At 40.1% G+C, this 72,089-nt stretch overlaps 2 protein-coding genes and 1 long non-coding RNA gene across 3 annotated transcripts in view; 1 reads left to right on the top strand and 2 right to left on the bottom strand.

Moving 5' to 3' along the window:
• Window positions 1-1,882: 1,882 nt before the first annotated feature.
• Window positions 1,883-11,922, bottom strand: LOC144527816 (LIM domain kinase 1-like). The gene is made up of 15 exons (XM_078266087.1): window positions 11,687-11,922; window positions 9,002-9,140; window positions 8,265-8,374; window positions 7,953-8,126; window positions 7,707-7,812; window positions 7,353-7,624; window positions 7,091-7,274; window positions 6,883-6,969; window positions 6,459-6,590; window positions 6,281-6,340; window positions 6,130-6,195; window positions 5,331-5,517; window positions 4,325-4,380; window positions 3,990-4,147; window positions 1,883-3,529 (listed from the first exon to the last, which is right to left on the bottom strand). Exons 1-15 carry the CDS (start codon window positions 11,728-11,730, stop codon window positions 2,929-2,931), a joined length of 2,376 nt encoding a protein of 791 aa, XP_078122213.1. The 5' UTR covers window positions 11,731-11,922; the 3' UTR covers window positions 1,883-2,928.
• Window positions 11,923-13,150: 1,228 nt separating this feature from the next.
• LOC144527904 (uncharacterized) lies at window positions 13,151-16,420 on the bottom strand. The gene is made up of 4 exons (XR_013502854.1): window positions 16,372-16,420; window positions 16,056-16,079; window positions 15,635-15,700; window positions 13,151-14,677 (listed from the first exon to the last, which is right to left on the bottom strand). It is a non-coding gene; the product is annotated as an uncharacterized LOC144527904 (long non-coding RNA).
• A 52,684-nt stretch (window positions 16,421-69,104) lies between these two features.
• mrps17 (mitochondrial ribosomal protein S17) overlaps window positions 69,105-72,089 on the top strand; it is a 3,115-nt gene continuing 130 nt past the window's right edge. Inside the window, exons 1-3 of the mRNA XM_078265615.1 lie at window positions 69,105-69,209; window positions 69,682-69,825; window positions 71,350-72,089. The exon at window positions 71,350-72,089 is cut by the window's right edge and continues 130 nt beyond it. Of these exons, the coding sequence (XP_078121741.1) occupies window positions 69,703-69,825; window positions 71,350-71,673 (447 nt within the window). The 5' untranslated portion in view covers window positions 69,105-69,209; window positions 69,682-69,702 and the 3' untranslated portion in view covers window positions 71,674-72,089. The remainder of the gene's footprint in view (window positions 69,210-69,681; window positions 69,826-71,349) is intronic.

The raw sequence follows: 72,089 nt of genomic DNA on the forward strand, positions 1-72,089 counted from the left end.
TGTACAAAAAATAAGTAGCTTTACTATACCCTCCTGCTATCAATAAACAAAACGTAAAACAAAATGCACAGACTTTAAACTAGTAGAACAGAACAGAACACTGAATGGTTTATAACAACATTTTCTCCCGTAGTTTATATCACCTTCATGTGCATGTCTATACTAACAGAGGTCTAACAGCATCCTCCTAAAGCAAATTAAAAGAATGTACTACAGGAATGGACTACTGTTTTTGTTTTGTGTTTTTACTTTTTTAGCATAACAGGACTACAACTGCATCTCGCAACCCTGTGTGTACCATGAAAATAATTAATCTTGAACCTTGAAAAAGGTGCCAAAAGCTCACCAAGAATACAAGAATACAAGTGCCATACACAAATATTCCTTCAAGAATATTCAAGAAATCGGTGATATCAACCTGGTTGTGTTTAAATGCGTGTGTTCAGAGTTAGACATACCTCTCTTACTGCTGCGGAACCTGACCGGAGACGACATGTGCTCCATAATGCACCGGCTCCTCAAACTGTCTGCAGTTCAGACGCAAAAAAGGCATAAACTACAATGTGATGATGAGGCATATAGTGTGTGTGTGTGTGTGTGTGTGTGTGTGTGTGTGTGTGTGTGTGTGTGTGTGTGTGTGCGCGCGCGAGACTGAGCCTTGCCGCTCTGACGTGGTTTTATGGGTTTTAAGTACGCTAAAGTAGGAGAGTATTGTTTTTAATTGTCTCGAGCGATTACATTGCAATGTTACTATTTGAATGGTAATACCTTTGTAAGTTTATTTGTGTAAATAAAGATACAAAAAAAAAAAAGCCCGGTAATATGACTTCAGTGCAGGACCATAACAACAGCAGGTACCACTATTATTATTAATAGTTTACGCTACTATTACTGCATTTTTCAAGATGAGCTTTTATGCTAACCGATTAAGTTAGTTTGTGCCTCTCATGTAGCGTTAACATTTGAAAAACCTAACCTTTGCGTGGCTTCTTGAAGTTTCGGACGGGGATAAGCACGGTAAATCTGCAAAGTGAAGATGAAAGTCAAACAATGAGCCTTTTTACAAAAAATACATAACGTTATATAATAATCCATTGTAACCGTTTAATCCACTTTTTAGCTTAACCAATTTCTCCACTGCCACTTGTGTGCTGACTATCAAACATAATTAACATTACACGGTAGCTCTTAGTAACACAGTGGACGGTTCAGATGTGGCTACAATGTATTTTTTTTTTTTTTTTAAATTCACGTGGAATGCACTATTGTTTGGTTTTTCTTGTGTAACATAATGAGACAACTGCATTTTGTTGTAGGCTACAACCTACAACAAAACAATTAGTGCCTAAGGGTCACCATGAATACAAGTGCCATACACAAATATAAATCCCTGCAAGAATATTGTTATTATATTACATTATTTATGATTTAACTAGTGGTTTAGTTAAGCTTAGTTTATTAGTATCCCCATTAGCTACAGCGGGCTGCAGCTATTCTTCATGGTTCCCTAGCGGTATACAGCTGTAAACTAGCTTTACAGATCGGTGACAAATTAAAAGAAAAACCGACATGAATTAGTACATACATGAATTAGTATGCTGTCAGGCCACCATGAGCCGCCAAAAAAGCTTCAATGCTCCTTGCCAAATCTGTGGAACTCTGGTGGGATGAACACCATTCCTCCACAGGATATTCCCTCATTTATGTATTTAACCTTTATTTAATCAGGCATCTCATTGAGATCAAGGTCTCTTTGCAAGAGACAGCAGATAGAAAGGAAAACAAACATAGCTAAACATAACAAGAGGACATATAGCATCAGACACAATCATAAACTCACGAAACCATTTAGTGAGCCCTGGTGCACGGAAGCATCTACATATATATTTCTCCATTCTTTTATTCAGGTTTTTCTTTAATTTGTCCCATGTCTGTATTTGAAATAATACCAAAAATAGTCACGACTTCAGGAATAACAAATTGCTTTATCATGTCCATGTTAAATTAAAAAAGAACTGCCTTAGAAAAGGACTGATTTAATAATCAGAAGTGTTATTTTATCAAGGTGATTTGATGCTAAATAGTGATTTAGTCACATTCATTTATATTTCCCTTTATTAAGTTACAGTTGCACTTCTATATGTTCACAGCTCAGTATGTTAGATGTGGTCTGAAACATTTCAACAGAAAATACACAAGGCATTGTGATAAATAATTGACCCATGAAGTGTAGCTTAAAGTATAAAGTGCCACATGTTTCACAGCTTATGGACAAAGTTGACACTGGAGCCCAACCAAAAACTATTGGCCGGCAAAGTTTTGCTTACCACAAATATACTAATGTCACCATTCAATAGATGTTGACTGATGAGTAAAGTGAAATTGTAACACAGAAATACCAAACATATGTTTAAGAAACAATGTCGCAATTACCTAGTCTGTCCACCAGAGTGCACTGACAATCTGTGGAATTTAAGGAATCCTTATCAAAATGATTGTTTCTGTTATCTGCTTATTTTAATAAATAAATACCAGCCAATATAGCCTTTATATAGACTGCTATTGGATTAATATTGGACTCTAAAATGTCAATATGGGTATCAACTAAATCCAGTATTGGCTGGGCTCTTGTCGAAACCACATAAATACTGGTTCAGAGTACAATATAACGCAAATGTAATTTGCTAGGCAGTTGTCATCAAGTAACATACACGTCTTTACTGCTTTTCATGTAACATATCCTATATTAATTTCATTTCTATGCCTCTGCAGCAGGTTCTTCATGCATTAGTCCTCCACATACAGCTATATGATTCTTTCTCTTTTTTCCCAGTTGTTTTAAAAACACACAAAGGTCTTTTTAAAGTGTTTTATCCTTTGAAACTGTGCTTTGTAGATGTACTCTGTCTTGGCCATCAGATGAAGCAGTCAGAGAAAACAGCTGTCCTCTGTAGATATGTCCCACAGCGCTCTGCATGTCGTTCTGGGCCTGTTAGAAGGGCCTAGCAGTGAGTCGTTGAACTGGAGCGGTTGTGAGGGCTCGTCCTGGGCTTTTGGTTGTCCTGAGAGGTTATTGCGTTCATAGGTTTCAGACCCATTCTCGGCTGAGTCTGTGCTCGTAGACCTGCAAAACGTCTGGCTCTTGTCTTGTGAGTGATCATTACATTCTCTGCTTGAACAGGAATGGCCATGCTCAGTCCTGTCATGTGTGTGTTGCTCTCTGTCCGAATGGCTGTCAGGTGTGCTATACTGGTTTTGGCACTGAGTGAGGTCATTAGGCTTTATGTAGTTATTTGCATTTTCCAAATGTTGCTTGGGGTCGGGGCTCTGTCTTTGTGGCTGTGATGAATTGTGGGTTTGTTGATTGTGAAAATCAAGGGTCTCATCCTGGTTGTGAGAGTGGTTTTGGTGGTTGTGATTCTGCCAGAAGGCTCTGCGGAGCTGCTCTAACTCTGAGAGCAGAGGCAGACTGATGTCCAGGTGCATCAGCAGGTTCTCTAGCCACTCCCCCAACTTTAAAAAGGAAGGACTGAAAGACAAATAGTTGTGGTGATGAGAGGTTGGAGGACCTTACATGCTCTACTGCAGTAGTGCCTTGATTACATTTAATAGGCTATTCTGCACTGTATTAGTTTAGTTTGTTTGTGTTATGCATTGCTAATAGAATACAATGTTTTTATACTGTATGTTGGCTCATATCAGTGGCTCATATGTTGTTTAGCAATTTCCTTTACAACATTATAGTACCAAAGCACTATCCCTCTAATGAAGTGCCTATTAGTTAAAGTTTAAGTAGCAGTGACACTAGTGGCGGCCTATGGTTGTTCTGTTGACTGGAACAGAACTAAAATGTAATGAATGAATGATTAAATTGTGTTTCAAAACTAAATTTTAAACAGAGGTACTTGGCTCGATTTTTTAACATCTAGCTCATACTTTGCTTTATAGGAAATTAGGTCTGCAGTTGTGTTAGATTTGTGCAGTCATACCGTTTATCAGCGTCCGTTTCACAGCAGAGGACACCCAGCGGCAAGAAGGCCGAAGGGCACTGTGGAGGGTGGTACTGCTGCAGGAAACCGGCTACATTTAGCCCAAAGTCATTCGACCGGGGAAGGTAGTCAGGGTCAGCATTCACTCTACCTATTATCTTAAGAGAGACAAAGATAGATAGATACATATTTTAAAATTGATAAAATGTTTGATTAATAAAAAAAAGATAATGGATGGATAATAGAGGTTTGTTTCTTTGACATTTACACAACATTTTAACACAGGATCCGACCACTTCATATTTTTAGGAATATTTCTGCCCAGAAGTTCTTACCTCACATATCATGATACCAAAGGAAAATATGTCCACCCGTTCATCATAGCTTTTCCCTACAAGGTGCAGAGGAAAGATTGGAAAATGTGAGCCACATCTTTACTGTCTCATACTGACCCATGATTAGGGCTGGGCAATATATTGATATTAAATCGATATTGTGATATGAGACTAGATATCGTCTTAGATTTTGGATATCGTAATATCCTGATATGACATAAGTGTTGTCTTTTACTGGTTTTAAAGGCTGCATTACAGTAGAGTGATGTACTTTTCTGAACTTACCAGACTGTTCTAGCTGTTCTTTTATTTGCCTTTTCCCCACTTAGACATTATGTCTACAATACTGGTGATTATTTATCTAAAATCTCAGTGTGAAGATATTTTGTTAAAGCACCAATTGTCAACCCTAGAATATCGCCGCAATATCGATATCGAGGTATTTGGTCAAGAATATTGTGATATCTGATTTTCTCCATATCGCCCAGCCATACCCATGATGGAGATGTAGAGATCCTGTGTTCAGTGTATTCATATTAGACCTGGTATTATTACCTTGGAGTAATAGCAGGTCTCCCACACAGTTTCCCCATTTTTTGCATATTTTAGCTGAATGCATTTATGGTGTCAAGAGCCAAGTTGAGGTTAGTCAATACTGTTTAGACACCTCACGTAGAGTATTCATATCCGTGTCACCAGCATAGTTGAGAAAAGCAGTGTCAGCAAACTGTCATTCAACATTTGTTGTGCGAATGCAAGTATTAATCCAATATGAATCTTCACACTTCTGCTGTGAGGTCTCACATGACTCCCAAAGTCCTTTACTCATAATCATAAATATTGTGCCAATTGTCAGTTGTATATCTATTTATCTACACTACAGACCTCAGTTATGGGCTCATAGAGATAAACACTCTGTCAAATTGGGTTTAGGTGCCTTGGGGGTCTTTGATTCAGAGATTGGCAATCCCCTTCTATAACTGAACCTGGAACCTTCTGCACTCACCGTGGATCATTTCAGGAGCCATCCAGTAGGGGTTTCCTACCACGGTGTAGCGCTTCCTCCGGTCAGGCCTGCGGAGCTCTGGCAGTGTCCCCTTTGCAGGCCTTTCCAGAGAGGATGTTCTGCTCTGATGTCTGTCCTCCGTCACCAGCCTGGCTAGTCCAAAATCTGCCACCACCACAGACTGGTTCTAAACAAGGAGAGAGAGAGAGAGAGAGAGAGAGAGAGAGAGAGAGAGAGAGAGAGAGAGAGAGAGAGAGAGAGAGAGAGAGAGAGAGAGAGAGAGAGATGTTAAGAATGTTTATATTGGTTATGTTGGTCTGTTTTTGTTTAAAAGAGTAGCAGAAGTGTGTAGCATTTGTGTTTCTCAAATACAGATCACATTTCCCATAAACCTTAGTTGTTCTACTAGCATCTTTGGCAGCCTTCAAATCAATCATGTATGTAAGAAGGAAACGTTAACATTAAGTTAAAACTATACAGTTAGAAGAGATGTTTTTTAGTTTTATAATTTAAAAACACTGAAATAAAGAGGCTGGCTATAGCTGGAAGATCGTCTTGTTTATGAAGACTTTTTTGAAGAGTTTTTTTTTTTTACATTTTATTACTTATTTACTTTGTTTCATATAGGTTTAATATTTAGAAAATAAACAACTACAAAAACTATGAATCAGTTTTTTTCAGGTTACATAATTGATTTATTGCAAGAACTACCTGTTTTGTACACTGGTCGTAGTTAAACAGATCAGATAAAGCTCAGATCTAAAGCTAACCCTAGTGTGTGATGGAACCACTTGTTTACCTCTCTGACCAGGCAGTTGTGTGAGTTTAGATCTCGGTGGATGACATTCATGGAGTGTAGATAGGCCTTAGAAGGAGATATTTAATATACATAAGGGAACGTTTGTACTAGATTATAGAATGATTTTGGATATTAACCTTGAAAGACTCACCATTCCAGCTGCAATGTCTTTGGCATAACTCACTCTTAATCTCCAGGGAAAGTCATTGTCCTACAACAACAACAACAACAACAACAACAACAACAACAACAACATTATGACCAACATAGTGTATCTGTGTACACTAACAGTCCTTAGAGATAAACAGAAGAAAACAAAATGAACTTACCATTTTTATGATGGTCTCTCGGAGAGTTCCTCCCTGGATGTATTCAGAGACAAAGTTTATTCGTTTGTCTTTATAAAACAGTCCAATGAACTTGAGGACATTGGGATGGTCCAGACAGCGCATCACCTTCACCTGTACAAATTGAAAAAAAAATGTGGTTAAACAATGTCATTATAGCAACATGAAATAAGCTCATAGGTATGATAGTGACCTCGAAACTATCTTGATGATGTAAAATGGGTTTAAAACTGTGCTAGGGAACTCTTCTTGTTAAACATTTCTTCACAACTAAAAACCTAAAGTGGACTTAGTGGAGAGCGGCCATCTTCCTTAACTTGTTAACTTGTTAGCCCTTTGGTAGTCACCTAAATAAAGTGACCACCAGCTGGGTTGGTAAATATGAGTGTGCTGTGTGAGAACTTACTTCCTTTAAGAAAGTCTTCTGTGTCTCTTCGTCAAAACGTATCAACTCTTTCATCACCATCACCTCCCCTGTCTCCTGATGCGTTACCTTGACAGCAAGAGGTTAAAAATCAATCTTACAAAGAACTGTCAACTAGGTGTTGTTTAAAATGTTTTGAAAAAGTCACCCATATAAGGGAAAAATGAATGGAAAAAAGTGACTGCGGTACCTTGACAGCCTGTCCATAGAAGCCCTTGCCAAGCACTTCTCCATGGATAAGGTCTGAAGGTCTGAAGATGCGATGGGTCCGAACTCCAGGGTCCACACGAAGAGACTCTGAGCGAACCATGTCTCTCCTTAAAAGCGACAGTGCTCCGGAGGACAGAGGACACTTGTCTATACTACAGCTGCGGCTGAGAAAGAAAAGAAAGACTCAAACAGAGAGAAAGAGGGGAGTAATAAATCAAAGTAAGCCGAGAGTCAGCACTTACAGGATTTGTCTGGATCGCATTCCCGTGATTCCTTGGTGCTGAGGTGGTGAGAGGCTCAACCTGATTGGTTCATCTGTGTCCTCCCCTGGACTTGGCTCTTCCTCCAGACTCGGGAGTTTGTGGGTTGAAGAAAGTTTGTTGAGGACACAAGGGTCAGGACAGCTGATGTCGTTCTGGGGATTGTTTGAGCGAAGGAGGTCATCAGGAGTCTGCGGGTTGTGTTCAATTGTCAGCTGCAATGGTCTGTTTGTGTCCTGGATCACAAAGTTTATCTAGGAAAGGAGATGGTGTTGACCCTGGGTGACATATTCATTTTTTGTCTTGCTTGTTATTAGTGGGCGGTATGAGGCCTACCTCTTCTGGGGAAATGTTGTGGACAGGGATACCGTTGACCTCCAGTACTCGGTCTCCAGTGTGGATAGAGGACAGCAGGTCAGGGCTGAGGGCAGCGGAGTCTAACCTGGAGGAGAAAGACAGTGAGTGAACGGGTGCAGGAAAGGTGGGTTAAGACTAAAAAAAATCAGCCGAGGTTGTTGGATCAGCTTTTGGGTTAAGTTGGCTCTAACTAAATTGCAAAATTCACATTAGATTTAGACTCACCTTGTCACGGTGACAAGTGGGCCTTTTTCTTGGCTGAAGTCAGTGGCTACAGTCAGGCCTCGTTGGCCACCTGCATGGGGAGGGAGAGACACCAGCGCCACCATGTGGGGACTCTTGGTGAGTGGATAATCTGACCTCACAGCTGATATTTCACCCTGACAGAAACAGTGGCCACTGTAAAATAGACAAATAAAAAGATAGAATAAAGATCACTAATCAAAATATCATAAAAAAAAACAGCTTACACATTTTTTAGCTTTCCACGTGCAGCAAATTAAGCTAAAAACTTTTTCCTTTCGGCTTCAAACTTACCAGTATAGTTTTGTGCGTTCGATTAGCGTGTAGGTGTCTCCATCTCCAATGAACATTTCACAGCTCATACAAGTGAAGCATTCAGGGTGGTACTTCTGCTCTCCAGCAACCTGTCAATACAGGGAGACAGTGTGCTAAAAAACAATATCAGGGCAAGGGGCTTTTTTACAAGATGTTTTTTTTTACTTTCTGTCCTGAGTTCTTTCTGTGCATTCCTGCATCAAGGCATTGTAGTGTCAGGATGTTGTCAAAGGATATCCTCTGGTTTGAGTGTAGAAGAGAAAAAGCATTTACTTTCATACCAGGAGGAAACTAAGAGACAGGAAGGCTTTGAATGTATGAATAGTTGGTGTAGCATGCTGAAATTCTGTATTTCTTGTTGCGATATTTGACACTGCAGAGATTATTGCCATACTTGTGTCTGTGAAACATACGTAACATACATATTTGATATTACACATTGATATACACAACAGAGACCATGATCCTAACAATAATAATATGACGTGTGTGTGGTGTGGTGTGTGTGTGTGTGTGTGTGTGTGTGTGTGTGTGTGTGTGTGTGTGTGACAAGGAACATTTGCTTCAAATGTTTACATTTTATCATTTTTTGATGATTGCTGGGGGTGACCTTACATATGTTTTATGTTGTTTTATGTCATTCTGTCGATTGTTTGGAGGATTTTAGGTAAAGTCAAGGTTATACAGATTCTTATTTTCAGGAATTATCATGTTACCATAATCAGTCCTGTTGCGATGGTCTCTTTGCAGCCGTGGCAGTGTTCTCCATAACGGGCCCAGTAGTGCTTCTTACAGTAGAGCTGTCCCTCTCTTTCATAGTACCAGTGAGACAGGATGCAGCCACATTCACAACACCTAGAGAAAAATGGGAATCAGGGAAAGAGAGAGAGAGAGAGAGTAGCATGGCAAAACAAAAGAAAATGGAGATTCAGAGATGTAAGACGATAGATACTTCAGAGGTGTGTTCCAGCAAAGTAACGTGAGCCTCATCTGTGATGGAACACATGAGACTTGCGAGGAAAGTCGACCAGGATCAGGTACAATACTTTCACTTCAGTCGGACCATAAGTTATCATCTTCAGTGTAGCTTCTTTTGTTTAACACGCAATGGTTTTCTATGTCACTGATACCCATCTCCTTTCCTCTTTTGACTTATTTTGACCCTGCTTGTGTTGAATGGCATTGTTATGATTGTATTAGTCACAAAGTTGAGGTTGAGACATCAAGCTGCTGATGTTTGTCCAGCACACGGAAGAAAATACAGTAATCTTCACTGCAGGTCAAGGATGTTGTTGAAATGGTGCATAGATGTTGAATTGCTGATGTCACCGTGACAGAGAGCACATTCAGCCAGATGCCAAACTAATATAGCTTCTTACAAAAGGGCTACTCATCTAGGGTCACTGGTTGGTCATGTGTTTCCCATTTAAAAATTGCAAAACAGAGCTACACAAAGTGAAAACATTTTAACAGTTTCGTTCTTTAAATGCAGTGCAGAATGTACTTTCAGTCCCTTAAAATTTGCAAACAGAAACTTTTCAGTAGCATCCTGGCTTAAACTGAATGACGAATAATACCTATGTACAACAAAAACCTGCTTCCTTATCTCTTTAACACTACAGCCAGAGTGGGAGGTGACTTCCTGGACAGAGTTTCCTCTCTCCCAAACTCAACTGTAAATGCCACGCTGTTCTTACTATGGAGAAAGAAAAGCTTGCCTTATTGAGAATAAAGTTGTGGGGAGTTTCCTTCAAAGTAAGAGATACTCAGTGACAGCATTTCACTGTGATCAATTATATTATTTTATTTTATTAAAAGCTTTTCTTAAATCTTGTTACACAACTTAAAGTGGCAATAAGCATGATCTTACTTCTACTACTGACTTTGGTAGTATCTAATCAGTAATTGCTGTGGTTTTGTATTGTGCTTGCCAGAGGCCACTTTAGTGTGACAACTACACCCAGTTGTTCTCTTTCCTCTCTTCATTCCAATGAAACCATTGTGGCTTTTGTTGGTAATGTAAAACACATTTTCCTGGTAGAACATGTAAATACTTTAATGAACCTGGAATAGGATCACTTTTTTAAATCTTGTTTGTTAATAGAGTGTGGCAGCATGGTCATCTATGATTATAACCTGATAGATACCATAGCTGTGATATTGAACTTAAGGTTCACTTTAGATCAAATTCATTAGTACTTGAGTAATACCAGTTACTCACAGGAGTATGTAGTCCTAACAGATACTATGTTGGCTGGGGATACAGTGCACTGGGAAGTACATTGGAAGGACCTGCTTCTTATTTATTTAGAGGAAATAATTAAGTAATAAAACCATCAGACAGCTGCAGGTTTAATTTTTGACCTTCTGTCTTTGTTATTGTGCTGCTGGCAACGGATGTGAAACCTCCGAGCATCACATCTGTGATTCCAGCTAAACATCTGGTTGTGAGAAAACTTAAACATTTATCCTATTTCCTACTGCAACCCACACATTTCTCTCCTTCTCCACCTGAAAGTATCTCCCTCATCTGGCTTGTGCTGCATCTTACTCTTATCTTTAGCCACTCATAAAATCTCCTCTCTATTCTAAGAGCTGTTCCCGTGTCACTAAAAGTGGACACACCAGGAGCACCTGGTGTACATAAAACAAACATATTATGATGTCAGGACAGGAGCGTAGGTCAAATCATGGCAGACGTGTATCTTGCTCGTGCCCAGGACAAGATGATCTCCAAAGCTGCTCCAGCAGATTATTTAAAGGTTAGAGGGCCCTTTCTCGACCCAGGGCCCGGGACAACTGACCCAGTGTTCCCCCCATGTTGACAGCAATATGATGACGTATTCTCCTGCCATGGTTTCCTTCCTGTTCTGTCTATGTTGCACTGCTGGATTTCCTTTAAAAAACAGTACTTCTTAAAAGAAAACATTTGTTTTTGTTCTAATTGTATTGAGTTTGGTGGTACAGGGATATTGTCTCAAATGTGTTATGTATGCAGTATGATGTATGCATCTTTTAATATAGACCTGAGGAAGAGTAGTTGTTGATGGGGTAGAACAAACAGATCCCCAAACGAACAAAAACAGTTTAGTTATGGATTTTACTGTAATCTGCTTGGATAACTGGCAAGGCAATAACTTTGCCTGTTATTGTTATGGTATTATAAACTACTCATACACATACTTATAGTTAATGTTAAGGTAGACAGAATATCAAAAGCACAGGTTACTCGTGTGTCTGTTTGTCACAGCAGAGTTGTGTTTGAGGAAGCATCGCAGAAGTTGACCTACAATTTGCTTAGATTCTCTTTCTCTCACTTTCCTTCACTCTTTCATAATCTTTCTCTTCTTTCTCCCCCTTGCACAATACACATTGTACAAATTAATGACAGCTGCTCTTACCGTCCTTTCATTCCTCTCCGAAACCTCTGGTCCCGTCGTGACATTCTGTCCTGTCAGTTCACCGATAGACAACTGTCACTCAGAAACAATCCACCCAGTTAAGAAAGGAGTGTTTTAGTTGCATCTGTTTATGAGTAGATCCTCCATGTATTCAGCTGTGACCGGCAGAAGGCGTTGTCTGTTTTTTTGTTTTTACTCTCTCTCTCTCGCTCTCTCTCTCTCTCTCGCTCTCTCTCTCGCTCTCTCTCTCTCTCTCTCTCTCTTCATGCACTCAGAGGCTTCCTTTGCATATGAGTTCCCTTTCTAATGTGCAGAGTAGCTGTGTGAGAAAAAACTCTTCCCTGCTGACACCAGCCAGTCTCCCTGGCTGCCGAGTTCTGCTCCACCGTTCCTCTCCTGTTACCTCCAGTATGTAGACCTCTGCAAGATACAGTTACGCTCCTCTGCAGAGTCCACAGAGTTTGGAGCTACATGGGTGTTTATATGAGTGAAGATAAGTGGGGTGTGAGAAGGTCAGTGAGTCTGGGTGTTTTAAAATGAGCTCTGTTCCCATCAGCGCAGCCATAATCTCATTATGAATGCTCCAATTACTGCACTGTCAGGATCCTACAGTAAAGCACTCTATTCATCACGCACAACAAACAAAGAGGAGGAATTCAGTTAAATTAGAGAAGTAGTAGATGAAAAAACATTGCAACTATTCAGTATAATGTTTATATACCCTCAGCTGAGTGCAGCTCTGCTGCTGTTTATTTGCTTCCAGTAGTACATTTTCTATAATTAGTCCAGCCACGTTTATATCTTGAGACTGCAATCCATACTATTGAAGTGCCATGTTCGCAGACACTCTTTTTCATTGAACAGGGCAGGTCTTTCAAACTTAAAAGACAGAAACAGGTGTGTGTGTGTGTGTGTGTGTGTGTGTGTGTGTGTGTGTGTGTGTGTGTGTGTGTGTGCAGAGGTGTGCATGTCGTCTTTGGTTTAGTCTCCATCCCTGGTTATTTTACACTCATTGCTCATAGGACTTATTAATCACTCATTGCTTGTACCTCTGCTGTAGACTACAGACTGTAATGCGTATAGTTGTAAACTTTACAGTGTAATAAGCTGTAATGTGTACTATGTACTGAGTCTCGATATGAGTCACCATGAAGACAACACTTGGCTGCTGCTCTAACTTTTATAGTCTGCCCAGGTCACAGTTTGTTGTTTCCCTTCTTCTCTTTTTAGCCTAACTTGTGGTTATTACACTACCACATTACATTAACATGTTAAAACCAACAACTGCCTCTGTGCAGCTTCCTTCTTTTACGTTGTTCCAAAAACCCTTCTGACTGTTTCACATTTTGTGCATGTGCAACATTGTCTAGTCTAGCTGCTTTAAAATAACAGCCTGAAACAACTGTCATTGGTAATTTCTTTATTTCAGAGAGCATTGTCTGAACGTGTACAAAAGTGCATCATTTTCTTCATAGGCCGCATAAAAAACGCAGATTAAAACATCACAGACTACATTGTGATTTAGCACAATGCAGAAAACAAAGCACTTATATAAACCATAGTAGGACACACGTTTAAAAACTGTGAAAATACTCACAAAATAACTCAAATATTTAATATTGAATTCGTAAAATGAGACTAAATAGATAAAGCACTCAGCTTGTTCCGCTTTTTGTCAGCATAATTTAAAAAGACTAGCAAACGTGAACAATTTCCCAACAGTGTTAAAAGAGGTACTCCAAAAAATAAAAACACAGTAATCAGTTCTCCTCAGATGCCATTTAAATGCATTATCACATATTCTCATCATATTACCTCACATTTAGTTTAATTGCTTACCTCAACAGCAAATGTAAAAGCCACATCTAAGCCACATGATAATATAACAAATTAATCCTTCTAATAATGAAAAAATATGCACGTTAACCAAAAGTTTACACTAATACCAATCAGTGTTCTGTGTGTATCTATAAAACGTTGCCTTTAATGTTGTGCATGGAGTGGAAGAATCTCACGAGTGTTAACAGCTGAGGACCTTCAGCCTCCACAGGTGTTGATACTGCTGAGGCCTGAGCACAGTTCAAATGAACACGGACTGCTTTTCAGGGATCAGATAATGACCAGTCAAAACACTACAAAAAAATTCACTTAGTCCCTTTTGTTCACAGTTCCCCCCAAAATAGCAGCCGTTTCTTTGTCTGTACAGATGTTTGCACTTTGATGTAAAAGCTAAAAACAGTGAATTAACACAAAGAAAACCAACACAATCCAGTCTAACTGGATACAAGTATGGCCTTGGCCTTGAATTGAGAGAAAAACACAACAACATTGTGTCAGCATGCAGACAGGTCTGAAGGAGCTGCCCTGAGGGTGTCCTTGGTATCAGTCTTCACCCAGAGGATTCATGGTGATACTTGCAAAGGAACACAAATGATGTTCAACAACAATAAACAAAAACTGTATTATAGTACAACTTGGCCTCAGAATTTCAGAAGACATCTTGATCTTTTATTTCAGTGGTTCTCAGCCTGGTAGTTGGGATCCTAAGAGAGTCACAATGTGATTCATAGGGGAAGAAATTGCTGTTAAAAGAAATGGATCCCCATACAGACTTGTGCTGTTTCTTGTGAAATTGTGAACATTTAACATTGTTTCAAAGTCAAATCGCTGAATTATCCAGAAAACAACACAAGGACAAATCTTACCACTCTGCACAGCAGCCTGCAACAGAGGCATCGCCTTGTTTTAAGGAATCACGACCCAAACATGCTGAGAACCAATGCTCTTTTTGAAAGAGAGCCTTGTATAAAATCTAGGATAATGAAAATTGTAACATGTGGAATGCGTTGAAGCTTTAGCTTCTATGGCAGGTGAGACATTTACAATCTGGGATCATGCAATAGCACCACTGTTGTGTTTATGAGGTCACTTCCTGTCTTTTGGTCTCTCACTTCCTCCTTCGGCCACAGTATTTACCCTGACAGCCAGTGCCTACGTAGCAGAACAGAGAAAATTATTCTTCACTTGGCATACAATATACATACTGTTTAGGTAAAAACGACACTGATTAACATGTAGTCACACTTCATACTAACAAGCATTACAGTCAGAAGTGCATCCCAGTGTCTCAGTTTTTCATTTACTATACAGCCACATAGTTCCTGTATGTGGGTGTTAACTATGTGGCAATTCTTAAACATGCCAAATTCTCAGAAAACCTGAACCAGATTTTTTTTTAAGAGAAAAGGGTGTGCATTCTACTAGACGCTGCTCCAAAAGGCTTTGTTTGTCAAAGTGTATAGGGATGATTACTGAAGTGCATTTCATTGTGATAAGTGTCAGAGGAAACAACGTATGAAATGTTTTCATCATGTAACATTTCTTTAAACAAGCTCAGTTACACTTAAAGTCTAAGAACTCAGGATGATGTGTCCTGGAATGAGTTTGAATGATAAGACATTTTTAGTTCACTCACAAAAATTCCAGTACAATGTTTTGTGTATCTGTATAGATCTAGTCTATATCGTTGATGTTCCACTTCCGGGATTACTCCGGTGCCGCAGGAAATTCCACCGGATGCATGTATTTTCCATTTTCTTCTGCCTTCTTTGTGTTGGAATTTTAAATTTGGTGGATTAATGAGGACTATTGTTGACTGCTCCTCAGATCTCTGCAGGGTACATTGAGACAGCTAGCTAGACTATATGTCCAATCTGAGTTTTCTCTCGCACTACTATTTTGCAGCAGCTCTGTGCGGAGTTTAGCGCCGCCCATGACAATTTGGATTGGTTTGAAGAAATACCATTAAACCAGAGCACGTTTTCCTCCCATTCCTGAATGCTGTGTGGAGTAGCCAGACCTTCCATCAGCGCGCTTTGGAGGAGGGTCTGGCATAGTGAGACTAGTATAGATCTAACTGTAAAACATTACAATGTATATGATTTTTACCTCTGTAGCCCCCAGCTCCCAGAAAGGCCTGCATGGCTGCATATTTGGCTGCCTTCTGTGCCTTGGCTAAAGGACATAAAAGTAAAGTTATTCTGCAGACATACACATGCTCTCTACAATTATACCTAGCACTACAGATTATATTATACTTAATATTTCAATATATTATTTTATTTTGTTAACAATAAAAGTACAAGACATCAGAAATGTAGATGTTTTCTCTCATTTGTGTTAAAAAAAAGCCTCCAAACTAACATCAAAAAGATACTTTATGAAACAAGGAAAGAATGTGTGATTGTCTTAATCTAGATCATTATGTGTCAGTGTGTATATCTATGTGTTAGTGCTGGACATATGTGTGTTAAGAGACTGACGCTAATTAGAGCATGCTTATCCCAGAGGATACAGTGAGTTTTCTTACATTTTTGCCCGGCCCCTGTGTATCCTAGAGAACAATAACAGGAAAGACAGAGTCATAATGAACAATTGATAATCTTTACAATGGTCTCATTTGTTATCTCAGCAATGACTTAAATGAAAATATGCCAAAACGAATGCTATGCAAGGCCAGACATTCTGGATAAAAGCATTTTCTGTTGTTACTTTGTTGTATGCATAAACAACTGTTTGTTTTGGTTATCTACAAGGTTTCACAATATTTACTGCTTATGGTTTTAAATCTTTACAAAGAATATGCTGAGAGTAAGTTTAAGTGTGACAAAGAGCTTCTGTCCTACCTGGATAGCTTCCACCAGCCACCCCACCATAGCCAGGGCCAACACCCCCTGCTGGAACAGTGGACACATTACAGTCTGCATCACTTACACAATGCACTTCTCTGGATAGACTTGTCTCCCAGAGGCAGGCAAGGTATTCACTGTGGTTTCATTGAATGCATTTGTTTTCAAATCTCAAAATGTAAAAATGCAAATGTTCATAATCTTATATTATTTTTCTGTGTTGTATCAGAGCTTCACTTAAAACCAACCTGGTATGCCGCCTGCACCTCCTCCTACTCCCTGACCTGTTCCTGCAGGACCCCAGGCCCCTCCTGTTCCTCCTGCTGCACTACCTGGAAAGGAAAGTGAGTAGAGAGAAAGCTTTACTAGTTTAGTTTTTTGTTTGACAGACTTGTATCACACTTTGAAACCTTTTACAAAGACAACACCAGGCACATTAGAGAAGAGTATGAAGTTGTGCTTGTACAGTTTGTGCTTTGCCACACCTAAAGGTACTCATTTTTTACTCACTATTTTCCATTATAAACAAGAAACTTACCTAAGCTTCCAATAATACCTCCTGTTCCTGCACCAGGAAGTCCTCCTACTCCACCACCTGATGAACACGGGTGGGGTTGAAGTAAATTAGATAGACTATACATGAATGGCAGATAACATAATGGATATGTATCAGAGTAAAGTATTGAATTAGCTCAGAGTGAATAGGAAAACAAAGCAACAGATAAATTAACATGAAACAAACATCAGTTTTATCATGCGGATAAGACTTACATTTGAAGATACATTTGTTCATACAATATAATATGGAAATGTCATAATTGTTTTATTTCGTTGTTCAGTATGGTAAATATTAGGGCTTGGACAATATGCTTTTGTCCCATATCCCGTATAAACAGAAAATATTTAGGTGAATCATTGGTAAAATCAATTTTAAAAATCGTCAAAAATAAAATCATGATGCATATGATTTTCGATTCCCCCCCCAACCCCTAATATTCTGTGACAATAAGAACATGCATCAGTAATTATCAGAACTTTTAATGAAATATTTATTTGCATGAATTGAGAATTTTACCTGGTCCATAGCCAGTTCCACCCAACGACGAGCCGTAACCCGATTTAGGAGGCTTCCTATTCCCAAGTGCTTGGCCACCAGGTCCATATCCACCCACACCACCAGGTCTAAACCCCCCTGGTCCAGTTCCTGCACCTCCTGGGCCAAAGCCGCCAGTTCCAGCACCTCCTGGGCCAAAGCCAGCAGTTCCAGCACCTCCTGGGCCAAAGCCGCCAGTTCCAGCACCTCCTGGGCCAAAGCCGCTAGTTCCAGCACCTCCTGGGCCAAAGCCAGCAGTTCCAGCACCTCCTGGGCCAAAGCCGCCAGTTCCAGCACCTCCTGGACCAAAGCCAGCAGTTCCAGCACCTCCTGGGCCAAAGCCAGCAGTTCCAGCACCTCCTGGGCCAAAGCCGCCAGGCCCAGCTCCAACTCCAACTCCACCAGGACCAGCTCTTGTACCTCCACCTAATCGTCCTGCTGGGACACATTAAACACATTAGCACAACTATATATGTATAAAAATATATTTAGCATCCCCAATCCTAACCTGAACCTCACCTGATCCATCCCCAGCTCCTCCATAACCTGAAAAAAAGGATTATAATGGTCAAATTTATGAAACAATAACAAATAGGTGTCTCCATCATTACTGCACCTGCCTTATAGTTTAACTTGATCATTACTTACCAGATTTAGCTGGTTTTCTTTTTCCTAATCTTTGGCCCCCTGGTCCGAAGCCACCCGTTCCTGTTCCAGCACCTCCTGGGCCAAAGCCAGCAGGTCCAGCACCTCCTGGGCCAAAGCCGCCAGTTCCAGCACCTCCTGGGCCAAAGCCGCCAGTTCCAGCACCTCCTGGGCCAAAGCCAGCAGTTCCAGCACCTCCTGGGCCAAAGCCGCCAGTTCCAGCACCTCCTGGACCAAAGCCAGCAGTTCCAGCACCTCCTGGTCCGAAGCCACCCGTTCCTGTTCCAGCACCACCTGGTCCGAAGCCACCCGTTCCTGTTCCAGCACCACCTGGTCCGAAGCCACCCGTTCCTGTTCCAGCACCACCTGGTCCGAAACCACCCGTTCCTGTTCCAGCACCACCTGGTCCGAAGCCACCCGTTCCTGTGCCAGCACCACCTGGTCCGAAGCCACCCGTTCCTGTTCCAGCACCACCTGGTCCGAAGCCACCCGTTCCTGTTCCAGCACCACCTGGTCCGAAACCACCCGTTCCTGTTGAGATTATTGCGATACGATATTATATAAATTCTTTCACAAAGTCTGCCACGATACAATTTCAGCCTGCAACCGATAAGAGACGATACATAAGCCCATTTAACACAATCAGTTACATTTATATATATTTACAAAAAAACAACTAAAATATGATTGGTCAATTTCATTACTGAGCTCTTGCAGACATTTAAATGAAAAACAAACTACTCTTTTTTTATAAATAATCCTAAATATAAAGTGGGAATTTCAAAATAAAGGCGCATCCTAAAGATGACGATATGTATCGATATTTTTACCTTGTATCGATAATATTGTATTGTTGAGGATTTAATCCAAATATCGATCCAGATTGATGTATTGTTAAACCCCTATTATTTGTACATTTTAAAAGGTGTTAAAGTGTTAGAATAAAGGCGTTTCTCACCTTGCCCATAGCCTGCTCCACCCAGTGAGGATGATCCATAGCCTGTCAGAAGGAGTTAACAGCCTGAATCCATCTTAAAACATAATACGTTATTAAATGTTGTTAGTGTTATAATACATGGTAATTATACCTGACTTGGGTGGCTTTCTTGTCCCCAGCCTTTGACCTCCAGCAGTATAAACACCAGGAGTAACCCCTGCTCCACCAGGTCCATGGCTGCCTGGTCCTGTGCCAACACCACCTGGTCCAGTGCTGGGCCCATATCCACCTGGTCCAGTGCCACCAGGTCCGTAACCACCAGCCCCATAACCTCCCAGTCCTGCACCATAACCTCCTGGACCAGTACCATAGCCACCAGGACCAGCTCCATAACTGCCAGGCCCAACTCCACCCCAGCCTCCTGCTCCAAGTGCCCCATATACTGATAGAAAGGTAAAAACATAAAATGTATCATTAAGCTTCTTTCATTGATCAAGTCCTTTTATAAAGAGAGGAGAAAACAGTTTATAAAACCTTTGCCGGATTTTCCTGCTCCCTGTCCTACTCCAGCTCCAGTCGGGTGACGTATGCCTGAGAGAGATAAAAAGAGATATTTCAGACTTTATTTCAGGTATGTTTCAGTCATTTGCTGTAAATCAGATGGTAAGGATAGTGTTAGTTAGCATACCTCCACCTGGTAAAACTCCAGCACCACCAGCACCGTAGCCTACAGTATGATGGATAATGTATAAACATAATTGTAATATAGGCATTTAGGTTTGGGATGAATTATATCCATGACATTTCAGAGAAGAAAACATGGTAGCGGCTCACTTTTTCCAGGTTTAAGGACTCCTGTTCCTACTCCACCAGGCCCACCAGTCCCAGGTACCAAGCCTGCTCCTCCAGGACCTCCTCCAACTCCTCCTGGACCTCCTCCTGCCACCCCACCAACTCCACCAGGTCCACCACTTACACCTCCTGCTACAGTCCCATCAGGTCCGTATTCTACATTTAAAAAATAAACAAATTTAATAGATTTTTTCTTCAGCATGAATATTTAGTTTTAGTTGTCACTGTCTAGCCAGTCCTAGTGGCTAGATTGGAAGTTTGATACACAGTGGTAGATTTTGGATGGCATTAGATGTAATACAGTCATAATGGAGTGTACAATTAGATGGCAAAAATGGCACCTTTGGGTGGTTTTGGTGTTCCTCCAACTCCACCAGCTGCACCTCCTGGTCTAACTCCAGTTCCAGTAGCAGGACTGTCTCCTCTCCCCTCTCCTGTTACGCCACCTGAAACTCCTCCTGCTGCTCCTGCACTGGTAGAACTCCCTCCTACTCCTCCACCTGTGCCTCCTGTAACCCCTCTCTCTCCATCAGGACCTCCCTCTCCATCTCCTTCACCTGGCGTGTCACCTCTGGGGACACCTGCAGACAGAGCACAGAAGGACACCGTACCTGTATTTCAGCATATAATTACAACTGAAACCAAGAACAAAGTCAGTAACCTCAGCCACATCTTAACCACCATTACAGAGAAGAAGCCTGGCAAGTATTCTTTATTCTTTATTTTGATCCCACGAAGTCCACACAAAAACAATAACAGGCCTGGTGAATATATAATAGATTTTGATAGGTGGCTGTTTGGCTTATGATTACCCCTTGTTGAAGGTCAAAAAAGTAGTTGCTTTGTCTTGTACCTTTGGTAAAAGGCTGTTTGGTAATAAGATAAGTAAGTTATACTGAAACTGTTGTTTTTATTTACCTGGGGGTCTGAGAGGTTTTGCTCCAGGCAGTGTCCCTATTGAGATATCACCACCAGAACCTGCAAAATTATACAGGGAAATTCAAGAAACTTCAGAGAATATATTCCTTGATTTCAGCTACAAGATCTCTGCCGACAAGATGTAGAAACGAAAGAAGCAATTAAAAATCTCAGAAGCACAAGCAGGAGTTGGAAGGCGTGAACTCTGCACTTTATGTCTTGTGGGAAATCTCACCTCCAGAAGGAAGTCCTGTACCTCCTGAATTTTAGAAAGAGAGAAAAACAAGAGAGATACCAGAGTGACAATCTCTAAGTCATTGAACACTACAGGAAGTGCAGGCATCACTAACATCATCATATAGAAGTATGTGAGCCACACAGGCTTGAAAACAATATGTAGACCTGTAGTTAACCAAACAGTTAATGGAGGTTTACGTACCACTTGGTTGTACAGTCCTGCCCCCAACTGTAATGACAGAAATATAGATTATCTTGGGCACCTATTAATCAGAAACATTTTTGCAATACATTCTCAAAGGTAAATGTTAGTAGCCAGCTTCAGCCATTAGCTAGCGTCAGTCTGCCATGCAGTATTCTGTGGTGCCAGTTTTGTGATAGGAAGTACGAGAAAAACACTCACTCTCGGGTACAGGTAAACCAGTGATAGCTGTGAAAGCATTCAAGTGGAGACATATTGTGATCTGCTTCAAAATCAAAAGCATTTGTGATAGCGTGATATGCCACTGATATTAGGCAGATTTTATGTTTACATTACGATGATGCTATTTCAAAATCCAGAGTCCTTTACTGTATAATAAGCTCCATTAACCTCTCACAAGTAACATCTCAGTGTTCGGTATACTTTATGCCAACTTACCAGGGGCGGCTCCTGTGGGACCTGTAGGATATGAAAACAAAATGTTCAGTCGTGTTAATTTGTAATATAAATAAACAAGTACATATGTTGGTCCTTTGTATATGTTACATGCAGTATTGGGCCAATTAGTGTGGATGTTATAGCCTTTCAATTTTAACTTGTAAATATACAGAACATTTAATGTTTTTAAGAACACTAAATATGTTTGTCCCTTCAAGTTTGAGCAAAATTGCCACAGTGGTGTCTGAGTTAAAACTTTAAAGGGTCTGTGATCATACAGTGCAAATACTTTGTAATATTAGTACAAATATGTTTATGGGACCCCTTTTAAGTTTTCTAATATTTAAATTATATGTACCCTTGTTATAAATGTAAAACAGTTTCAATGTATAAAAGTATCTAGCAATGATCCAAAATGCACAATCTGTGTAGGCAAAGTTTTTTAAAATTTTTAAATATTCCTGGATCCTGGGAGAAAAAGTGTTTTCTTCTACATGTACACCTCAAAGTTAAGGAGTTACTGTATGAGTGAAAACTTAAAGCGCTTTATAAATGGCCACATGATGGCACTGTCCACGACAAAATCTAAGCAATAGTGTTCCTTTGGTTACCACTGGATTTAATTGAAATCCACATCATGGTTTTTGGGATGTCCGGCTGACTAACAGATGCACTCTGACAGAAATGGATGCAGAACTTGCAATGCTTGCAGACAGACATGCAGAAGCAATGAAATAAACACTGACCTGGAACGTCTGTCCCATTGAGTCCTGTTTTATAAAAATGATTAAAGAAGAACATAAAAGTTGGAAGACAACCCAGCTTAGACAACAACAGACTAACAGAGCTTTAAGACAGCAACATTTCTTCCAACATAACCCAATTTCATTTATACTACTTAATGAGTTAGTAGCAGAACAAATTAACACCTTAACATATATTAATATGTGTTTTGAATTTGTAGTATATATGACTAAAATACCTGGTTTTGCTCCAATGATGGGGATTCCTGTTCCACCCAAGCCATCTCTGTCACCTCCTTCACCCACTGGTCTGCCAGCTACACCAGTACCTCCTGTTTTAATACACACACATGTGGACACCTTTTTTAACAGGATGTACAGTGCAATATTGAAATAATATGTGTAAATAAATAAGAACAATGAGTTTTATATTTACTATAGTATGGTGTTTTGTTGCATACTTTTCACAAGTGTTTGCCTTGGAGTCTAAGGGATACCTTTTTAACCATCAGATTATTACATCCTTGGATCTGAATTTTCATGTTTGTGATTTGTTGTCTATATCCACAAATTCTGTGCCTGATTTCAAGGTAAAAAAAGACAAGTTTAAACACACCTTCTCCTCCAGAACTTCCAGACCCCTCTATCACACTGCCAGCACCAGCATCACCTGGAATAAGGACTGAGATTTGAAAATAGACAAAGAAAACAGCTAAATCATTTTTAGATAAGCCAGTTTTCTCTTTTTTATTCCTCTAATTTGGAAGGTCACCTCCATCACTGTCTTTTTCATCCTTGTTAGACATATTTTATATTAAAACGTACTAACGTACTGGAAACCTCATGAGTAAATGTATTGTGGTAATTAATGATAATATGTGACTAAAATGTGTTTTTGTGCTGCTTTGTGCCAACACTGTCCAGGTACCTTCTGATGCTGGAGCTGGTGTGCCTCCTGTGGCTCCAAGTCCACCTCCTGATCAAGCAGGCATATGGATTATCTGATTAATTATTAATAATTCATTGCAACTAAAATGTGTATTCTTAATCCAACAGAAGCTTACCACTGGGCCCAATTGTCCCTGCACTGCTGCTTGTGCTGGTGCCATTTACTGAAACACCAGTGCCGGTCCCTGTACCAGATCCCGCAGTGCCGGTCCCTCCTCCTGCCCCAGGTACAACTCCAACAGGTTGCCCTACAGTTTATAAAAGAGATAATATGATGAATTCAAAAGAGGTGCTTATGAACAGCTATATTCCTCAATTCAAACAATTATATAAAATACAAATAATGTTCTACTTGACACAGAGTATTGTCAAAGTACACCTTACCATACTTAGCAGCTTTAGATCCAGCTGTGCCTGAGGATCACAACAAATGACATGTATTGACTGCTATATAAAACTTTCATAAAACACAGTGTTTCAAAAAGAGATTTGTACAGATAAAATAAGCAATTAAATGTGGCATTAGAATTACTGACTAGACCTAGTCACAAAATCACTTTTCCTGACTGAGATTTCTGACGATTCTGAATCTCACTTTCCAAATAAAAAAAATACTGCTACTACTTTTTGGAATTAAAGCTAAAATAGGTAACCTTGCACAAACATTGTCACCCTTCAACTGCAGCCAAGATAGTGTGATCAACCACCACTCAGTTACAGGTCATGAGTAGTGCAAGGCACCTGCAATTCCCACTAACCACCAATAGAGGTCAATAAAGGAATAGTTCAAACTTGAACGTGATTCAGATCTTTTTTTATTTTTTTTTATTTAGAACACCACGTTATTTCACAGACACTCTACTAAAAACCGACCTAGACTTCCAGTGCCAGTCCCAAAGCCTCCTTGTACATAATATACAATTAAATATAAAACCTACCTACAATTACACAAGATAATAAATGGTACATAAGAAACTCCGTCAAGAGTGTATAATTGGAGAAACAAAAAAATCGGCAAACAGAAAGAAAAATAATTTGTAACTCACCACCTCCTCCTGCTCCACCTCCAAGGACCCCACCAGCACCCATTCCACCTTGACCTACACCAGGATCATTTAAAAAGTAAGTGAGCTTTAACTGGAATTGGGATGAAACCTCCATCATTGTGTTTTTAAGAAACAAAAAAAGGGACATTTCTATACCGTATTTAGCAGGTTTTGATCCAGCTCCATATCCTGTAAAAAAAGGCAAGTTAGGACTTTGCTTAATTTGAGTTAGGCAAGATTTATCTTGGATACAAAATTGGATTAAAATTGCCCCTGAACCTGTTCCATATCCAGCCCCTGGTCCTGCACCATAGCCTCCACCTGGTCCATAACCTGTCCCAGGCACAGGTCCAACTCCAGGTCCATATCCACCAGGTCCATATCCTGTTCCTCCCAATGTTCCTCCACCAGGAAGCCCTAGGGAGGAGGAAATGTGCAGTTTCAGAGACTTTCTATATATATTCAGTCTTAAAATGTTTTTTTTTCTTGAATGGAAGTATAAAATGTTGAGTTGTCATTGATAATAACCCTTTTTTTAATGGTATCATCTCTCAAAACAGATTTTTATGTTTGATTTCAACTTTCTAGGCAATTAAACTGCCACAGAAGTGTCTTGTTATAAGATTAGATTAAAATCATTGCGTTGCCCTAATCTATCAAATTCTTTTGGCATTGGTCACTACATACTGAATTTTTCTTATAAACACTGACCATATGATGTTATTATTCCAGAATTAATGTAGAAATCACTCTATGTTTGAGAGACTTGGATCCCCAAGAGAATCAAAGGACGTGCACACCAAAAAAGGAGTTCATAAAGGTTCATAAAGATGTGTGGGTTCAGGAATATTTTGCACACATTCAGCACTGTTCTGGCAGTCCTGTAATTGTGACAAGGCTCAAATGCTGTTATAGGTGCAGTATGCTGGTGTTAAAACTCCACTAATCAATATTTTTATATTAACTATCACAACATGAATCAAAGATAGGCAACTATGAAAGGAACAGAAAAAGGCAAGTGCAGAATGTAACTAATTAGTTTCTGTAAGTGAGTAGTTGCATTTGCGTCAAATGTTTAATAATCTTTGTGTTTCTGTTTGTTTCATACTGTTTATGAGGAACTGTGAGAATGTTGTTCTTCTCTTCATACCTCCAGCACTGCCTGGTCCAAAGCTACTCGGCCCACCTCCCGTTCCGACCCCAGAACCAGGTATTCCACCAGTCCCCTGTCCTGCTCCAGGTCCACCACCAGTTGTTAGTCCAACACCTCTCCCGGTGCCTACTCCGAGCCCAGAACTAGGCCCAGCTCCACCACCAAGTCCTCCTGTACCCAGGGTACCTCCAGGCAGACCTGCAGAGAGCAGCATTTTATTAGATATTATGGACTAACCTGATAGCACTATACACTCTGTTGACAAACAACAGGCTGTTTTCATGGCATACTTTTTGATATGTTATAGCTGGAAGGAGTAGGTGTAATTAATAACATTGATAATTGCTGCATTTTGTTTAGATGTATAAACCCAATTGGATATTATTACAGTATGTATCAATGTATTCAATTATATTTTTGTCTGTTGATACACATTACATTTTTTTTTAAATACGGTTGTTTCTTACCATATTTGCGGGCTTTGGCACCAGCATAACCTACAAAATGCAGACACATCAAAATATTTTAAGAGTTTTATATTAGCCAGGGGATCCATCTCAATTCAGATAAGCCTCCATATTTTATCTTTCATCCGAATCTTTCATCCTACCTCCAGGTCCATAGCCCGTACCAGCACCACCGGGTCCATAGCCAGCACCACCAGGCCCAACTCCTCCACCTGGTCCATAGCCTGTACCAGCACCACCAGGTCCATAGCCCGTACCAGCACCACTGGGTCCATAGCCAGTACCAGCACCACCAGGCCCAACTCCTCCACCTGGTCCATAGCCTGTACCAGTACCACCGGGTCCATAGCCTGTACCAGCACCACCAGGTCCATAGCCCGTACCAGCACCACCAGGTCCATAGCCAGTACCAGCACCACCAGGCCCAACTCCTCCACCTGGTCCATAGCCTGTACCAGTACCACCGGGTCCATAGCCTGTACCAGCACCACCGGGTCCATAGCCAGTACCAGCACCACCAGGCCCAACTCCTCCACCTGGTCCATAGCCTGTACCAGCACCACCGGGTCCATAGCCAGTACCAGCACCACCAGGCCCAACTCCTCCACCTGGTCCATAGCCTGTACCAGCACCACCGGGTCCAACTCCTCCAGGTCCGTAGCCTGTACCAGCACCACCAGGTCTGTAGCCTGTACCAGCACCTCCAGGTCCATAGCCTGTACCAGCACCACCAGGCCTGAATCCTCCAGTGCTTGTCCCTGGACCTCCAAGTGCTCCACTTAGCATGCCTGTGAGCAGAACAGTCATGCTTTATTTGTACTGATATTCTTTGTTAAATGCAATATAATAATAATAGCATGCAAATATATTCAATTGTATAACTATTCTTACCATATTTACGAGCTTTGGCACTGGCATCATACCCTGAAACACAAATATAGTAATTAGGGCCCGAGCACGAAGGGCAAAGTGCTGAAAGTGTGAGGAACCTATTGTTTTTGTAAGGATTGTTATTTTTCTGCTGCGCTCGAAAACTCACCAAAATAGTCACACGTCAGACCTGCTTTATTATGGAACCCATGCAACTTCGAGGCAAGGCACGCACTTTAACAGCATTTACACGCTACGACTGGCCAGGGGTCCATGCTTATGTAAGGTAACGTAACCCGATTTGTTCAGGTCCTAACCCTTGACCAATCGGCTATCCTAACCTTAACCACTCAAGGTCAATGCCTCACCCCAACCAATCAGGCTGCTTCGTAGGGCGGGACTTGCTTAGAAGTTACGTGGGATCCATAATAACGTGTCAGACCTGGCAAAAATTTCAAAGTTCTGTAGTGATTGAGCTTGGGCGTGGCCAGCAGGCTCCATAGCGCCCCCCCCCAACGCATGCCATGGTTTGGATGAAGTTATTTGTTTTTCACGAAATTTGATAGGAACAATGTTCTCATCTTGAGGAACATACAGTATACATTTTTTTAAATGTTTTCGCCCGACAGGAAGTTAGCCATCTTGGTTTTCGTGCATTCATTTTTATTTTACGAACAAGTACTTTAGGATGCACGAGAATTCTCAATTTTCACAAAATTTGGCGCACACATCAAAACTTCTGAGCATTGAGAGACTGTCTAGGGATTTGGTTCATGAGTGTTAAGCGAGTTCCATAGCACCCCCTAATGCGTTAAAGACCCAAATTTAAACATAGTAGCTCCGATATTCACGAAATTTGGTAGACACATTGCTCTCATCATTTCGGACAAATTTCCAATTTACTCTCATTAGCCCCGCCCAACTGGAGGTCAGCCATTTTTCATTTAATGCATTTGTCACGTATTTTACACACATTTTGTCAAACTCCTCCTAGGGGGTTATCCGATTTTCCGAATTTTTGTTGGTATAATCCTCTGACTGATGTGACCTTAAATTGCGATGGAATTTTTGATAGCTTGAACGGTGATGTCATAGGTCATGTGACAACACGCTATTTTAGGCCCTTTACAGGTACGGGACTTTTTTAAACTCCTCCTAGAGATTCAACAGGTCCTTCTCAAATTGGGTCAGCAGCATGTCAAGACTTTCATGATGCCAAATTGCAAAGCTTTTGTGTTTTCATAGAACAACGTGGGCATGGTGTGGCGGCCATTTTGTATGTTTTGCTATAACGCAGGAAGCTGTTCCCTTTACAACTTCCCTTTAACTTCCCTTTACATTGTCTAATCTGCCTGAAACTTTGCATGCATGATAAGAGTCCAGACCTGGAGACATCACACGCCCATATTGAGTTATGATCATTGCGCCACCTGCTGGCAACAGGAAGTCAGCCTTATGTGACAAACATTCTCCAATTAACATGACATTTTAATGGTGTGGTCTACACATGATATCCAGCAACACAACGTATAATTAGTGTGTGTTCACTAGCGCCACATAGTGGACAGAGGAAGTGTTACAGGCAACAGGCTCTCCGCCTGAACACCCAACGTGCTGGGAGGGGCGAGGGCCCGTTCATTGGTGCTTGCAGCTTCAATATCTATTTGTCTTTGCTAATGCAATACATGCTGTTGAATTACTGCATACTGTATCTTAAGGGATTACTGCTTATAGTGTTAAGCTATAACTATTGCATAATTATAGGCTACGTTTTCCAAAAACACCAAATCTACTGATTCATAATTACCTCCAGGTCCTGTTCCTGCTCCTCCTAATCCAGTTCCAGTTGCACCTGGACCGTACCCAGTTCTACCTGGCCCATAACCAGCTCCTCCAGGACCAGTGCCAGCACCACCAGGACCAAAACCAGGACCAGAGCCAGGTCCCACTCCCGTGCCTAGTCCAACTCCTGCTGCACCAGTGCCTGCACTGCCTGGACCGAAACCATAACCAACACCTGGCCCACCTGGCCCCCCTCCTGTGCCGAGACCAACTCCAGCTACTGGTCCTCCTCGTCCAAGGCCTCCAGCAGCACCAGTGCCTCCACCGCCCAGTAGACCTGGAGAGATTAAAGGCATTTTGAGTGTGTCTCAGCTATAGAGGTTGTTAAATACACACACTACATAATTATCATGTTATTTTGCTATTTTGCAAAAATGGCTCACCATATTTGCGTGCTTTGGCTGAGCCAGCACCATAACCTATGGTACAAAGAAATGTCCAAGTAAAGTGTTACTAAAACACTAAATGACCTGTGCAAATGTAAAAGGTTATTCATTGTTGACATATTTGTTTAAAACATTTCAGGAATGGTAAATTACATTATATGAAAAATTATTTGATTGATGCATCCTGCACCTTGGTCTCCCTTAAAATACCTGAAAAAGGTGCACTTCTCAAGATTTACCTAAACCAGGTATGCTGCTGGCTACTCCAGGCCCGCTGCCTGTTCCACCTCCAAATCCAGGTACAGCTCCAGGTCCACTTCCTGTTCCAACTCCACCTCCAAATCCAGGTACAGCTCCAGGTCCACCTCCTGTTCCAACTCCACCTCCAAATCCAGGTACAGCTCCAGGTCCACCTCCTGTTCCAACTCCACCTCCTAATCCGGGTGTGACTCCCGCTCCTCCTCCTGGGAGTCTTCCAACCCCAACCCCCAAAGTGCCTACTTGACCAAGTGCACCTCCCCCAGCTGCAGCTCCACCTGATTGAGAAAACAAACAGGTGAGTTTACAAAAAATGTCAATACAGAGTATTTAAAAATTACATAATGCTTCATTTTGCAACAAATTAAATCATTATATAACCATCACAACACAAGGTTGACACATCAGCTTATGTGTCTTTACCGTATTTAGCTGCAGCTTTGGCTGGATTCTTCGATTTGCCTGCCCCTATAATTGAAAGAATAAATGATTTTCTGTGTTTCTGCTTTTAAATGTATCATTTACTTTATTGTGTAACTCTACATGCAGCTGCAGAGTTTACTGCATTGCTGGTTCCTATATACCTGATTTTGGTGATACGAGAGGGTAACCACGAAAAACCCCAGGCAACTGCTGTCCCCGACCATCTAAGGTGAGAAATACACTACAGAGATGCTCATCCTGTGAAATACTCAATTGCAACCTGGGATAATATTTATTATTGTTAATTTATCTTTTAAAATAGTTCAAGTAATGCATAGAAAATCTGCTTGTAAAATCTGCTTGTAATATGATGCAGTTAGTCAGTTTAGGACTTTATGACACTTACTACTGGCTCCTCCTGGTCCAGCACCCCCCTGTCCAAGCACCCCGGCCCCTGCGAGGAATAAGGCAACAGTTTTTGTTTGTAGGCATGCGTGCCAAGATGTGTTGCACCAAGATTCATTGACATAGAGTGCATTAACACACCAGTCTGTGGCCCAAGTCCAGATCCTGTGGCCACTCCAGGGAGAACACCACGGCCTCCAAAACCTAGCCAGGGAAGATGAGAAGAAAATCACACAAGTGTTACAACTTTTTCTGCAAAAACACTGAATGATGTATTATTGTATTGTTTAATATGTGTTATATGTTTCTTGTGTTGCAACATACCTTGGCCTGGTACGTATCCACCTTGATAGAGTCCAGGCACCCCAACTCCTGTGTACACAAATGTAGAAAGTTGCCCAAAGAAATCTGTGTTTCTGATTGATCATAAACTATTAACTGAACTGATGTAGCACATCCTTGAGTAACAAAGGGAGTGTCTTCTTTTACCTGGAACTTGTTTTGATGCTTTACCTCCGCTCTTTCCTCCAGGTCCTCCCCCAGTCGTGCCAGTCTGTGGCAGCATTGGAACTGAAACGGCAATGAAGTAAAAAGTCCCTTTAGTTGGCAAAATATAACTTTTAGACTGAAATAGCAAAACAGCACATTGCAAAACAGCGCAAAACAATTTACAGGACACTTAAGAATGAAATAAGTTTTTCCACAGAAATACAATATATCTCATTGTTTTATATAATGTTAATGTATGTGCTTCACCTTACAGTACTGAAATACATTTAATCTTTAATGCTTTTTTGTAGAATTGTAGAATTCATGTATGTATACATTGCTGTATACAGTATAGCAAAATGTAATTTATATTAAATACCTCCTCCTGGCACAGCAGCTCCACCAGGACCGACTCCTCCGGGTCCAACCCCTGCACCACCAGGTACAAATCCAGCACCACCAGGCCCTACTCCCGCACCACCAGGCCCAAATCCCGCACCACCAGGCCCTACTCCCGCACCACCAGGCCCAAATCCCGCACCACCAGGCCCTACTCCCACACCACCAGCCCCTACTCCCACACCACCAGGCCCTACTCCAGCACCACCAGGCCCAAATCCCGCACCACCAGGCCCAAATCCCGCACCACTGGGCCCTACTCCTGCTCCACCAGGCCCAAATCCCACACCACCAGGCCCAAATCCTGCACCACCAGGCCCTACTCCTGCTCCACCAGGCCCAAATCCCACACCACCAGGCACAAATCCTGCACCACCAGGCCCTACTCCTGCTCCACCAGGCCCAAATCCTGCACCACCAGGCCCTACTCCAGCTCCACCAGGTCCAAATCCTACTCCACCAGGCCTATAACCTGTTCCTAAGGTAAAAATAAACAAAATTCTGTTATATTTCAGTGATTAAAACTGCTTAATGTTTATTAGTAAGCTGCAAATACCAGTTTTAGGAGGTTTGGGACCAGTTCCACCAGTTCCTGGGTATTGACCAGCACCTGGACCATAACCGCCTCCATAGCCACCTGGGTCAGGACAGTGGTTTGTTTAATGCAAATATATTCTTCAAGGTAAGCAATATATAAAAATGTAAGGTGTGTGACCAGTTAAGGAGGAGAGAATAATTTTTCAGTCATATTATTGGGTGCTTCAACAGAGCAGCTCTGTGATTTGTTTATTTGTGACTCTTTTTGCCAGAAGGTTGTGTAGAAGATACACGAGTATAAGCCAGCTCTGTTTATTCATGTTGTTCAATAATTCTCATGGTTGTATGATTGCAAAAACACCTGGCGATGAACGCACTTTATTAATGCATTTATTTATCCGTGCACTTGTTAATAAGAGGAAATAGAAACAGTCTAATGCATTTAAACCTATTATTGGGTGTCATGTAAAGATGTAGAGAAATGGAAACCACTGACCTCCAGGTACGTAGCCTGTTCCAGCTCCCAGCCCTCCATCTCCCTGACCTCTGACAGTCCCGATGCCTCCTGCTCCAAGCACTCCTCCACCCAAACCTCCTGCCCCAAGGCCTAATTAGCAGATAAAAGAGAAACAGTACTTAGTACTTCCTATACTTGCTCTAGTGACTACAATACACTACATCATACATTAATGAATTCAGTGTGTCCCTGTGCGACTCCACCCTTTAGTAATGTTATACATGTATGATGGCTGCCCGAGAGAAACCTCACAAGGATTAAGTTGTTCTCTGGAAAGGTTTTGAACATTAGTTTGAAATGTGCATATTTGACTTTATAACTAAAGTCAAATATAGTGTTTGGCTGTAGATGGGTCAGTAAAAGTTACCAGGCTGCAGAGAGGGAACTGAAGCCTGTGTGGGGAGATGACTGAGAAAAACCCCTGGGAGACCATGATGACTCTTACTTTCTAAACAGTTGCCACATCAAATTATAAATTAAATTATCTCACTCCCTGTTAAAAGAGAGCTTGTACACATGATAGTTAGTGTTACTTGGTGGCATTTAGCTGAATCAATCCATTTGTTTCTTTTTGTTTTCCTGAAGTGTCGTCTTAATTATAAGAAGCTCTAGGTAACTTTGTTCATGTAACAGTTTGCACAGTTTTGGCTTTAATTGGTTTTGTGGATTTTTGTTTGAAATTACAACACAGTGTTTAAAAATGCATCCCTCGCATTGCTTGTTCAGGTGAACTAGGATGTTTGCGTCTTATTCTTTAGGGTGGAGCAGGGCAACACAAACACACTTTGTGGGCATTATTGTGTAGCGTAGCTGAAAAAATGTGTTCTGCTGAGACGGCCAGACTTTTGGTAAACTGGAAAGTGTGACATATGAATCTGTTTCCTGTGCTTACACTGACCCATTTTCTACCCACTGGCATAATGGGTGGAATTCAAAAGGTTCCACAAAACCAAGGCTTAACCTCTAAGGATCATTTGGATATTATCACCAACATTCCTCATCCTACACACGAAAAACAGAGAGGCCTGAAATTCCAAAGAAAATCAGTCTTTCTGACTGACGTGATGACTTCCGCCCTTTATCAGGGACCTGCCATTCCTAATGCATTAGCCTTTATCACGTGTATCATGTGTGTGTGTGTGTGTGTGTGTGTGTGTGTGTGTGTGTGTGTGTGTGTGTGTGTGTGTGTGTGTGTGTGTGTGTGAGGGTGGGTGGCCCCTCAACAATGGCTTATCACCTTGAGGTAATGAGGAAATGAAATAACGGTACATGTATGCAATCCGTATCCTGCTGCATTGAATTGAACAGTGGAACAATATATAATATATACAGTACAGGGGCAGACCACTGATCCATGTGTGCAGAGCAGACAACTTCCTCTTATTGTGAATGTTACACAATGCAAGTAAACACATAGTAGCAGGCAATCTGTTTGTTGGTTATAAGCTTACTAGTTTTTTAAACAAGATTTTATAAATACAGTATCTTCAAAGGCTGTTGAGCTCATGACTCTTCTTACCAGCATTTATCTGGTGGGATTTGTCATTTTTCACCTCGCTCTTAGTGATCAGACTAGTTGCCAGACCTATCTCCACAGCGCAATGATCATACTGGCTATGCACACTGTAGCTTAACTGGTACAAGTGTGCAACAATACTAGCAGTTATTTATTATCCCACTTTGACATGTTTACATAGCTATCCCATTGTAAATTATGTGCTCAATAACTGTTTGTGTGCTTAATGAGGGGGTTTTATTTTGTATTTTCCACCAGCTCCTGTGCACAACAAAGACAAAACCTTACTACTCAATACTTCAAGTAATGGAAGATCTAACATGCATCATAAATATATTTATGAGGCAAAAAACAAAACTCCATGCCTGTGCCTTGGCCACCCTGTCCAACACCACCAGGACCAACTCCTCCAGGCCCAGTTCCATAGCCTCCAGGACCAACACCACCTGGTCCAAAACCACCTGGCCCGACTCCGCCCTGTCCCAGTCCTCCTCCTACACCACCAGCTCCCTGTCCTGCTCCAGCCACTCCTCCACGACCTCCGTAGCCACCTCCTAGAGACAAATAAGAATCAGATATACTTTTGCAGAGGTTAGAGCCACCATGGTCTGTAGGTTTGTTCCTATACATCTCATATAAATGATTGGACATTTCCTATGCATATAGTTCATGACATTTGGGCTTTACTGTCTTTGAAAAGCCTCTTTTTGTCCTTATTAAAGACTAGAAATTTTTTCTTGGGGATTCTACGAAACACAATCTTAAATCAAAGTGCTCTAACAACAGGCGGCCCTGAAAGTCTTACCTGTTTTTGGAGGCTTTCCACCTGTAAGAAGAAAGTAATCATAATAATTAAATCAATAGTAGCACAAAAGAAATCTTGCTAGACTTTGCTCTACAGATAATCAAGATGTCAACCAGCCATATTTGTCTTACCGGCCCCAACACCTCCAGGTACGACTCCCAGTCCACCACTGCCTGGGCCGAAGCTGCTGGGCCTGAAACCTCCCGGTCCAACTCCTCCTGTTCCAACTCCTCCCGGTCCAACTCCTCCCGTTCCAACTCCTCCCGGTCCAACTCCTCCCGGTCCAACTCCTCCTGTTCCAACTCCTCCTGGTCCATGACCACCATAGCCCCCTGAGGAATACAGTCATTGGAACATTGTGAGTTGAAAACACGCAAAACGCATGTATATGAAGACAAACTGCATCTGAAAGCTGATGTGGTGATATAAATCAGTGTGTTCTCTTGAACATTTAAACATGTCAGTCATCACTTTCCTAACTTCACACTGAAGACATAATCAGTGTTTTTAAAAATTGAACAGTAAACACAAATGGCATCCACCTCCACCTGGTCCAAAGCCTCCTAGACCAGCACCTCCACCAGGCTGAAATCCAGTCCCAGCTCCTCCAGGGCCAAATCCAGTCCCAGCTCCTCCAGGTCCAAATCCTGTTCCAGTTCCACCTGGTCCGAATCCAGTTCCAGGTCCTGCACCAGCTCCTATGCCGGCTCCAGTGCCTCCTGCTGCTCCACCAGCAGGTATATATACACCTGATACACAGAACCAGTTCAGAGTCACAGTAGATGACAGTATGATTTTATAATGGATTTAAGTTATAACTAGTTTTTCTGTTCTGGATTAGCTGTACACACTCAACAGTTTAAAGGTAAACAGTGTTTTCATTGTTTAGATAACAGATGGCTTTTGTGGAATGTTTGAGTCATCATTCAGGTCTAATGAGGCATAATTTACTCCTCTTTGCCAGTACTTAATAAAACCCATTTTATTTGTCTAGTCAACAAGGATTACATTTAAAGGAGAATTCCGGCCGATTTTTACCTGAATCTTGATGGCTAGATGTGGGAGTACTGTCGATAGGAAAAAAACACAGGAAGACACAACACAACGAGGCTGGCTGAAGAAAAATGCGATGGAAAAAGAGGTAGGTGACAGTACAAACTTTGAATTGAAACGGTTTCTTCACAATTTCTGAGTTGAAAACGCATCTTGTTGTCACGTAAGAGCCCTGTTAATTTTAATTGACTTTTGTGTCTGTTAAGATGCACAAAGGCACTCTTTAGAACATGCCCCCACAACTGGCATTTTAGCTAACTGGGAGCTCTGGCCATTAGCTGCAGCAACTCCAGTTTGCTAGCACCGATTTTGGTCGTTTTTTTTCCTATCGACAGTACTCGGTGACATCTAGCGATCAAGATTCAAGTAAAAATTGGCTGGAATTCTCCTTTAACAAATACAATCAGATAAACACAGAGAACAAATATGTATGGGTGTGTTAGCGATGATCAACCCTATGCTCAGGGTTTGTCTCTAGCTGATAACAAACACCCCCTTCATCCAAAAGGTATGCATCTTTGGTTATAATTCTCACACTTTTCTGCACCTATATTTCGTTCCACAAATCATGATAGCCAAAAATAGAAACCCAGAGAGCAAACAACTATAAAAGGAAAGGTTTTTTAAAATCCCACAGTCCAAATGTGAAAAGAAGAGGTCTGTAGGGAATCCTAAAGAATGTGAGTTACTGATCTCACAGTAATGCCATGTACAGCACATTAACAACACAGAGTAAATAACCTAAGTGTTCAGTCATTCAGCAGAACAGAAACCTCCTCACCCAAAAGCTTTTTGTTGTTTGGGGAGGAATCTTTATTAAAATGAAACATTGGACAGGTAAAACCATACACTCATATTCACCAGAGCTGTGTCATTAAAAGAAAACAGCAGTTGGGCTAGGCAGTCAATTCAAATAAAATGCAATACATCATTTAAATATCATCAAAATATCTTTATTTTTTATTTTGAAACTTTTTTGTTTTAGTAGTGTAGTGATTGTCCAAGGTTCACTGTTTGTCTATGGTGACATTAATATCTCATAATTTAATTAGCAATGTGTCATTTTATCACTCTGTCCATGATATCATACTGTATTATTGTTTTTAGCTGCTCTGGCGCTGTGGCTCCAGAGATGACAATGCCAGTCTGTCTATTGGACTAAAACATCTCAACTCTATTGGATGATTTGCCAGGACATAATAAGTGATCCCAAGAGGACTGTACTGATTTTGGTGATTCCCTGATTTTTCTCCTAGCGCCATCAGCAGGTCAAAACTTCTAGTGAAATATCTCAACATCTACTAGATGGATCGGCACTAATTTTGGTACATTCATGGTTCACAGGGGGGAATAGTGGCATGAATTACCATGGAATTTGGTGCATTTATTATTTTAGTTAACTTTAATGTTCCCCCTGACTTTTTTATCAAAATCTAAATTTGTCCAATGATTTGGTCAAATCAGTTTGGTCTTCTTTACATTAAGCATTACAACCTCACAGAGCCGCTAGTGTGGCTGTAGATTTTAACCTACAGGTGCACTTTGTTGATTTCAAAATAAATTTAAAATGAGCAAGTGAATATGTTATGAAAACTAAAGAAAAAGTCACACCATTCCCTGTTTGAGTCCAGCTGGAGACCTTTGGTCATGTCATCCCAATCTATACTGCCTCCTGTCTAATAAAGGCACTTTACATCTAACATTAATCTTAATTATCTATATAATATAACACACAGTCTGTTGTTTCCAACAGTTTGACCAATTCAGTTCATCAATAGTCTGTGCTAAGAGGTTTTCAGTTTACATATGATTAAAGCTGAGTGTTCAAAAAAAAAGAGACTTAAGTACAAATACTCATCCCACCCCCTCTTGCATCAGCCAACTCAAAGCTTAAACAGGCAAGACAGTGAGACAGGATCTGGAAGGATGAGGTCTGGAGCACACAGTTATCGTGTAAGATTTTAATAAGGTCCATTAAATGCAGGTGCAGCCCCTCATAAAACGTGCAACACCTTAATAAAGATGCAGCACCTTATTAAAATATTTAACTATAGTAAAATATTTAACTATAGTTAAATATTTTAATAAGGTGCTATATATAGCCTTGTTGTCCTGACCTCACACCTGAAGAGGAGGAAGAGCTGAGATGATAATATACCTGTACATCTTTTTGTGTGTGGAAAATTACGGCAACAAGGTTTTAAAATCATTCAACAAAGCAAAAAAGTTTTGTTTACTACTAAGAAAAAGACACTCCACTCTGAGAGGAGTTGGCAGTACTCTTGAAAACCTTTTGATACAGATCTACACAAAGATAACGTATGTCCAACACAAGCTCAGTCAAGTATTCTTCACAATCAGATTCTTAATCTGACAGCAAGACTGGAGATGAGTTTAAACTTTGGTTCAGAGATTACAGATCCATTCACACAGGGCAAGATGTAAACTGACTGCAGGAGTGATAATGATGATGTCAGTGATAACCACTTATTATACAGCAAAACATATTGTCACTTATCTTCAAACCACACTGAAATAGGTTTAAGGGGAGACACTGCAGGTGAATAGGAGAACAAAAATTAACTAATAGTTATTACCATGACACTTACCCAGTTGATTACTTACATTAAGACAAATACCTTTTGTATTACAAGTTTTCTGTAATTTTATGTTTAAATATGGAAATGAAGCAGTATCTTGTTAATTATGTGCTAATTTGCATACATTTCCAGAGCAGAAATCTGAACAATGGATAAAGCCAGGTTCAAAGATATACACTCCCACACATTTTGCAAGACATTACAGGCGATAGGGTAAAAAAAATAAAATAACTAACAGATATCAACATGAAACTTCCCCAGTTAATTACTTACATTAAGACATATTTTTGAATTAAAAGTTTTCTGAAATGTAATGTTAAAATATGCAAATGAGGCAGTATTGCTCATTTGCATTTGCTCATTTATATGCTAACTTTTGCTGAATTCATGAGAAATTTGCAGGTGCAAATACACAATGTGTAGTAAAATAAACACCTAAATGTGTATTTTGGATGTTTTTTTCCCAATAGTCTGAAAGAAGTCATGCTTTGGAAGTAAAATAGCTCAAAAACTCAAAATTGAAAAATTATGGTTTTGCCTGGGGTGTCTCCCCTTAACTCTTTTGTAGATGTTTGTAAATCTATGCAGTGTGCATTCTAGGAAACAAATCTGTCAATAATTTCCAGCAGCCAATTTAAACTAGAATCCTAGATAACAAAATCACAAAATCTCTTGAACCACAAATCTCATAGAAAATGCACAACTACCATTAAAGAAAACAGGATCTGTGTTCATGCATCCCCCTTCTGCAAACACTGCTATACAAACGTTATATGACACCTGATTTACAGGTGCTGCACTGCTGAGCGCCGCACACATGCAGTAAAGGGAACCTACCTCCTTGCAGTGAGGGCTTCCACAGAGCCAGGAGAAAGACGCCATGTAGGTACGTAGCCACCATCCCTCTCGCCATCTCGCTCCCAAATGTCCCTCTCCTCTCCCAAGGTCCAGGTTTTTATCAGGGCTCAACAAGGCCTTAACAAAGAAGGAGGGAAAATGAGAGCAGAAAAAGGGGGACAGGATACAAGCCAGGACACTGTGTAATTGGCTAAGAGACACACAGAGAAAGATATACAAGGAGAGAAGGGGAAAGGGAGAGAAAACACTCACCTCATTAAAACAAATGGGTTGTTCTAAGTCCCCGATGACTGTTTGTGCTGCATTTCTTGTGTTCTCTACTGCCAAAAAGTATGAAGGGTGGGTGGGGGTCTGAGAGAGAGAGAGAGAGAGAGAGAGAGAAACACATGTATTAGAGGTAAAATAGTCTGAATTGTAAAAGATTGGGGGTCCCAACTTTTCACTCCCTCCAGACACCTAAAAAAGGAACTGTGCCAGACGTTCCTTATGGATTTCAAAACAGTGTCATGTTTGTCAAGTGAAGTAGAAACACTGACTGACTGATTACTGTAAGGCATAGATCGTTGGTGTCCATTTATGAAATGTAGCTTTAAAACATGTGTGCATTGCTTACATAAATGCTCCCAGGCACGGTTTAGTTTAAATTAAATTAATTTCTGTGTGATGCCAAACATTATTACCACTATTTTACAAACCATCTTCCCTTAATGCGTATACAAAATAATAGCAGAGTGAAAAAGGTTACAAAATCATAGTACTTCTACTGTATATTGTTTCATATAGCATATTTATGTGGTAACATTTCAAATGAAATGTACACTGAAATGAACTACAATACATACCGACAGTTTATCCTTTTACTCATCTCCCAGACCTTCTCCAAATGACTAATTTTAATGTTTCATATGTGAACAGCCAACTTCGTCTTTGTGCGTGGTAGTAATAATTGAATGTAGAATAATAACATCAATATGGTGAGACTGAAATGCAACTATAATATGGATGATGTACAGTATGGAGACACATTATAGTTGTAGCCTTTTGTCTGAAATGTGTGTGCGTGCATGCATGCATGCGTGCATGCTGTGTGTATGTGTGTGGGTTGGTGGGTGTGCCAAACCTGCTCTTTATAGACTGGTCAAATGAAACAATACCTAAAACAAGTGAATCCCTGTGACCTTGAAGTCAGATCATAGCATCTTCCTGCAGGAGAGAAAACGCTGAAGAAGCACAAGAAATTATACGAGAGACAGGAAAGGGAAGAAAGAAATATGAGGGGCAGAAAAAGAATGGGCAGGCAAACAGGGAAAGCTAAAATAATGGAATCTACCTTCCTCTTAGCATTACAGTGTCAGGATCTTCCTAAGGACTCACACAGGTGGTGGTTATGTTAATGTGACAGAGTTGCATCATCTTAAAAGATGTTATCAGAGATATCACCTCTGGACAAAAAGGACTTTTATCCACAAAGCCTTGTGCTTTTTGCTCTCCACCTTTTGTCCAGCAGAGTCCCCGCTGCCATAGAGTCACACCATCAGCATACCTGGAAACAATAAGTGTTTGTTTTTTGACCGGTGTGGGGATTTTCCTCTGGGTTTGGGCTGGCTGGTCCTCTCCCAGCTCCTGAGGGTTGATGTCTGATTCTGGCAAGATGCTAAAACATATTCTTCCTCTGGAGATAATGGGCCCACTTGCAATGCAGTTGGCTTGCCAAATGACTGCTGCCTCAGCAATGGGCATGAAATGATACATAGTTTATCACAAGTGACTAACTGAACCAGCAGCGGAGACCTGATGTAAGTTACACCAGTCTGCAAATGTTTCTGAGATGTGATCATGTAGAAACCTTTGGTTGCTGTCCAAAACGGCTCAATTAGAGTGTATTGTATATTTGTATTTCTCCGTGTGTGGGTGTGTGTGTGTGTGTGTGTGTGTGTGTGTGTGTGTGTGTGTGTGTGTGTGTGTGTGTGTGTGTGTGTGTGTGTGTGTTGGAGAGAAAGAAGGAGAGAGGCAGTGCTACCTGAGCACCCATAATTGGTCTTAAAGTGAAGTTTTATTGCTCTGTTTTCGGACCTGGTATGCTTTGTGTTCAGCTTTGATGGAACCACATAGTTATGCAGTGAAATATTACTGGAGTAAGAAGAATGAGGGGGGAATGAAAAATATATGCTTAGAGCTATATACACTTGTTAGTCCTGTGGTCATACAGGTGTGAAGTCTAGACTCCTTGCAAGGTAAGTGAAATCTCAAATCTGTTAGCGGAGAGTGACTGTAAAAGTTGACTCTCAGTCAGTGACTAAAAGTGGAAGTAGTCAACCAGATTGCATGCAGTTAGTTTGTACAATGAGGAAATCAGACCTGTTTATTCACTCTGAGTACAACTTTCCAATACAGTTTTATCCTCCATGCTGACATAATGACACTCACACCTGTAAACATAGAGAGAAACATTAACAAACATTTGCACGCTGTTCCAACATGTGCCCGAAATCTAGAGGCATACAAGTCTGGTGAAAGGAAACTGTAAATGTGAGTTCATCATAGACAGTATATAAGAATGGACCAACAGATCAGTTCTGGACAGAGACCAGTAAAGGATATTAGAAGCACTTTTCCGGTGATGGCTGAGCGTTACTGCGCAGCCTCCAACTGAGAGAGACGACGTAAATGTGACGTGAGCAACCTGTCTGAAAGTTGTAAGTCTTCTGGTAGCTGTGCCAAGAGAAATCTCAATCATTCCCAATCTTGCCGAGACGGAGAGTGTAGGTATATGTAAGGAGATGACATGGACACAGGCTAATTATTGCTAACTAAAATGCTAGTTAACATTAGTAATTAAACTTAAACAGCTAATGTGAGTTGAAACTGCCTACGAGCTTCTCCTGTACTGTACGGTAATTCCTCTACTATGCGACAGAAAGTCGCGTGGTTATGACACAATCGTTAACCTATTTTTACAAAAACGTCTACTACGGAGGCATAACGTGAGATACAAGGTAATGGAGTCTTTTATACATTGTCATGTTTCTTTAGAAATAAACAATGGACAAATACAGTCTTTAAACGCTTCAGATGTAAAGTTATTCGCTGTCAAAGTGGCGCCAAAATGAATGGCAGTCAATGGAATACTAACGGCGGGTGATGGCTTGTTAGCATCAAAATGGCGCCATAGAAGCTACGGGTTGATGACAGACGCTTAGTCTTGTGCATCATCCTACATCCTTACAAATGCATGCTGGGATACGCTTGTGTGTCCCCCGACCCTGAGTTATGATTATACAAGGATTAAAAAATTTGCTGTCTTGAAAATATTTTCTGACTTTCTAACAGACGCCGGTTTATATCCTCAGTCAAACATGTCAACAAAAAGACAGAGTAATGACCAAAACAAAGCCTTAGCATCCTTTTACATAATACAGCACAATGTTGGAAACAGTGACAAAGCAAAAAATATTTTGGCTTCCAATACATACCCTCCTGTTTTGATTCTGGACTCTGAATTGGAATAGCTGTTAAAAACAGAAAAAGTGAAAGAACATTAGGCATACAATGTTCTTTGCCTAGACTTCGTGCATTGAGTTATACATGTAGGGCACAGCAATAGTGATGGCATGGTAAGAATAAGACAGCAACATTTCTCCAGTTAAGAAAAGTGAGAATGCGCACATACATCTGAAGTGGAAGAATTGATTCCTGCTTCTTCTACAAAGGATTTCTGCTTTCTCTGGTTTTACTTTGGTACAAAGTCTGGAAAGAATGTTTAGATGGATTATTATTATTATTATTCCTTTCAAATTCTATTGTACTTTAGTTACAGTAGAAACATGTAGACATGACATCATGTTGTCTGCATTTGGCCAGCAAAACATACCATTCAACAAAAATTGGGCACAGAAATGCAGGTTCTGTTGCCAACAATTCTCTAAACAAAGTTAAGGTGTTATTCTGAATATGGCCATCAGTGTGGTAATGTGTGTAAATAGGGTGATTCATACACTTTTCACAGTCATCACTACAAACACACACAGACACAGTCTCTCTCATCCACCTGCTGTCTACTTACATCCACACAACCTGCAGTGCCACATGCCCTCATCTTTACCAGCTCAGAGAAACATATCGGTGTTAAAAATAAAGTAGCTGACTGAGTAGTCCCTGTTTTGAGTTTACCTAACGTCTACCTAGCGTTTACCTAAAGTCTGCTGCCTATATATGGGCGTGTGTGTACTGGAGGACTGCTCACCCCCTCCTGACAGACTGGTAATTTACCCCTCTGGGTGACGGAGGGAGAGAAAGCAAGCGATAGAGAGGAAAAGAGTTGTAAAGGCAGAGAAGGAGAAAGAGAGGGAGACAGAAAAGGCGTGACTCAGACAGACAGAAAAACAGACAGACATGCACACTCAGACATGCACTTGTTTGACTTGATAAAATGGTTGGAGTGCTGGTGAATATCAGGCTAAAGGTCTGGGTAGGATCGACTTTCACTACTGATCTGCCAAAGAATTACATCTGCAAATCTAATGACAAGTCCATAGGCCCCATTCCCCATCCATACACACACCCATGGTTACCATGGAAAATATTCATCTTTCGCAGCACTGTTGGATGTAGTCAGGTGCATGAATAGGTGGCCAAATTAGCCATAGTGTTGCATCACCAGTCAGAGACTTGGTAAGCAATGCAGGTCAGTGTTTCTAGGTGTACCATAATTATTGTATACAATCATTTAGACCATTGTAAGGTACAATCAATAATTCTCATAAGCCCTAAATCTACGGCAATTTTGACAAGACATTGTTTCGTCTAATGTTTTTTGTTTTGAAGCTGATTTGGAACCAGCCTGATTACTCAAAATGTATTAACTATGTCAATATTGTATTACAGAGAACTGACCCTGGATCTGCCCTAAGTGATCCAATCCCATCTGTCCTTAGATCTTGCTGAACAGCCACTCATTCTTCATAACACTTCACTTCATAACCTCTTACACAGTCTTTGTGACTGTATTTATATTATATATATTTATATACCGTCTTGTTTGGTTTATGGTGCAAAATGAATACTCCTGTAACCTATTTGCTAATGTTACATGCTAGAATAGTGTGTCCTGTAGCATGCATAATAAACACTAGCCTACATTTGGAGCCTATTAAAGTCAACTTAAATAAATGTATGGGTGTATAGCGAGCTGCTGCACAGATCATTGTCACAGATTGATATACACTCAGTCTGGATTTGAATGAACATTAGTTTGCCCTAATATACTAGACTGGGTAAACCCAGCCCGATCTGCCGGCGATTTGGTTTCGCCCTGCAGCTCAGGCTGGAAACCTGTACGTTTAGCTAACCTGCTTCCGTTACAGTTTTGCGGGGACCAATCACAAACTGGCTTATCCACCTGGTGAACTATTGGCGGGTTTAACACAATGACAGTAGAGAAGCGACCAAGCAGTTTCTTGTTTACATTCAACATAGCGGCCACCGAAGCGCAGTAAACCGTTGCTGCCGCTGTCGCTGCTACGTCACCCAGATCGTTGGTCTGATTGGTTGAAGGACTATCCAATTGCGTACAGAGTCATTTAAACTATGCCCGTTGAGCACGCCTCTTGTGCAGTAGAAAATATTGAGCAGTCTCCCCAGACTAATGTTCAATCTTAAAAGATTGAGCTTGGTCTGGTGATAGCCAGACTACTAATATACAATAATTCTGTCTTTGTATGATTACTTGGTTTTCTTGCAATATGAGTGACGAGGCGGTGTTGGAATGTGTAATGCAGGATTGCTGATATGACAAACTACTTAAAGATGTCAAACTAATAACTATTCTCCCAGTGGATTCATGTACAGTATTAAAATCAGGACTCTTTTATGTGTGAGGCTGTAGACTACCATCTGTATCAGGGGAGGCATGTTATAATGTTATAACCTACATCCTGCCCAGAACAAAAGATGGGTCAGCAATAACACGGACTGACAAAGACATACTGAATGTAGGAGAAAACAGGGGAAAACACATAAAAAAGTCATGCCTCAGTTATTAGTTTATTAGTGAATACGTCATTGAGGTAGAATTACATCATGTTAGCATGGGAACACTTACAATCCCCAAAAGTGTTTTCTCCTTGTTTTTTACACATATTCACACAGACAAAGGAGAATATACCAATCGTGTATGTGTACAAATTCATAATATAACATAATCACACACATTTTATATCACAAAATGCAGCTGCAGTGTGACATTAGATGAATTATGCAGTACACTGTCGTTTGTTCCTAGCAGGCCCCTTCCCAAGACTCATAACAACCCTCAGCATGGAGGGGGGAGGCTTCGCTTCCCTGGAGGTTTAAAACAAAACCTAAAGAGCAGCACCTTGCATATACACTGCAGTACTGTAGCATACAGTGGGGAGCATCCATCAGTGTGCAGCGAGGAGGGTGTGTGCGTGGGTGTGTGTGGATCTGCAGCAGTGTCTTGAGTGTTGTCTGTGAATACTTGCGCTAACCAGGGTGAGAAAGCAATTGTGCAGGAATGTCAAAGTCACACATGCGAGGCTGTGAACTCAGTATAAATCAGAGGGTACTTAGATAGTTTCTTATTTCCAACCAAGTTCTTTCGCTTAAGAGTGTGTGTGTGTGTGTGTGTGTGTGTGTGTGTGTGTGTGTGTGTGTGTGTGTGTGTGTGTGTGTGTGTGTGTGTGTGTGTGTGTGTGTGTACATTTCATGACTCCTTGTTCTTCTCATGCGAGCTGGTCCCTGGTTTTACAAGGGATCAACAAGATATTGGAAATAAAATCTCGAAAATGTAAAGTTTATAAAATCTAGAAAGTATAGCTGCGTATGTGTACAAAATTATGTTTAAAATAAGTTTTGTAGTTTATCAGCTGTTTTTGATATTCCAACCCCCCAAATCCAATTTGTTCATCAAAAGAAAACAATCCCAAAATGTAGCCTACATTATGTCATATTATATTATGTAATCATGAGCCAAGTCTTAGCTCATGAAAACTTATCATTGCATATTAAGATGGCCTCTTTTGCCTAATAATGGCTATACTTCCTTCTTACATAAGACTATTGTATCATCTTGAACTGTAAAGTTGAATAACATGTTAATAAAATATATCTTATCTACCTACCTCTACCTACCAGGCTTGGAAATATAGATTTTAAGTAGCAGAAAACCTCTTTTTCCGGCAAGACTTCAGTGCATAAAACGTACGAAATTCATGAGATTCATCAGATACAGAGGCAGGGTGGCCAAGGACCAAACTTTTTTATTCCTCCTTGAAAATATTTTGAATTTAATGTTGATACACCTTCATTATGTGTAATCAAAATCATTTCATCATATTTGTAGTCTCTTCAAATGCTCAACACAAGCAGTCTGTCACATATTGCTTTACTTTTCTTTCTAAGCTTTCGCTTTTTCACCTCTTGCCCTTTTCCTTGTTTCACCACATTCGGTGGCAGACATTTATATAGCAGAGATGCAGCCAGTGCCAGGACTGTAATCCATCTAGAGCCATGCATGGGTCAGGCCTATAAAGCAGGCATGAAGTCTCAACTGGTTGAAATGTACATGTAATCTGAAGTCATTCAGCAGCTCCCTGTTTAGAGAGGATCACCCAGCAGAGGACCCTGATGATGAGTCCATCTCTGTCATCACCACAACATCAGGACCGAGGAAACCAGATGGAGGCAATTTGGACACGGAAATCATCTTATTCTCCTGCTGACATCATTAGAGGGGGCCAATTAGACAGCAGGCTCATCTATCTTCTTGCCTGATCAGATAACGTTTTACACTTATGAATGTGTACTCTGAAAACCAGATGCAACCTCCGCTGATGCAGTTCATATCCATTAAGTGTCGTATGGAGTTTTCTCCAGTTGCTCTGTGATTGGTCACAGTCTAAGAGGTGATGATGAGTTTGGTGATTTGACGATGAGGACGAGTGCAATTCCATGGTTTTGTTTAGGTCTGTGCTGACAGCGTTCTGTGTGTGTGTGTGTGTGTGTGTGTGTGTGTGTGTGTGTGTGTGTGTGCGCATGTGTGTGTGTGTGTGTGTGTGTGTTGAACATACAGTCTGTGTCTAAGTTCACACCATGCATGTTTGAAATTATATTAGTTTCTCCCTTGGCTCTCTTCATTTGGTCAGGTGCTCAAAATGCCAATCAATCTGTATCCACACCACCTGAAAACATAGCACATGGTCCTTTTCCAAGTGAACTGTGGTGCAACTCATGAGCAGTGAGAACATAATTGTACCAGCTACAGGAAATTGCCCTCAAACACATCGTTTTACAGGCCGACTACGACATCTGATAGCCAGTTATTACTCACTCTGGAAAGTCTAGTGTAAAAATGATTCATGATGCTCATATTAATCTTTTTTGCCACATGTTTTTACAGGGTATGAACACCAAGGAAGGTAAAATATCATGAAGAGGTCAGAGAGGTCCATCATGCTGCAAGATAACAGGTTACAAACACGCAGTCCAGAAAATGAACATGTAAATCCAATTTTGTTTGCAACAACAAATTGGACAATGAGGACTTTCACTCTATGCAAAAAAAGAAAACAAGTAGGGTTCCCATGCAGTTTTGAGAAAGAAAGAAAACGAACTATAGGTGTGAGTGCAAAAGATAAGATGAAAGATGCTGTCTGAGTTCCCAGCAGGAATAGATTAATATAGTTTCATTAGCAGAGGGACACAGATGGACGCTGGCCAGTCTGATGAAGACCCCACTTGGAGCTCTCACCAATTCCAGAGTGAATGATGACCTACTGCTTGACTTATGTTAACAACAGAGTGACAAACCTACACACTGTGAACCCAGATTTAGTTGTAATTAAACTTTTTAGCAATCACTACTTATTCTTTTTTTTGTGTTAAAAACCATATTCACTACTCAATCACATTAGTTGTTTGTAATAATCAGCTTAAGTATGCAGTGCACAGATCATATTAAGCAGAGATTACTAAGGATGTTAAGTTTCTATATGGGAGGGGCGGGGTCATTTGAACTGTTGCTGAAGCGATGCAAAGGCTCATGGGGGGGGCAGTGAAAGTGGTTAGTGTTACATACACAGGTTGGAAACAAGTACCTCTGCCTCCCGAGTGGAACTTTCCACGCAATACAATACTTTAGAAAATTACTATATTTATGTGTATTGTTGTCTTCTCTGGTTTTTGGTAACATTTATTGAATACACAATTCTTAAAATCATTCTGTCATAAAGGAAAAAAATTATTATACGACCGAATTATGTTTTAGTAGTGATAAGTAGCCTAACGTTTTATATTTGTCATGTTTCTTTGCATGTTTAAAGCTATAGTGTGTAGTTTCTGTCCCCCCCCCCATGAAGAATTCTAAGTAATGACAAGATAACAGCGCATCCAGATGATACAAGCCTTCTTTGATCGCTCACCACCCCCATCCGTCCTCCACGCAGTTGCTAGTAGCCAAGGAGGACACGGAGGGAAAAAAAAAAATGGACTCTTCAGAAGAGTTCATTATCTTCACTCGATTTTCTGTGCGCAAAAGTCGCTGGACGACAGCAGTTTCTGAACATAGTCATACTGAGAAATACAGAGAGAGTTGTGTGGAGCTGATAGTCTTGATTAGCTTTGTATCAACTCATTTGGAAATGGCTTGAATGTAAGTCCGTTACATTCAAGCCATTTCCAAATTAGTTCATTAATATAAAAAAAAAAATAGGCACTAAAGCTTTAACTTAACATGCTTATTTTAGACAACATGAACAAAAACATTTTATGTTCACTAATGATTTTTAGTAATGACTACTAATGTAAACTTGATTTGACTACTGCATCAATTTACCGCTCTGTGTTAATACAACTTGACCTGTGAAGTTTCACCTTGTGTAAAAACTTAGACGGTTTAAGGCAACGCGTATCCACGCACATTTCTAGTAAAGTCAAGAACCGGTAATTCGGGGTAACAATGCAAGAACAGTTAGAGAATTAATAACAAACACACCTGGGATAATGGATGTAATTATAGTATAGTACAGATAACAGTTACACTATCTAAAGTCAAGTTAAAACTGCAATAACCTTTTTTTTTATTGAGAAGACAAAGTAGAAATATTCTTCAATCTTTAATTTTAACTTCAGCCTCAAGCATTTAGGTAATATTTAGGGTAATATTCAGCAAACATTGTTTTATTACTTTATTGAGGTTATAAGATCAACAATCATCGAATCATAGACCTCATGAACCTCATACTGTATATGTCATCAATCAATAACCAATCATAATGCATAATATAATACATACAGGTGCATAGTGGATTGTATAACAACACAATTTCATGATAACTAAAATAAAACAGTGCATACGCATCAGTTTGTCGCTAGAAGAGATGCTACACATCATAATTTAAAAAAGCACGTAGCTAACACACCATCAGAAGAGAAATCACTAGAATATATCAGGTCTTTGTTATTAGCATGTACAGTAAATACCCAGAAGTCTGTGTGTAACTGGTTTAAACCAGACCTCAGAGATTGCATAACAATACCTGAAACAGTACTAATGTACTTTAAACAGTAACTTGACCAAATTCTACATGTTCACACTGACTGACTGCTGTGTTGCAGATTGTTTATCTTCATATGACTGTAACTGGTACATTAACCAAGTGGCCTGCAAGTGTCAGCTTCTTATCACCATGATTAATGTCATCTAAATGCCACCGCTGCAGTGGACAGGTGGCAGGGCCCGTGGGACCGTTGCTCCGTCACCCGTGACGTTACACAGTTGCACCGTCTCTCACCATATTGTATCCAAAGAGCCGAGATTGAACACATGACTCACATACAACACATGCATCATTCATACACAACAGCTGACACATTTTAGTTGGCACTGAAACCTGTTTTGATTCCTGTTTTATTGTTGCCTTAACTACTGTGAGAAAGATACATTAAGACTTACTTTTGATAAGGACGTATTAAAGAAAGAGGCTTGAGCAAACAAGTCAAATGTAACTGAAGTGAGAAACACTTCTTAACACTCTTAACAAACTCTTAACTGATAGCAAATGAATGTCATGTAGCTATTATGAAGCAGGACCACCAAAGCTTCGTCCTACCTGCCATCTTGGCAGACAGGAGGCAGCTGAAATGTCTTTGCACAAAAGGAATGTATGCGTCACTTATTTTAAAAAATGTGCTATGGGAATATGTGTGCCCCCATGCACGCTTTCTTCTACATGAGTTGAGTGTGATTAATTAATGACATAGAAAAGGATAACGTCATGAAACATAAATTTGGGTAACATTTTATTTGTGTCCTTAACCTTTACAGTGATCTTTTATTCTGTCATGAGTAAATAGGTTTAGTTACTGCTGCATACATTATACAGTACTGACACAGCACTGCTGTTACGTTTGACATTTTCAGTTGATTGTTAAAGCTCATAACATATCAGTGCATTATTTTTGCAAAAAGGTTTTTGGGTTGCCATGGGTGTGTGCACATAGACTTTAAAATCAAATTTATCATTTGACAAACTGTAGGCCTAAAACAATATATCAGAGAAATTTACATACTGTTATTATACCTGTCTGTTTCTGACCTCACCATCCACTCTTTGCCATCTGTGCTGTCTGACTGACAACTAGTGCACTGAAGTCACTTCTTTTTTTTCCATTTCATGGTGGGTGGTAACCAACGTTAAGGTGCATTACTGCCACCTAGACTGAGGTAGCTCATCTGCTATGTAGCTTTAAAGCAACTTTTGTACCTTAAAATAATGTTTCCAAAATTGTTTCAGTGGTTTATCAACTCATAACAGGGTGAACAGCACTTCTGCATTCGCTTTGCGACCCTCTATCGGCTATAACTGTTACGATTTGCTGAGGGATAGACAGAGCTTGGACCCAAATGCAGGTAAAAAGGAGTTTATTGAGCAAAAACTTACAACTAAGAGTGTCCAGAGGTTGGCAGGCAGGCAAACACAAAATAATCCCAAAAGGCTTGAAGACCAGGAAGCAAAAAACACAAGAGACTAGCCACGACGACAGCACACAACACAACACGACACGACACGACACGACACGACACGACACGACTCTCAACACCGAACAGAAGTAATGCTCCCACACATGCAAAGGAAAACACAGAGACTAAATACACAGAGTAAATGAGGAAACAAGCATCAGGTGACACTAGGCTGGGGAACAGGTGAAACACATTAGGGCTGGAGGGACAAACGGAGGAACAAAAAGTCAAATGGGGCTAGGGAACTGAGGATAGTGGGTACTCGGGAACTGGGGACAGTGGGACTTGGGGACACAGAAAGGCTGTGGCCAGCAGGGAAGAACTCTCAGGAGGTTGAGCAGGACGGTGAAGGTGGAGATCCTCTGAAGGCCGAGCGAGACAGCGAGGACTCTCAGGCGGTCGAGCAGGATGGCGAAGGCGGAGACCCTCTGAAGGCCGAGCAAGACAGCGAGGACTCTCAGGAGGTCGAGCAGGACGTCGAAGACTCTCAGGCGGCCGTCGACGAAGACAAAATCCTTCCAGAGGCCGGCGCGAAGGCAGAATCCTTCTGGAGGCCGGCGGCAAAGGCAGAATCCTTCTGCAGGCCGGCGGTGAAGGCAGAATCCTTCTGAAGGCCGGCGGTGAAGGCTGAATCCTTCCATAGGCCGGCGGCAAAGGCAGAATCCTTCTGGGGGCCGGCGGCGAAGGCAGAATCCTTCTGAAGGCCGGCGGCGAAGGCTGAGAAAGCTTAGGGACACTAGAGGGCTCGGCGACACTAGAAAGCTGAGGCTCTGGAACACTGGTCAGCTCAGGCTCTAGCGGATTGACAGGCTCAGAGTATGGAAGGCCAAACTCTCTGGCCGTCACCTGCCAGCGAACCTCCATGAGGTACTTGGCAAAAATGGGGTTCTTCTCATGCAACCCATGAAAGAAATTAATCATATATTCCCCATCAGAGTCCAGGGGGTGAAAATGTGGTTCAAAATCAAAAACTGCTGGGTCCATACTTGGTGGGAGCATTCTGTTACAATTTGCTGAGGGATAGACAGAGCTTGGACCCAAATGCAGGTAGAAAGGAGTTTATTGAACAAAAACTTACAACCAAGAGTGTCCAGAGGTTGGCAGGCAGGCAAACACAAAATAATCCCAAAAGGCTTGAAGAACAGGAAGCAAAAAACACAAGAGACTAGCCACGACGACAGCACACGACACGACACAACATGACATGACTATGCAAGTTTGCCAGATCGGGTAGCGGAACTGTAGTTCGAATGAGACATAATTCCACTTCCAACCTGTAGGGGGACCAAAGAGAAAAAGTGCTTTGGTGTTGCTTTAAGAAAAAACAATTGACAGAAAAAAGGAACCCCATTGAAAGTTCTGATGTTCGCAAGTTCTACATCACCTCATTTAGAACAAAGTTCTCTACAGCTACGAAGAAAGCTTGCATCGTTTGAATTATTAAGACAGAGAAAAAATATATACATTGTTGTTGCTTATTTAAGCATCCCCTGATGACAGAAGAACATAGGCCTAATTTAACCCCTGGTTATACGTACATATACTAACTACATTTATTTATGCACAGGAGCAGCACACAAAATGACACTGACATTAATAAATAAGTAATTGAAGCTGTTTGACTTTATTCCTGATGTGTGTGGAATTAATCTTGAAATTAACTGTACAACATGCGTTGGCATTATCATCTTGTAATATGGGAACATTGTAAAAGAACATTGTTGACACCATGAGCCTCACTGGCTCTTGTACATTAGCCTGTTAAATATAGAATATTGCTGATGATTGCTGATATGTGTGTTGGAAATCTCAAAAGCTGTAGCCCACTGTTAGCAAAAGCGGTGCCTCATTTAATTTTGAACCCCACCATACATACCAGCTGTGTGAAGCTTACAACATATTGTGGTCATTATTTTTGTGGCATTAAGTTACTGTCCTGTTAAGGTGTACTTTATCTTCCTTAGTAGCCTTTTAAAGCTTGGCTCCCGACTACTGTTGCTCTTTTTTGATGCAGCTTGTTTGACATGTGTTATCATGTCTTTCAAATGTGTTCCCCTGGCCATATACAATGTGTTTTTGAAGGGTTTTGCACAATTTTTGCTGCAGTATAAGTAGATTTGGTTAATGGAGTGAAATAGATAAGTATAGCTTTACATAAAGGCTAACTAAATTACAATAAGAGTGACTTAAATGGAAATGTTTTTAAGGGTCTCAGCTCCAACCCCTGACTTTTGCTTTTGGGGGGATGCCCCCCTTACAGGCTACACAACATTACTCACACCATTAGCATGTGTGCGTAACAGCCAGATAGCGTTACACAGAAAGGATGTGCTGTGTTTGTGTGTGTGAGAGAACAACACCACTGACCTGTGTAATGACTACACTACTTGTAATCACAGTCCTTACTGTGGCTATGCAGAGCAGAGAGGGATGTGTTGTCTTCAAAATGTTGGGTTTTCTAAAGCATCTGCCAACAATGTTAAAAGGAAAGATTGAAAAAAGCGAAATTGGCTTCAAAAATATTAGAGAAAGAATCGAGTGAACTAGTGATCATGACGTGAATGAAGAGAGATGATTATGATGTATTTGTCGAGTTGAGAAAGTTTTGTCTTTTACCCAGAAGACCAATGAGCAAAGGCAGTCATTCAACTAATGATGTCATTACAAAACTGTGTAGAATTCGTGCTCACCAGACTAGATTCTTAGCTTGTCAGATGACTTAATGCAGCAATTACAATTATCTCTTTCCAGTCTGATAGTAAGAGTCTTGGACTACATGAAAAGCACAAACATGAAACTCACTTGTCTTCTGCACATAGATGTCTGTGCTGTGCGGTGTGTGTGTGTGTGTGTGTGTGTGTGTGTGTGTGTGTTTTGTGTTGCCAGCGCATGCCACAGCTATGACTGTAAATTGTCTGATCTTTGAATCCCATCCAAGATGCAACAGGAGAATGTAATCACTCTGCAGAGAAAGAAAAGGAAAGCGAGAGAGATGTGGAGGGAAAGACATGAGACAATTGGACTGAGCTGCCACTCAAGCCTTTGGCAGCTAAATTTATGAGCTCTGCTTGTGGCGCATATCTGCAAGACGTCCTCTCCTCCTGACCATAAATAGAATCAGGCACAATCAGGCAGCCATGATATAAATATTGAGTTGAGACATTTGGCAGGTAAAACTGTGACCTAAATGCTAAAACTATGAGCAGTGCTGATGGGTGTTTCTTAGAGGCAAGCGAGAAAATAAAACAAATGTAATCTTTTTATAGACTATCTGAACAGTCTGGTTGGCTGTGCAATTAATCATAGATGGTGAATGCCTTCACTGGCAGGAAACTTTAGTTTGATGAACATCTACATATATACTCAGTAAAGTTGTTTTGGGGTGATTCTGATGAGCACCAGTGGCCATGGAGATGCTTTGCTGTTATGCTTTTATCGTTTGGTTTCCAGGAAACACGGAGTAGTTTTTTGACTCTGTTGGATGAATTCAAAAATTAGTTCTGATGAGCTGTTCACATTCTGGAGAGAAAGTCTCATTTACAAACAGCAACAGTCACGGTTTAGCTGTGAAAAAGAGAAAACATGATGAACACTGATCCGTTGCTTTTGACTTACTGTAAAAAATAATTGAATGTAGTATTATGTATGTTTTTTTAATGGGAGGTCAATTTAGATTAATTGACATATGTCTTGTTTTGTTTACTTTTTATACAAAACAATGCAATATGTTAATTTCTGCTTTACAACCGGCTAAAGTACAATACTGTGAGGATTAGTTGGCATTAGTGGCATGCTTATGATATCAATGCACAGTATGGAACTATGGAGACACACACTGAGCTAATAGCTGTACTTACAAAGTTGGGTTTTTTTTGCGATCAATTTTTTATTAGCACCTTCAGACAACAGAAACAAATTCCACAATGTGTGACAAATTGAACAAGAACAAAGACCCTCTCCCACCCCCCACCCTCTGCGGTCTCAAGGAAAACAAAACAAACAAGCAAACAGAAACCACACCTTGCCTAATCACTCTCCTCTAGTACCCTGTTTACACGTACATGGTTATTTTGAAAAACTGAGACATTTCCCTTCGTTTGTGCCCTTCGTTTACACGCAAACGGAGAATTTGCCTCTGAAAACGATTCTTTCTAAAAACTCCAGTCAGAGTGGAGATTTTGAAAAACTTTGTTTGCATGTTTGCATGTAAACTGAGACAAACGGAGGTTTAGGCAGCCGAGGAAGTGAGGAAGAGAAGAGAGAGGAAGTGTTTTGTGGCTGTTGTTGCAATTTTTGGGATTCTGATTGGCTAACTTGGGCTTGAGCTTCTCGTTACACTACCACCTACAGGTTTGGCATGCTCTTGACGGCATACACGAGTACGTGTAAACGAACACTTTTCTGAAAAACTGACAGCTGTGCACGATGTTATTTTTGAAAAGGTTGAAATGTCCGTTTATGAAAATAGCCGGCCACGTGTAAACGTAGCATAGTTGTTGTGGGGCTGAGGTCATTAAGTCTGATATTTGTGCTGCTGCGCTTTCCCATAGGCTGATAGTTGACGATTTGGCTTTGTTAATCCAGCCCAGTCTCATGGCAGTTCGTGAAATGGTTACATTATTGAATCTATTGATTCGTGAACAGGACACGATTATGTCGTTTTTTTCGTGTGGTGATTACGAATTTTAATTTAATGTATTTAAACGTACAATATGTAACTTTCTGCCGCTAGGGGTCTCTCAACCAAAACCATGGATGGTAAACACAGACGTTTGATGACGTTGGGAAGTTGCGTGGAATTATGGGAGTTTGTACGGCTAAACACTATCGTTGATTAGAATGCATCTGTTCATGGACGAGTTTACCCATTCAAGTTTATTCACGTTACATTTAGTAACGTTTATTCATGTCATGCTAATAAAATAGCTGCAGCTTCCCCAACATAATTATGTTTTTCTTGATTCAATCTGTATTGGCAGCTAGCTAGCTGACCAGTTAGCTAGTGAGCCAGCAAGCTAACATTAGTGGCTAACGTTAGCAGGTTTTAGCTGCTGGCTAATCATTAGCCAACAGCTTGTGTGTTTGTTTGTTTATTTAGGATCCTCATTAGCTCCTGCATTGCAGGTGCTATTCTTCCTGAGGTCCTTACTACTCTCTTGAAAATGTGGCAATGCAATAATACATACACATAACATCATAAACAATACAAAATAAAAATTGTAAAACAAAAACTAGACATACACTGTAATTTCATGACAAAAATAACAAAATACACACACATAAGACAAGGACAGACACATAAACAGCTCCACCAGTGCAGTCATTAGGCATTCTTTACTTTTAGGCTGAACACATTTCTAAACAGGTATATCCACATACTATCATACTATAACATTTATTTCATCCTCTCTGGACTCATCTCACAATTGAACAAACATATATTGTTAAACCTCACCCAATTTTATTTCTTTGTCTACTCAACTTCTTTAAACAATAGATATTTTTTAACTAAACTTTTAAATCTCCTTTTACTGCTTTCTTGTGTTATTTGTTCAGGTAACACATTCCATTCTTGCACTGCTCTATACATGACCATGCATTTGACAGTATTAGTCTTTGCTTTTGGTAAAGTAAAGTTACCTCTTGTGGCATGTCTAGTCGCATAGTCGTGTATATCTAAACTGAAAGGTAATTTATTATACAAAATAGATGGTTTCTTTGTAACAAGAATATTCCTAAAAAAAACACATAATGAATAGAATAATCTTTTTCTTACAAATAACCAACCTAAACATTTGTGCATTGTAACAACATTTGTCATATATCCACACCTAAGCGTGATACACGCGACTCTATTTTGCATTAAACTAAATGAAACGTGACGTGTCTGAAAATAAAATAACAGATTTCTCTGGGTTTGCCATTTGGTGGAAACATTTCAGATAGTGTAACTACACAACTCAAAAAAATATATAACATAGGTATGGTCGTTTTTAGACATTTTAATGCAGAAAAGTTACATATTGTACCTTTAAATGGGAAGCATATTTCGTGATCACAGCACAGGGAGTAGTATGAAAAGCAGAAAATCTGCGTAGGGAGGTTGGTCGGGGTGGTGGATGGCTCAAACAACAATACAGGACTTTCACCCTGGAGAGCGGGGATCGCGTCCGGCGTGTTGCAGTTCGTTTCCACATTATTCTCTTCCTAATCACGTTTGACCCGGAGCCGTTCTAGCCACCATTCAACTGTAAAATGAAGGAGGGAGACAAGAATGCGCTGCCTGGATCATTGATTGGAACATTTACTTGTAAAAATCTTCTTCCTGAATAGGGTTGGCTACCAAAATCTGTTGCCACTGATATGTCTGCGCTTCTCTCTGATGCTCTGAAACAGACGATACAGGCAACACAAACACCGCTGCACGTGACGCTAATTAACACTATACTCGATAGCAGCTAGCGTTAGCCTACTAGCTAGTAGCTGGATTAAAAACGGTTACAATGCTGACAGCTAACGCTAAATGGTGTAAAGTTTGACTGTGTTTTACTGTAGAGGATTCAACACCGGGATGTAACAATCTGCAGCTGCTGTTGTCGGAAAAACAACACAGACGGTGCGGTCAATGAAACTGGTAAACTACAGCCTCATGGTGCATTCGAAGTTATTGTTAAATGTCCTTTTCCCATCTGGTGGTTGTTTTTGTCGTTCAACAGCAATTTACTAGTGAAATAAGTTATTGTTATAGTTATTACATTATTATTAAATCATTTCATTTTGACCATATGGCCTTAGCAATAAACAAGCCGTTCTTTAATGTCGCCGACTGTTGTTTAGTACCCTTCTTTTTTTTTCTTCTTTTTTTTTTTTTACTTTCTTAAAAAGTAACGGTTCAGGCACCGTTAATTATGTATGCGATTAATTTCGATTAATTAATCACAGAGTATGTAATTAATTAGATTACATTTTTTAATCGATTGACAGCCCTAATATTTATATAACACACAATTTAAAATCGGTGGGGGAAAAAAAACTATTTAAATATCCAGGTTAAAAATATACGATTACCATTTACAGGCAAAATATTCTCTAGTTTCAGTGTTTGTTGTGTTATATCTATATATACTGTATAAGGAAATAAATGTATATATTTCAAATATTTGACTTTTTTCTAAGAGTAATTGAAACCATGTGAATATTTGCCTCATATGACATAATCAGAGACAGATTTTCACATCACATTTTGCGATACTGGCCAAAACTAAACTAGAGATTTATGCAATCTTTACAACATTATTAATGATTATCAACACAAAAGTTCAGTTCAACCTGGACAGTAGATCACTCTAAATTTGATATGTTTAACCACACAGGATGAAAATATCTACACAGCTAAATAAGATTATAAGCTGTTGACACTTCATTACATTTGAACTTTTCTGTAGCAGTCATTGCTTTTTCGCCTCTATGCTCCATGTGTTCTTTTTTTGGCTGGAGTTTGTAGAACAGAAAAGCTAGTGGAGACTTGAAGTTGTCTTTTTAGCATGTGCTCAGAGATAGAGCTCTATTATCTGTAGATGTCCCAGCAGACTCAAGCCTAAACCATGACCTCACTGCACTGTGCGAAATGTCCGTGGTATTCTACCTCCATCGCTGTTTAATTTAATCATGTTTTCTCTTTGTTGGTGTAATGATAAGGATTCACATGGATGTGGCTAGGATTCCCAGTGACTCTTAAAGGAACACCCTTCTGAAAACTCTTTTGAGTATCAAATACCCGATCCTGGTAGACTTAAAAGTGGCTCTGAAATGTTTGTATGTTGCTCTTTCACAGATGACGAAGCTTTGATCAGTTTGGATTCACAGCTTGATTCCAAAGGCCCATAATTACAGCAACATATTTACCAAAACATCCATAGAAACTTCTCAAACTCTTTATCATTTTTTATTTTATTAATTAAAGCACCTTGGGAACAACACTTAACATCTGAAAACAGTAGCTATTAAAAATGATTCTCCATGGATTCATTACTTAATTGTTTCATACTCTTGCCCAATATTGCATCACTATCCACCATTTTTTCACTGTTCCAGCTAGCATCAGATTCTGTCCTAGGCTACACTGGCCTGTTTGGGATCCTTGTCCACAAAATTTGCGAATCATTGCTACAATAAGCAAGCTACTGAGGTGGCAAAAAACATCTTGCTCTTTAGCCTATAGACTCCTCAGCTTCTTGAATTATTAAGAATGCATGCCACTTTGACTCCAAAGAGAGACATGTTGCACACATTGAGCAAAATGACTGTAGCTAGATTCTTCCACATCAGAAGAGAGCTATCTACAGTTTGTGATCAAACAGAAGGAGACAACAGAAATGCAAAAAACAAGCAGGAAGACAAAAATCAATTGATTGAATTAAACTTCTGCTCATTTCTTGTTATAGTAAATACTAGTATCAAACCATTAAACCTTCTTTTTATTTAATTGGTGAAATTATCTCATAGTTACACCTCCATTTGGGCATTTGATAAAGGCCTGGGACTGATGAGGTGCAACTGAAACTCAGCCTCTGTGAAGGGTACAGGGCAAGGTTACAGAGAGAGGTTGATAGATGTATGTGGTTGTAGTGTTATTTTGTTCCTAACTGCCTGTATGGGAAGACCAAATGTTATTCTTTCTGCCTGCCTTTACTTATATTTAGTCCGTCAATGTTTGTGAGATCACACTGTTTGTATTATGCAAAGACTTAGCCTAGATTGCTGAGGAGTTAAACTCCATAAACCCAACCAAATTGTTCCACCATGAGTTATGAATTGTAAATACGAACCACATTGCAGGCACAACATCTTATAGCAGAGGGATTTACGATAACATGCCTTCTTCACACGCTCTGCCCTCCTCGGAAGTCTGACACCGTTTCTGCAACAGGTATTGACAAAGATATCACCTACGTCACACCCATTATGAATGTTTGACGCTCCATTTAGAGGGAGTATTCACTTACGTGTTGTAAGTGAATACTCCCTCTAAATGGAGCAATGTACTGTACAAGGTCAGGGCGCTGGTAGTGGAGACAGGAAGAGATGATGTCACTGCCCGGGGAATATCTCTGAATCCCTCCCGACTTGGATGTTTAATTTACAGCACATTATTCAAAATGATACCATATTGTTACCTATGACCTACTTTAATGTTTAATGTGTGTTTGTGGTAGAACATGTGGCACTGAACATGACTCTGGTGCCGCTACATGCAGGGTGACATAACTCAGCTGCGTCAGTGTCACACTTTCCACTCAACGCTAAATTGTTAGCATTGGCAACCAACTGTAGGCCTTTGTAGCACATGTTATATACAGTACATGCTCTACATACACTATTTTTCATGCATTACCCAAATACATATTTGCAAAGGAGGCAAACATAAGGCTTGAGACAGCAAAAATTACATAACTTTAATATTTATTTACTTTTATTTCATAGAGGACAGCAAACTAGTGGAGAGAGAGGAGGGATGACATGAAACAAAGGTCCACGGCCAAACTCAAACATGGTCAGCATCCTAAACCCATAATCCTCCAAACAATTTGAAACGCCTCTCTATTTGAGTAAGTAACCACAGTACTATACTCTATTGCACACACTAATTTGGTATTCTAACACAGGTGCCTGTAGTGTGTAAAGTGCTTTGAGTGGTCACTAAGACTAGAAAAGCGCTCTATAAATGCAGTAAATTTACAAAAATCCACAGTGCTGGTAGTCAACACAAGTACATTAAAATGCCCACTACCTCCACTGTATATATTATACTCCATGTTCAAGCATTCAGAGATGTCATAGTGTTTCTAGAAAATTAAACATGGATGCTCTATCAGTGGCTTTCTCATCATATAGAGAGAATAGAGAATAAAATAGACAGATTGAGAAAGAGAAACAGAGAGCATGAATCATTTCTCAGCATCTGATCCAGAAAAGTTAGAGATTATTTTGGCAAATACTACATGATTAATGCTCCGTCTCCCTAAGGACCCAGAGCTCCATGTTGATGTTATAGCTTCAAGACAGAGGCCTGTGCACACCAGCATAAACAGATCATGGTGACACATTCAACTCACATTCACTCGCATGCAAAATATGACATAAACATTCTTTTATATATTGTCATTAGCCGTGGCAACAAATGTTTATGGAGGCAGGAGAGTGAGAATATACTACAACTGTACTTTGTAATGCTCTGTATGACGAAAGTGTGGTGTGAAGGCCAAGGAAAAGACAGAATGTCATGTGTTGTGACAGTGTCACACTGTCAAGGAGCTTAGTGACAGTTAAAACTCTCTCACCTCTGACTCAATCAAATACTAGCTGAGGTAGGAGTCACCATACATGTTAAACCTTTATATGTTAAGGATCCTTAAATACATGAGCAGATGAGAGAGGAGATTTTTGCTCTTGTTAGGTATACGACTTAATACCTGCCTGTACTGAATGTGGGGAGGTAACTATGGGGATATATATCATGCCTAGTTGTGTGAGTGATGGAAATACATGTAACATTTAACTTTTCTATATGTTCCCAGTGACCCCCAGTAGTCATTTGAAAGAGTTAGTGTAGGGCCTGGACTCTGACAATCTGTCTGCTGGAGATTAAAATCAACAAGACCAGATAAAGAAATTTGAGTTGAGCTAGGCTGCCAACTTGTTAAAACTGTCGAAAATTACCAAATTTAAAAGAAATGTCAACAACGGCTTCATCTTCTTAGGAGACTGAACAGCTTTAGACTGAGTAAGTTAGTCTTAGTTTACAAAATTCTGATTGAGAGTGTGCTAATATTCCACTTGACATCATAGTTTGTCATGACTTCAGGCCTGTGACTCAGCTGAATTGTTACAATACTGTACCTGGCATGGCCAGAAAAAAGTCATGAGCATTCTTAGTTACCTCAGAACTCTGGAGGATGCTATAGGGTTCCTTTGGCAACCGCCAATACTTTTTTTAAAGTCTTTTATTCCCAGTGCAATCAACAGTTTAAATAGTCTAGCTTCCATTCTCACTCCACAGTATTTTGGGTCTGTTTCAATATTAGACCCCTCACGGTATTTGCGAGTAATCAAGTGCGTACTTTCCGGTAACTGCCAACAGTGCTCTGTCCGTTATGCCTGCAAGCGTGTAAAGATTTATGAGAGCTAAGGGACTGTTCGTTATTTATTTAAGGGGCCACCGGAGGAGTTTTGAGACCTGTAGCCAAAAAAGACATGACCCTCCCCTCGCTAGTAAAAAAATGTCTATGACCCTCCAAAATGATTTGGAAAAAAGGAATGACCTTCCCCCAACAACTCATCAATACATTCTATACTGGTCTGCATTTGGCAAATACATACAGATTTCCGTTGTTGTTGTTGTTGTTGTTGTTGTTGTTGTTGTTGTTGTTGTTGTTGTTGTTGTTGTTTTTACAGCTATGACATACAAGACTAAACCTCTGCATTCTGATCTGACGCATCCCACTCCTCTGTTATGGTGTGGTGGCCATTTCAGAAGATTTACTCACTAACATTGTTGTGGAAACAAAATAAGCATGGAAACTAAATGCACAATTCCTGCATTACTGCATTACTTCAAATACTAAGTTACTCCTCTAGTAAACTAGTATTCACATGAAATAAAACAATAAAATATTAAGACCATTCAGCAAGGCACTCTGGGTAATATTCAACACACAAACTGGTTGCTATGGAATCGTCACTAGGCTTCTTCCACTTCGCAGTTTAAACAAAGTGGAATAAACGTATAAAAGTCCAAATCTACACAAAACACGCAATCAATTAGTAAGCTGACATCAAATGTGGCATTTAGGAAACCTTTATTGCAACCTTGGCACGGTAAGATGACCAGACATAGTACAACAGTCATTTTCGTTTTTTGCGTCCTGCTGCTCCCATCGTCAGCCAGGTAATATTTTTTTTACTAAAGCAGTATATGAAATCTGATGTATTACCTACCACCATTTAGATGTTTTGTGTTATTTAAGATATTTATAAAATATCTGATCACGTCAGAATTATTCCACTCATTTTTTAAACAATGCAATTATCTGTTTCAGCCACCAGGGGGGCAGCTCCCTCTGCCCCACAGCAGACTCATGGGTCAGACCCATCTGGTAGCGAAGAAGGGCAGAGACTGAGAGAGCTACATGGAGCTACATGGAAAAATATGCACCAAACAAGCCACTTTGAAATTTTGCTGTTTCATGAATACAAAAGTTGGGTGACCCCCCCCTCTGGACTGAAAAATGTTGGATGAGCAGCAAAGAATAAAAGGACACGACCCTCCCCTATTTTCCTCCGGTGGTCCATTCCATAAATACCGAATGGTCCCTAACTGGGACTTGCTTAATGAGTCCTTGTTGTGGCTCACGCAGATACATGGCTCAGTCCAGCTCAGATCTTATAAACTTCAATTTCTTCATGTCTGTTGATTATTGTCTCACATAAACCAAGTCTATGGCTGCATCACCATTAACAAATAGACTGTGGTGCAGACCATAATGAATTGTGATGGACACTTGGTATACCACTGTATACCACTTCGTAGTGGTATAAGGGAAGTGTGCATCAAGTGTGAGTAAAGTTGAGTATTGCATGTTGGAGTCTTTCAGAAGTGGGACACACTTGTCTACTGGTGGTGCATGAATGCACATGTCAGTGCTTAAAACAAAACGTTTTGCGACAGACCCTTTATTTTGTGTTTTAACATCTTATGCTCTGCCTCTGTTTTGATTATTGTATTTACACTTTTCACTACATTGTCCTGTTACCATAGTTGTTTTATCAATATGTCACAACAGGCAATTTGCAAAACACCTACTTTTGACACCTAATTTTTGAGAAAAATAAAGCATACATTCAGGCCATATAACTGAATGCAGCCCATGTACTGCATTCCATAGAAAGCCTAAAGGGTGCAGAACAATATAATCACACCCGAACCTCAAAACAAAATTATACAAGCTCAACAAACATGTTGCTTTAGCTGTGCGGCTTTGTGAACTCTGTTCAGATAACATGACTAATCTGCCTCGTGCCGCCGCTTGTTGTCTCAAAGACAAGTCATCAGTAACTGAGGTTAAACCAACACTTAAACTGTAACAACAATGAGGAGAACAAAAGATGAGAGAACGTGCAAAGACAGACAGGCCTCGAGGATAACCATCTCAGTCTAATCATCACGAGCTCTGTTTAAATTTTGGCTGCAGCTCAAAAGGGGAACACTTTTATTAACCCTACTGTCAATCCACTGTGAAAACAAACACATTAACCTGCCATTCCATGACTCACCGCCCTTTCACATTGACCACGAATGTTTTTCCTGTCCGCCATGCCTCTCCCTTCCTCGCTTATTTCTGCCATCACCGTGCTGTCTCACTTTCAACTTTCAGTGCTGGATGATGCAGAGACTGACTGACCTAATCATGTTCACAGACTGCACAAGGGGTTGGAATGAATAGAATTATCAGCTAGACTATCATATCTATTAAACATGTTTTCGTGCTTATTTTTCAGGATGATGAGGCCTCAGTTCAGCTGGTTGCTTATATCCCAAATGTAGCTCGTGCTTTTTTAACAAAATAACACAGATTATTGAGTCTCAAAGCAATCCTTTCTCCAACACAAAATAATGAGGCAAATAGGCCAACTGATTAGTCTTTGTGGAAAGGTAAATCAACCAGATCATCTGATCGTATCAATCCAACCTCAGCAATATCTAGATATGTCTATATATAATATAAACAATAATAACATCGATATAATTGATAGTATATATATTAATGTATTTTAGGATCTTCTCAGTGTTAATCATGTGTGATTGATTACCCTAACCTATTGTACAGTCAGGTTTTTTTCTGGATGTTGAGGGTTTTTTGTCCTTAGTTGCCTATCAGGTAGAACTTCCATTCAGGCTGTATGCAAATCTCGCCTTAGCACCAGAATAAGCCAATACTAAAGGCCTCATTATGTTTAACAAATAAAGTGCTTGTCAGATCGTCAAGCCCACTTTCCGACTGCAGAAAGAGGGAGTTCTGCATGCAACAATTTAACACACTTCATACAGCGGTATGCAAGGTGTGCAGAGGTGTGACAGTAAACGACTCCACTACTCTGCACTTTTCATGTGTAAAAATGAGTGCAACACCAAGTTGTAAGATTCGAGTGTTGAGACGATAAAGACACGCAAAAGACCCAGAGAGAGATCAGGGAGGCTGTGGGATACAGCCAGGTGGAGGGTATGGTGACAGATGTTTTACCCCGCCTTCAGTTAATGCCAGTTGGTACAGGTCTTAAAACTTTTGCCTTCTGTGGTCAAAGCACACATCATAAACTTAATCCTAACCATGGACCTCACCTTAACCATACCTATCTATAAAGCACTTTATTAGTAGAGTTTGGTAGGAGTAGTGCACGGCCTGGGTAGAAGTGCTGTTTGAGAATCATTTCAAGAAAAAAATGTGCCACCTTCAGTCTGTGGGATATTGTGACCTTTTTTAAACTCTGAAAACAACAACAAATTCTTTCTTAACCAAATCTTCCCAGTATTTCAACAATTCAATCGCTCAACTTTCCCAGCTTTAAAACGACCCCATGCACAGGTCCTAAGGGCTGATTTTAATTCAGTGATATACTAGGTTAAATTCATACACAAACACTCCAGTTAAACAGTCTAATCTATTGAAAAAAATCATATCTGGAGACTAATAATTTACACAAGGGGATGTAGGCCAACATTATTCTAGCATGTTAATCAAGCATGAAAATATAAAACTTGCTGATTAAGAGGTCACTATGTTATCATAGAAAACATGTGTGTGTAATCACACAGTCTATGTGCTATCAGGCCTCTGTCTTATGTCAGGGCAGTCGTGGTTTCACATGATTCAGAGCTGATAACTGACTATGTCAGCACTCTAATGTATAAAAACATTGGCTGCATTTGTAATAAGGTATGGGATTATTTTAGGGTAAATGTTGTAATATGTCCATTTATACTATGTGATTTGCACTCACCCACAGGTTTGATAAGAGTTAGACCTCAAAGTGGAGCTGTTTCTGTGCTTTTTTACATCATTAGAGTGCAATAAAGCCAACGTTCTATTCAGTGCTATGAATACTGTATATGTTATATGATGGTGGCAGCCAATGTATGCAGCATATCTATTCTGTGGAACGCTGCCCAACATCAGTTTAGCCTTATGTTTTTTGTGAGACAACATGAGTATTTCAAGTATGAAAACAGTTGGTAAAATGTGAATTGTCTCAGTGTTCTTGCATGAAGGCGACTAAAGTTGGCTAATGCTGTAATTCTGGCAGAGGTATACCAATGCTGCACTGCCTTAAATGGGAAACAGAGACCCAGACCTGTGCTTTACTACAATATGGCTCTGATTAAAACCAGATTGGTCTGACTGTGGTTGGTTCTGAGCCACAGCCAATTCCTACTCAGGGACAAGACTGTTAACACTGTGGTATGAGTGCATCAATGCTACACTCTCCCCCCTTTCAGCCACATATATCTGCTTTAGTGGAGATCCAGAAGAGCTCCTGTCATTGCCAAATGGCTGGATAGGGTATTGGCAATTTTGTGCTTCTTTTACAGAAATCTAGCGTCATTGGTGTCACCCTTTTTAGGGGGGCTCAAGCAAGTTTTGGCCAATCGGAGGTGGTTGTGCCAGACTCCCACCTTTGAATGAGTCTCTATCTAATCTGTCAGAGGGAGAGCAGGAGTACGGTTGTAAAGTTTAACGTTGATAGTCCCCAGAGAAGAAGTTGGTCATTTTCATGCGCAAATTAGAACCCATATTGAAACGTAAGCAGCTAAAATTGCTGAATGTTAGAACATTGTGTCAAATTGGTCGTTATTACTGTGACTTATAAAGTGTCAGGTCATAGTTCCATCATTGTGTTAATAGTGTCAAAAAACATTAGCTGACGTTGTTGTTCAGTAGCTAGCTCAGAGATTATCGGCTAATGAAACTACTGATTTAGCAGGGGGGTTAACACTTGTATCCGTGTCACATTCTCATTAGGGGCTGAGCCCCCCTATAGGTTTGATCCTAGAATCGCCCCTGTCTAGCATAAAGAAATCAATATAAAAAACTCCACATTAATGAATAGAGGATTGTCAATATTCCACCATACCGATTTTGTCTCTATTGTGTTATTTCCAATAATCAAGAGTTATTCTCTCATAATAATTGGATAAAAAAAACTAAAGGTACTTTTTCCAAGATAATTATCTCATTATGAACATTTTTTTTATTAAGATAACAAGAAAATGTAATAATATAATTCAAATCAGTCTTCCTCATTCAAGGAGAAAATTCTCACAGGAAAATGTATTTCAGGGATTCTACTGATGCACCACTTTAATCCAGACTGAGATATCTCAACGAGTATTGGGTGAATTGCCATGAAATTTTGCACAGACATTAATGTTCACCAGATGATGAATCCTTCTGATCCCCGGACTTTTCATCTACAATATCAGATTAAAATTTGAATTTGTCCAATACTTTGGTTTATGAACAAATACCTGATGGGTAAATGATTGGATCTCCTGGATCTGATATTACCAGATCAAATCAGATGCTGTGTCCGTCAACCCACAGCATCTATGCATAATAACATCACAAAACAATATATCATTATCTCAAGATAACAAAATACCTGTATGTTATCTTGAGAAAACAAGTTTGTTATCCCGAGATAGTGAGAAAATGGACTCATGATCTGGAGATAACAGGTTCAGCTTCTACTACCAACTTATTTTACTCATGTATTTACTTTTTTGCGCCATTGTGAGTTTTGATTTTCTGTTGTTTCTCTTTTAGGATGACATGTTTTCAAAGCCCCTCATGTCTCATCTCCTGGTTACATCAGTTACACTTTTGTGTCATCAGGTGGTTTGAGGAGAACCATCAGCAGCTCAGAATCATCACACAGGCTGCAACATGGTAAGAATACATTACACACGTCCTGTTGTGCTAATACATATTTAGATTATTTTGTCTTCAGGCTTACCTTGTAGTTTTGCCACCCAATTTCTTAGTTTCCTATTTTTTCTTCTTTCAGTGGTTTAACCTCTATGTTTAGGAAGGGATGTTACTACCATCTTGTGGCCAAAAGGAACGTTTCATTAAACAGACAACTGGAACTTCAGTTTTCTTGCTGAGAGACAAAAACATTTTCACAGCGACCACACAACCCAATATATTTACATATAGGTTAACTTTCAGTATATTGTCTAGCTTCAATTCCATGGGTCAAACACCCCTTGATGGTATACATTTTTTATACATGAGAATTGTTCAGCTCCAGACTCTTTTTTTATGGAAGAATAAACTATGTGAATGCAAACCATCAACTGTATACTATAAAACAGTACAGGTAATAAAGAACATAATATATATTCAGTACAGACACAAGGGTCTATATTAATAGCACAAAATTAAAATAAGTAGAACACAACAACAATAAACAATAAACTAAGCTCACATTGCCAGACCTATCTCCACAACAACATCTCGCTGTTCAATAAACACTAGAAGAAAATGAAAAATATTTAAAATATTTAAAATATACTGTAGGCTTTATATCATAGGTATGGTATTGAAATCTGTAGGCTGAGGCTCGGTCACTATGGGCTGAATCAGTCCTTAGCCATTAGGCAAAATCCCCCAGAAAAAACATCTAAATGGGCTTTGTGAGTGTGGGACTTCTGAAACTGTTAAGCGTGTTTTGCTAGAATGTAAAAATATATATATATAATACAGAAAGGAGATTGTCAGACATAGGAGTTCCTTCATTTTCAATTAAATCTTTATTAGGCCAAAATGAAAATCAACACTTGATCACAAAAGTAGTGCTACAGTTTTTGCATGAGACAGGGTTATGTGAAAATCTGAAGCAAGAACATGTTCGTTAAAGTGACTTCCTGATGAGGGCTCTTAAATGCCATAATTTACGAGAACAAGAATCTGTCAGCTCCGCGCGCTTTGTCCCTCTTTCATAGCCGTAGTTTACGTCATCAAAATAAGCCGACCTGAGCAGCATGGAAGAATTCTCTGTGAAGCATTTTTGACCTTCTAAAAATATCCTATCAAGTAGTTTCGGTGAGTTGGATGTTTACATCCTTACTTAGTTATAAATCTGTATTAATGTGAAATAAAGTCGATGTTTGTGATTCCTGCTTTTGAATGAATGTGGTTTTGAAGTTAAAGCTAACGTTTGCTGCAAACAAGGCTACCTATGTAACGTTAGACCCCGTTTGTCATTCTCTTGACGATAATATAACTTACGTTATTAATGTAACGTTAAAAGTCTCAGTTGTACAGTGACGTGAATACCGATGATGCAACAGTCAGCGCAAAAGTTAAAATTGTATAGGTTGTTCTGTGGTTGGCACAAACTGGAGCTATGCTAGCTGTATGACTGTTACTTACACAGTACATAAACCTTCTTATATACTGTCTATCACATAAACGTGTGATAGAGGCCAGTTATTATGTAGAACATTTAGCTGATCATCATGTGTCAGATAATGACTGGGAACAAATGTCTTTTTTTGGGTCTTGTGTACTACAGGGTTGTATACAGCTTTCCATAATGTCGGTCAAGCATGCATCAGTCCATGCCAAATGGATCATCGGCAGAGTAATAGGGACCAAGATGTACAAAACTGCCAAAGTGAGAGTCACAAGGCTGGTGCTGGACCCTTACCTGCTCAAGGTGAACCTTTTAACTGTTTATTCACTGCTGTTGATGCATATAGGAAGGATTCGTGGCATAGATGTTGTACAGCCTACTTTACAAACAAGGGAATACCAAACCAATTATGTCAATCTGGTTATTTCTCATCATGTCTACCTGCACATTTAAAACGCATAAATTGTCCACAGGAGGTTTGGGCAGATTTATGATAGTAGTGCCAGTATGACATGAGGTATCAATGCAAAAACAATCCTTTTTTCTGTGCCTTATTTTGAGAAATTGAGGTATGTTTTCCAACAAGATGTTATTGTAATGCAAGCAACTTTGCAAAAATAAATAAGATAACAATTAAAGCGTAACTCTCGCCAAAATGCAACCTGGGGTCTTTTTGTGAATGTACCCGAGTCAAACTTTAGTTTAAAAGCATATTTGGGACGGAAGTGCCACTTTTAAGATTTACCGTATTTTCGTTTTTCGGTCAAATGGCCTTTTGAATGGGAGCGCTAGGGGCACTTTTATGCTAGCCTCAAAATAGCTATTTTTAAAACACTAAGAAGGCTCAACACAACATGAGACTTTGCTCCAAGTATCACCAGAGGCTCTACACCTTAAACGAAAGCATTGACAACATTGTTTGTGTACTCAGAGTTTACTAAAAAGAGGTTTTGAACAACTCACCGTAGGTCTTGTTGTTTGCGGCCGCTACCACCTCTGCAGTCAAAACGAGTCGATATCAAAACAAGTAGCCACAGATTGAGTATATCCCTTGTGCACCGGTGTAGTTAAGGTGTAGAGCCCTTGGTGATACGTCGAGCAAAGTTTCATGTTGTGTTGAGCCTTCTTAGTGTTTTAAAAATAGCTATTTTGAGGCTAGCATAAAAGTGCCCCTAGCACTCCCATTCAAAAGGCCATTTGACTGAAAAACCAAAATACGGTACATCTTAAAAGTGGCGCTTCCATCCTAAATATGCTTTTAAACCGAAGTTTGACTCGGGTACATTCACAAAAAGACCCTAGGTTGCATTTTGGCGAGAGTTACGCTTTAATATTGGGAAATGGCATGAATATGTTTAGCTGTAAGAGGAGATATTTATAGCTGCTTTTAGTTTCACACAACTACCACCATGGCAGCTACAGCTACCATTAATGTTAATAAGACTACTACTATTACTGTCTCACATCTAATAGTTTTCAGACCTAAAACAACTAACACTAGATAAACTTCAACTTAAACATTTTTCTCTTGCATATTTATAAATTAAATGTGTTGGGTCTGACTAAGTTAGCTGTTGAGCTATTGTAATTTGGGATTTGCATTTGCCATAATTTGATAAATAATAATTAGTCACACCAATCAGTTGTTAAAGTTCTGATAAATAATCTAATATAGCAAGTAATTAAAATCCACTTAATGTAGCCTCACTTAGTACATGATCAACTTCATTGTGTACAACCAAATGTTACTCACTTTTAGATCGATGACTGATTGCTGTACAATGACTGTTTTAAAATAAGTCAAATGTTGTCTTTTCTTCCCCATAGTACTACAACAAGAGGAAAACCTACTTTGCCCATGATCCTTTGCAACAGTGCACTGTGGGAGATGTCATCCTTCTCAAGGCTCTAACTGAGGCCAGGTCCAAACATGTGAAGCATGAACTGTCTGACATAGTGTATAAAGTCGGAAGGGTTGTCGACCCACTGACGGGAAAGAGGGTTGAAGGAAATGAGTTTGTAGAGCCTCTGACTGACCTTCCACTCAGCCTGGGAGAGGACACAAAGTTATCAGAAAAACTGCAGGAACTCCATATCTCTGCTGCATCCACTGGAGCTGACTCCCCACCAGCACAAACTCCCACTTCATAATAGAAAACTACATTCTTTTATGCAGTAGTGTTAGCCTAAGTGTCTCTGCAATTGCATTTCTGTTTTGGGTGTTTATGTAAATATAAATGTATAAACCATTCATCAATATATATCAGTAAATGTCACATACATTTTCTTTGCTACCTGCCTAGGTAGTTTTGAATTTAAGACACATTTCCAAGGAATTAACAATAAAATGACAATAAGAAAGCATGGTGTCATTCACAAACATATGCATGGTGCTCATATCTGTTTACTGTCAGAGACCAGTGATCTATGTTGAAAGACATTACAATCAAATGAAATATTGCCATTTATAGTCCAAATATGCAGAAATATTTTAAGTCAATATCAGTAATTTGTGCATTCATTACCTGGCATTAGTATTATGAATATGGATTAAGTACATCTGCTCT

Source organism: Sander vitreus, chromosome 13, assembly GCF_031162955.1.
Source record: "Sander vitreus isolate 19-12246 chromosome 13, sanVit1, whole genome shotgun sequence".
In the NCBI taxonomy this organism is placed as follows: domain Eukaryota; kingdom Metazoa; phylum Chordata; class Actinopteri; order Perciformes; family Percidae; genus Sander; species Sander vitreus.

What these genes read in the sequence shown, in the direction of transcription:
- LOC144527816 (XM_078266087.1), bottom strand. Translation starts at nt 11,730, where the DNA reads ATGTCACGACGGGACCAGAGGTTTCGGAGAGGAATGAAAGGACG. An exon ending in ATGCGATCCAGACAAATCCT is followed by an intron (nt 7,275 to 7,352) that starts GTAAGTGCTGAC and finishes TTTCTTTCTCAG; the next exon opens with CCGCAGCTGTAGTATAGACA. An exon ending in GGCTCCTGAAATGATCCACG is followed by an intron (nt 4,381 to 5,330) that starts GTGAGTGCAGAA and finishes TGCACCTTGTAG; the next exon opens with GGAAAAGCTATGATGAACGG.